A 72,089-nucleotide genomic window follows, 5' to 3' on the forward strand; every position below is an offset into this window, starting at 1 on the left:
CTTTAATCAATAGATCCAACATGTAAAATATTTAATTAATATGATGAAGTAGTGTAGAGTCGAGTCGATTCAACTCAAGATCTCTATTCTGATATCATTTGAAATCATCACTTACTTAAAATATATAAAATAATAAAATAATATAATTTTATTATTTAATTTATATGTTAGCTAGATACTCAACAAAACTAGCTTTGTGATGTCGGGGGGTAATCATTCAAACTCTCAGCCCTTAATTTGGACCCAACCATGCAGGGGCATGATCAATGCATGCCCTTATAAGCATAAGCTAAAGCTTATTAATTTTCCAGTCTTATTCTCTCTTATCAAAATAATTCATAACTTCTAAAATAAATTTTAAAATATTAATAATAATAATAATAATAATAACTATAATTATTAATTATAATTTATTTTAAAAAATATTTATAACAAACTACTGCATCCAAACCAACTGCATGCACATGAATTGAAATCTTGATTAATTTCTTTTACAAATAAAAATATGAAGACGATATTTCAATCATAAATAAATTATATTTCATTGGTTTTTTTATGGCTTGTGTATTGGCAATTAAGATGATGTCCGAAGAAGTCTCGATCGCCATGAAAAGTACTACTCAAAACTGAAATATAACGAGATAATTAATATTATTGCAATGTAATAATTTGACCCAGCCGTTTTTCTCCCGAAACCTCAAGCTATTTTTTTTTTAGGTTTTTTAGGGGTCAATATTTTTTTCAAATCTTATTTAGAGTTAAATAATCTTCTTTTTTTTTTTAAAAGAAAATATTTCTAGGATATGGGCTTGCATGTCGTTGATGTGTGTGAATAGAAAAATTCTATTCGTCATCTTTACAAACCACATATTATATTTTTTTTTATCTTTTTTTTAATTTATTATTTTATTAAATATATAATGATATATGGATGATGAGTAGAATAATTTTATTAATTTAAAAGAATAAATAAAAAATATGATATTTAATATGTATGTAAGAATGATGAGTAATAAAGTTGGTGAGAATAATATAAAGCAGGAGAAGAGGTATGGAAATTGGCTCACGCCTCTCTCGAGAGGCAAGACATCATGAGATTTTCTATTGATTATAGCTACATGGCACTATGCTTTTAGATTTGACCAATATTTTATGCCCAATTCCAAACACACCAATCCTGAAATTTTATACAAACAAATTTATATATTCACTTAGTTTAATATAATTTATTAATTTATTAAAAAAATATTATAAAATAAATCTAGCATATTACATTAAACCATACATTACATTATTATATATATACTTATCATTTGATTTTTGAAAAATGTTAGTGGAATCTTTCAAACTTACTACTCAATTTTACTACTTATGTATTTTAATTTTTTTTATTTAATAGTAAAGAAAGTGACTATTAATAAAATTATATTTTTTTTTCCTTAATGATTAAGAATATTAAGAAAATACTTAAAATAAAAATTAAAAAAAAAAACAAAAAATTTATAACAAACAGTACCCCAGTGTAAACGCAACAGCCCGCTGGCATGACCTTTTTTTTTTTTAGCAGTGCTCCGAGGATGTAGCACGAGACCAGTCTCGAGAAGAACAATTTTTTTTTTAATTTTTTTATAATTTTAAATATTTTTTTTTTAAAAATTCATAACATCACTAAAAATAATTTCTTAATCTTTAAGTTAAATAAATAAATCGGGATCAAATATCGGTGACTCTAGATTTTTTTTTTATTGTTATTCGTCAACATTTCTCTGTGCCCACGATGTACTTCACGTACACTTGTCGAGGACGGCATACCAATTGCCAGGCTGTCTCGTACGTCCAGTTCTATAAGCAGACTTTGAGAGAAATGCTTTTGGATTCCGAATTCGGGACCAAAATTGTACGCCTTTTTTATTTTTATTTTTTTATTTAGTGGTTAAGAAAATATTTTTTAATAATATTATAAATATTTTTTATTTTTTTAAAAATATTTATAATAATGAAAAAAATATATGAAAAATAAATAAATCAATAAAATATACTTTTCGAGACACACATTCTAGACATATTTTCAGTAAGTGTAGTGCTGTTCTATATTTGAGCATCCTTAAACTATTTATATATATATTTTTTTTGAAACAGCTTAAACTATTTATATTGAATAAATACTATAATTAAAAAAATCACCAATATTCCAAGTAAATTACGACTTATTCTCTAATTAACCTGTCCAAGTACAATGTGTTCAATGCATATGTTTCATTTCTTTCCGATTTAGTAATTGAATATTGTTGGGGTATGTCAGCAATACAGCCATCGTCATGGCTTGACATGAGCTCAACGATCTAATAAAGTTGAAACATATATCAAAATAATCAAAGTATTTTTAATGAGTAGTGCTAGAGAGCATTCAGTGTAGTGGTGCACACAATGCATATACTACGTAGATGTCTCTCATCCACTTGATTTTTTTTTTCTCCAAACCCAGACGGCTTCTCTCTCATCCCTCATCGTCTCTCTCTCATCCCTCATCGTCTCTCTCTCTCACCGACTCTCTCTCTCTCTCCTCGACTCTCTCTCTCATCTCGGCCTCTCTCTCATCGACTCTCCCTCGTCGTCCTCTCTCTCATCTGCACTCTCTCTCTCATCTCAATCTCTCATCTTGATCTCTCTCATCTCTGCTCTATCTCTATCTCTCATCTCTGCTCTATTTCATAAGCTTTCTCTCATCCATCTCTAATTTTAAATTTAAGAAATGTGTGGTGTAGATTTTGCCATGTAATATGTACAAAAATGGCTGCTATAAATAGTAACTTCTCCCAATAATATTTCATTTTTAATATTAAAAAAAAAAAAAGGACAGTTGACGATATAGCCTAGTTAGTTGACAAGGAGGAGAGTTCATAGATTTTGTGTATAGACGTTCTTCAACAATTCACTGTTGAAAAATGAAGTTGGAGTTGAGTACTCTTTCCAAATAATTTTCTCAACATGCAAATTAGGTAAAACACTTACGAGTAATATTACATATACTCATACGTTGTGAAAGTGTCGCACATTTTTTTTTAAAAAGAGTAAGATTTATTATTAAAAAATTAATTTTTTAATATGAATATTATATCTACTTACGTTTCTTTTAAAAGAGTGTGCGGTATTTGTATATTCTGTGGCTGCTAATATTATTTCTCAACAATTACATTAGTAAAAAAAAAAAAAAAAGCAATACATTAAAACTAAATACCATTCCAAAATGAGCTTTGGCCATTATTTCAATATGATTTAGGAGGGAGGGGACAAATCAAACCAAACTATGTACGATGGATGTATATGTAGCAATTTAGAAAACATTAAAAAGTCAGGGTATCTCGACAATAGCATCCTAAGGCTGCGTTTGGTTCCTAAAATCAGTTGAACTTAGCTGAGTTCAATCTAATTTTAAGTTAAGTCTAACATCTAAATATCCAACTCTCAAATTACTAAACTCATTCCAACTCAAAACATTCTTACATGTGGGACCTATAATTTTTTTAAGTTAAAACATCTTTATATGTGGGACCCACAACCTTTTTCAATTTTCTATAAAAAACATTAAACTCATCTTAACATCAAAACACACTTTAAACTTAGTTTAGATGGGCCGCACATAACTCCCTCCACTACTCAACTCACTACTATTCATAAAGAACTCAATTCAGCTGAATTTAACTTAGCATCCAAACGCAGCCTAAAATAAAAGACATATATAATACATAAATTAAGGATCTGTTTGGAAAAATAATTGCTCTCAAGTATTTTCAAATATTTCATTTCCAAATACAGCTCAAGTACAAAATAATTTACAATTTGAAATTTTTAATTTTTTTATTTAATCATTACCTAATTATTATAATTTTTTTAAATTTTCGAACAAAATACAAAAAATAATATTATATATCTATTCAAAAATAATTATTTTACTACTATTCAAAAATAATCTTACTATTATTTACAAATATTTTAAAGCATTCTTTCTGGTTTGGATAGTGAGTTGAGATGAGATGAGTTGAGATGGTTTGTGAATAATAGTGAGATATTTGAGTTGAGATGAGATAAATTAGAAATAGTTTGAATTAAAATATTTTATGGAGTTCTAGGATAGGAGAAAGAAAAGGTTGAATAAAAATATTATAGAGTTAAAAATATTATAATACAATTTTTTAATTTTATTTTTATTTTGAGATTTGAAAATATTGAATTTTCTTTTGTGTTTTGTTTAGAAGTTTGAAAAAATTGTAATAATTAAGTAATTATTATATAAAAAAGTTGAATATTAAAATTAAAAAATATTCATATTTATAATGTTTAAATATCGAGATGAGATGAAAATATCTCTATACAAACTAGGCCCAATATCCAAACCAATCCAATACAGTTTATCAAATAATATGTTCTGCCATAATTCCAATATGATTAAGGAGGGACTGGACAAATCAAACTCAAACTAGGTATAATCATGCATATATATTTTAATAAACACTATGGAGGCGGCTTTCGGCCACTATGATTTTTTTTTTTTTGGGGCCAAAAGGTAAAAACAGTTGCAGTACTAGCTCAAGAATAATTCATTCCGACAACTAATCATTTTAATATGATTTAGGAGGTCGAGGACAAGTCAAACCAAAATTAGGTACGATGGATGTGTTTATATATATATATACTAGAAGGCGGTAGATATCGGGGGAGAAGAAAAATGTAGAATAAAATGAAAACACGAGAATTCGAGAAGAACAAAAAAGGACAAAATCGTAAATTGACTAAGAGTGGCAAGAGGGACAAAAATGATAAACAAATACCAATTCAAGGACAGAAATGGAAAAAAAAATGAACAAAAACAGTCCAAAAAATACAAGAATTCGACACTACTAAAAGTAAGGATAAAAGCGTAAACATCTTATTATTATTATTTATTATTTTTTTACTATTATTCACATAATACTTGAATTATTCATTATATGATTTAGATTTAGAGATGAGTTGAGATAATTTATAAATAATATAATAAAATATAGTTAGAATATTATTTTTTAATATTATTATTATTTTAAAATTTGAAAAAATTAAATTATTTTTATATTTTATATAAAAATTTTAAAAAATTATAATACAAAATGAGATAAATTAAGAATGTTGAATTGAGTTTTCATTCCAAACAGCCCAATGTAACCAGACTATACTTCCCATCCAAGACAACGTACCGCCTTTAAATTCAACACTGCAAGTCCGTGCAGAGTCCTCATGATTACCTGATCCCCAACCAGTTCTTGTACTTCACTTGATTCCCCGCACATCCTCAATCCACGTGTACCAAGAAAAACCTTCCAACCTCAAAGATCTCGAAAAAACCCACTCCCCCTCCCCACAAAAACAAAACCAACAATGTTGCCAACGACTGTGAGTGAGTTGTGGGCATCTGTGATCTCTGCCCTGGGCAGCATCGTGCTTTTGTGGACACTCTATCCACAATATTTTCCTAAAGAGCTTCGACGATACTTCAATAAATATACAAGCATAATCATCAACTACTTCAATCCCTACATAAATATTTCGTTCTCTGAGGCCTCAGAAGATCGGTTCAAGCGTAGCGATGCCTATTTAACTGTTGAGACTTACCTCAGCGCCAAAGCTCCCAAGACAGCTAAACGACTCAAAGCAGAGTTGGGTAAAGATAACAGCAAAGTGGTTTTGAGTCTGGATGTGCATCAAACCGTGGCGGATGAGTTTCGTGGGGTTAAGATTTGGTGGGAGGTAAAACAAGAAGTCAAAACATCAAGATCCTTCTATAATCCTCGCCAGGAGACCACGATGTCGTACATGCTCACGTTTCATAAGAGATATCGTGACCTAATCATTGAGTCATATTTGGAGCATGTTATGAAGGAAGGGAAGGAAATTGGTGTGAGGAATCGGCAGAGGAAGCTCTACACGAATTGTTCTAATGAAAAGTCGCCATGGTACATGATGAAGCGAAGCATGTGGAGTAGCATCTTTTTCGAGCATCCAGCTAGCTTTGAAAGAATCGGTATGGATCCAGAGACGAAGCAGGAGATTGTTGACGACCTGTGGACTTTCAGCAAGAGTAAGAACTATTATGAAAAGATTGGGAAGCCATGGAAGAGGGGTTATCTTCTCTATGGCCCTCCTGGGACAGGGAAGTCAACGATGATTGCAGCAATAGCAAACCTGTTGGACTATGATGTCTATGATCTTGAGCTCACAGCAGTGAAGGATAATACGGAGCTGCGAAAGCTTTTGATCGAGACTACTGCTAAGTCAATCATCGTGATCGAGGACATCGACTGCTCACTTGATCTTACTGGTCAAAGAAAGAAGAAAACAAAGAAATCTTCAGATGATGATGATGAGAACGAAATTCCCGAGAAAGGTGCCAAGGAAGAGGAGAAAAGTAATAAGGTCACACTTTCTGGGCTGTTGAATGTTATCGATGGACTGTGGTCTGCTTGTGGGGGAGAGAGGCTGTTTATTTTTACTACAAATTTTGTGGAGAAGCTGGATCCTGCACTCATAAGGAAAGGTAGAATGGACAAGCATATTGAGCTCTCTTACTGCAGTTTTGAGGCATTCAAGGTGCTCGCAAAGAATTACCTGGATCTTGAAAAGCATCCAATGTTTGACACAATACAGAGGTTGATCGGGGAGACGAAGATCACACCTGCTGATGTTGCAGAGAACCTTATGCCAAAGTCGTCATCAGATGATGCAGATAAATGCCTATTGAAGTTGATACAGGCTCTAGAGCAAGCAAAGGAAGAAGCAGCAAAGAAGAAAGATGAAGAAGAGAAACTGGAAGAGTAAGAAGGATCAAAGAAGAAAGATGAAGAGGTGAAAGTGAAAGATGAAGATCAAACAGCAAAGAAGAAAGATGAAGATGTGAAAGTGGAGTAGAATGAACCAACCAGCTTGCTAGATTTACATTGCATAATTTATTGCAGAAGTGTTCGCCATAACCAAAAAGAACGAAAAAAGTGTTCTACATGCATGTTTAATTTGTATAGGAAGTCGTCTGGGAAGTGTTCACCATTACAAAAAAAAAAAAAAAAAAGGTGTTCTCCATGTTGAATTTGTATAGTAGGTCCTGTACATGTGGTATGGTGTGTATTGTTTTTCGTCCAGTTGGGTCCACTTAAAAAAATAGTGTGTATATATATATATATAAAGTGTGTGTATATATATATATATATATATATATATATATATATAATATAATGTAAGTTAGTCGTTGTAAGCTATGTGATTAGAATTTAAAATTGCTTTTCTTGTAATTAGTAATATTCCTATTACAAACAGTACAAGTTCATGACTTTTATCAACACACGAAAGAGCATGCCACCAAGAGTACTTGGTAATTAGTCGTCACTAATCTTCAGGATCGATATCTAGTGTTCACGTATGTACGTACAAGATTGTTTATTCATGGGCTCGATTGAAAATAAACGTGCTTTGACAACTTGTCATAGCATTTGGACTTTAATATATATAGACACACTACATTTATGTCATGATATACACAAGAAAACTTTACATACAAGGCTTAAAGCAAATAAGGTATGTACAGAACAATTCTTAGAATAGACTCAATCTACATCATTGATTCTGGAGACGTCAATCGTGGAGTCTGTAATTGTGGAGTTATTCACGTTGGACAGCTCGACGTTAGCTGGTTGCTTTACACCCCCCTGCGCGCGGTCGCGCGAATGGGGAGATCACACACCATGAGCTTGTAACGCAACATTTGGAATCTAGCAGACGACAATCCTTTGGTGAAAAGATCACCAATTTGATCCAAGGTGGAAATATAGCAAAGTTTCACATCGCCATTAACAACTTTTTCACGGATAAAATGAAAATCAACCTCTATATGCTTCGTTCGAGCATGATAGAAGGGATTAGCTGTAAGAGTAAGAGCACTCTGGTTATCACACCACACAGTGGGAGGAGAAAGCAATGGAACTTGAAGGTCTTTTAGTAATATCCGTATCCAGTATAATTCAGCCACCACCATTGCAAGTGCCCGATATTCAGACTCAGTACTAGACCGAGAAACTACACTGTTTCTTAGCACACCAAGACACAAGGCATGGACCAAAGAATATACTGTACCCTATAGTTGATCGACGGTTTGTGCCATCTCCAGTCCAATCTGCGTCGCAGTAAGCTGTGAGTCCTAGTGTCCTAGTGTCCCTTTGCTGAAATAGAGACCATGATCAACTGTGCCTTTGAGGTACCTTAGAACTCTCTTGACTGATTTCCAGTGAATCTCAATGGGAGCATGAAGGTGTTGGCAAAGTTGATTGACCGAATAAGCAATTTCTGGTCTAGTCAACGTGTAGTATTGTAGGGCGCCCACAACTTGCCTGTAGGAAGTCACGTCTTCAGCAGGTTCCCCATGGCTAGCTGAAAGCTTTTGGCCAGAGACACACGGGGCAGGATATGGTTTAGCGCCAACTATATGAAAATGGTGAAGCACATCCAAGATGTATTTACTCTGCCTTAGGTGAAGTCCATGAGCATCACGTGAGGCTTCTATCCCCAAGAAATAACCAAGGTTGCCGAGAGACTTAAGAGCAAATTCTCGCTGGAGATGAGAAGTGAGTGTCTGAATAAATGATAAACAAGACCCTGTAATGATCAGATCATCAACGTAAACAAGTACAAAGACATGAATATCTTCATGATGATATGTAAATAATGAAGTATCAACAGAGGAGCCAATGAAACCGAAGTCAAGTAGACTGGTGGAGAGTCAAAGAAACCACGCTCGCGGCGCTTGCTTGAGGCCATAGAGAGCCTTTTTCAGCTTGCAAACATGTTGCGGAAAGTGGGGATCCACAAAGCCTGTAGGCTGTTTGATAAAGACCTGTTCTTCAAGACTACCATGCAAGAACGCATTGGAGACATCATACTGTAGGATTGGCCAACTATATTGAACCGAAAGAGCAAGTACAACTCGGATAGTTGCTGGTTTAAAGACAGGGCTGAAAGTTTCCGCAAAATCGACTCCATCAATTTGTTCGAACCCTTTCGCTACGAGGCGAGCTTTGTATCGATCAAGACTCCCATCTGATTTTTGTTTAAGCTTGTACACCCACTTGGTCCGAATAATATTAAATATTATGGTCAGATGGTCGTGGAACCAAGTCCCATGTTGCATTTGCAAGAAGTGCATCATATTCCTGTTGCATAGCTTGCTGCCATTTCGAGATAGAGCAGCTTGTGAAAAGGTAACATGTGTAACAATATTAAGCGTACTGGTAAATGCACACGGAGGATGTTTACATGTATAAAACATTTTGAAATCGAGAAACTGTTTGGGCCGAGTGGAGCCAGTTTGGGATCGAGTGACCATGTGATGTTGAAGAGGATTTTCTTGTGGTTTTCTTGTGGGATATGCTCAGTGTTGGCAGCATTGGATGGAGGGATATCAGAAGAATTTTCTTGTGGGATATGCTTGGTGTTGGCAACATTGGATGGAGGGATATCAGAAGGAGTCTCGCTTGCTTCGGGTGACATGGATGGCAAGTCTATATCAACATTTATATGGGGCTCATTATCAAGAGTTGGTCCAAGGAGTAGCTCATCAGGAACTTGGGAATAAAAGGGTGTGAGATCAGGAACCATACCTGTCATGGAGCCGTTTGATGTTACAGGAGGAGTGTTGGAGTGCCAAGTTTTTTCTGGAAATAGATGCTCATTGAAAGCCACATTCTGAGAGATGTAGGTTTTCTTTGAGATAAGATCAAGGCAGCGATAACCATGATGATTGGGGGAATATCATAGGAACACACATTGCTTGCTACGAAAAGCTAGTTTGTGTGATGTATAAGGCCTTAACAAGGGATAACATGCACAACCGAAAGTTCTTAGGAAAGTGTAATATGGTTTTTGATCAAACAATTTAGCAAAGGGAGATTTTTGGGACAAGGTTGGTGTGAGTATTCGGTTTACGGGATATATAGCTGTCATGAAGGCATCAACCCAGAATTTCGTAGGTAAATGTGACTGTGCTAACAAAGAAAGTCCTACTTTCATGACATGTCTATGTTTCCTCTCAGCTATAATGTTCTGTTGTGAGGTGTAAGGGCACGAGAGACTTTGATGAATCCCACATGTTCGTAGGAATTCTTGAAATTGATGCGAAAGATACTCACCCCCATTGTCACTTTGTAATTGTTTGATCTTAGTGGAAAACTGGTTTTCAACAGGAGACTTGAAGTGTATAAAACATGAGAAAACTTCTGATTTATTTTTGATAGGATACAACCAAGTAAATCGCAAAAAGTCATCTATGAGAAGCACATAATAGCGATGACCTTCATTTGATGTTATTGGTGATACCCATACATCCGAATGCACAATATCTAAAGGAGAAGAAGAGACTCTAGAGGATTCATCAAGCAGTAATTGCTTGGCCTTTCCCATAATGCAAGGTTCACACACATGATCTAAGGTAGATGGTCCTGAAGTAGGTAAGGCATAAGTTTTTATGATACTTCAGGTGGTTTGCAAGGAAGGATGTCCGAGCCTTGCATGCCAAACATCTAAAGTTGTGCGAACACCTAGGAGAGCAACATGAGTACGAAATTTATTGATGGAATGACAATCAACTTGGATGGGATACAGCCCTCCTTCACTCCGTCTTGTTAGCAGTGTTCGGCTCGTGAGGATGTCCTTCACATAAAAATGAGAACCAATGAGTACAAAGTAGCAAGCATTGTCAAGACAAAACTTATTAATGGACAAGAGATTGACAGCAGCTTGTGGACAGTGTAGAACACTTTTAAGGTGAAGGGTTGAGCCGGGTGCATGTAGTGTGAATTTACCAGTATGTGAAATATGTAAACCATTACCGTTCCCCACTGCTACTTTATCACCTCTATTGTATGGTTTAGCCAACTGAAGGTTGGAGAGATCCGCAGTCACATGCTGATTAGCGCCACTGTCAATGAGCCAAGTATTATTCTCATGAAGGGAGTTGGAGTGTGCTACCATGGCAGCCAGTTGTTGTGGTGGATGTCTCCCTTGATGGTTGTAATCATATCGATGGAAACAATCAAGAGCCATGTGATTCATTTTCTTGCAGATTTGGCAAGCAAAAGGATCAAAATCAGGATCATTTGCCCAAGCTAGGACACGCCCATTATGTTGAGGAGGGTTTGCTAGACGATTCTAAGATGGAGGTGTAATGAAGCGAGGTTGTCATGTTTTGTTGTTATTCTTTTTGACATTTTTTCCTCCCCCGAACTTGTTAGCCGTCATAGCAAAACTTTGATAATCACCTTGGAAGTTTCTCTGTTGATTCTCAAGCAAGGCTTCAAAGGTAAAAAGTTCAGATTGAAAATCAGTAAGAGATAGTGACCTTTCTCACTGTGCGAAGTAACAATTGGAGATGAATGGTGTGTAGGCATTGTTGAGTCCTCCAAGGATGTGGGAGATAAGATCCTCCTCGGTTACAGGCTTCCTAACGGCTGCTAGTTGATCAGCAAGGGTTTTAGCTCCTTCAACAAACTCAAGACAGCTTTTCCCTCCTTGATGCAAGTCTTGTAGTTGCCGCTTTAGTTGATTGACATTTGAGGCTGAGGATGACGCAAATCGATTTGCTAGTGTCATCCATGCTTCTTGGGCAGTTTTAATTCCGTAGACCATTGACAACACTTTTCTGAGAGTGTAGATTTCATCCAAACCAGAACAAACTGGTTTTTCTGATTCCATAGTGTAAAAACAAAGTTGGTATTCTGACGTTCTTGTCCTGGCTCAACAAGCAAGAATTCTTCTAGGCACAGTTCCTTTCCATCCACGAAACCTAGAAGGCCATGAATACTTAGGGTTCCTTCAACTTGGGAAGACCAGTTTAGATAGGTTGAGGGACCATCAAGTTTCACCGAAACATATTGAATCATATTGTTTGGTGGGACAAAGGATGTAGTGGAAGAAGACATCGTGGAGCAAGATCGGGCGTATGCCAAAATAGCTCTAATACCATGAAAATAAACGTGCTTTGACAACTTGTCATAGCATTTGGATTTTAATATATATAGACACACTACATTTATGTCAGGATATACACAAGGAAAACTTTACATACAAGGTTTAAAGCAAATAAGGTATGTATAGAACAATTCCTAGAATAGACTTAATCTGCATCTTTGATTCTGGAGACGTCAATCGTGGAGTCTGTAATTGTGGAGTTATTCACGTTGGACAGCTCGACGTTAGCTGGTTGCTTTACATCAATAACTACAAACCGATCGAAAGGATAAATATAAATCATCATGCCATGATCTAACAAATCTTCTTTATAATTCTCACTTGCTAGCTAGCTAGCCTGAGCCGCATTATCAACATCATCATGCTTGATCAAAGATGGCCCGATGTTAGTAATGCATTTCTCCCAAATCTTACAACATTGAGTTCCAATATTAAGATTCAGTACAATGCATTTCTCCACTCTGTTCGATTCAATAATTCAATATTAATGTTGGAGTGTCTCAATAATACCGATCCTTGACCATTGTGGACTCGATTGGCAATTTCTGGTGTAACCCGGCCATTGTGAGAAAGAAACTTAATTTTGGATTATAAGATGTTCAATATTATTTTATTTCGATCTGATCAAATCAATTTTAGTTTTTTCATGATCATCAGGACAATACAACAAAAGGAAATAAACATTGATCCAACTGGACATCCAAAAGATCGAGGCAAGAAAGTTTAGAATTTGAGGGCGAATTCTCTCCAAACAGGTGAGAATTGTGCAAACCCAAATTAATATGGGTTATGAGTTATTTTTCTCCAAATGACTTCATAATAATATCAATTATTTGCTCCCAAATCATATATTTATGTATCAATTATTGTTTTCCAAATCATATATTTATGTTCATTCTTGCCTTATTTGTAAATATTTTAGTTCAAGTTTTGAAAGTGATTTTGATTTCAATTGTGGCCAAATTTCTTGTAGGATTCTTATTTATTTATGTATTTAATTTTCATACAATAATTTAGATTTTTCCATTTTGGAAAAAACCATCGTAATTTCAAATTTTGTAGCTATTTAAATCCGGCTTGTGGGCTTCATAGAATAATTTCAAATTTTACTATGAATGGAAATTATTCTAGCGTTTTGATTGACAACAAAGTTTTTTTCCCTGTGTTTTGGACAATTCTCAGTTATTTGTTGAAACTAGCCTTAAGAGCTAATCTAAATTCTGTCTTGCGTCAATTCATCAACAGTTTGATAAATATAGATGATTCATTTTTTTCGTTTAGTTCAGATGTATACAGTATGGTTGAATGACCCATGTTAGTAGAATTGCAACCCAACCAGCCCAAGCGGGATTTGGGCCCAACCCAACCCGTTCAACTGAATGTGCTAATTAACTGACCTGACCAATCTGTGTCATTTTTTTTTTTAAAAAGTTAAAACTAACCCATTCGAAGGAGGAGAGAAGCAGTACGGGTGGGGAAGAGTTTTTGTGAGAAACTAAGAGATAGATGTACGAAGTAATCACATCTGTTTGGTTTGTCCTTCAATAATAGAATATTGAATAGTACTAGTAAAAAATAGGTAAAAAGTAATAATAAAATAAAAAATAGTAGTGAGAGTGTTTGAAAGTAGTTGAGATACTCTTGGCTGCAAAACCCTTAAATTGGGTTTGCCACGTAACAAGGTGTACGGTGTGTTTTAATGAACCGGCTACTTAGTAGCTTTTCTCCTTACCTCTCGAGAGAGGCGTGAGCCAATTCCCATGCCTCTTCTTTCGCTTTATATTATTCTCACGAATTTTGCTATTCATCATTCTTATACATTAAATATCACTTTCTATTTTTTTTATTTTATTCTTCTTAAACTAATTAAGTTCTTCTACTCATTATCCATATACCACTACATATTTGGTAAGAGAAAAAAAAATAAAAGAAAGTGTGGTGTGTATATATCACTACAAGAAATTAGATCATTTTCAGCACTCAAAATTGTCACAGATACCCCTATTAATCGCTGCATTTGAGCATTTTTGGTATTTTTAATTCGCTTCATATTCGACAAAATTAAAGTGTCATTTATAATCAATTTCAACGATAGGCAAACTTTATTGCAAAAAAACTACTATTTTCGACAATTTTTTCTATCGTAATTGTCCCAAAACTTGATAAAAATGACCTTTCCGTTTATCATTAAATCATTGAGAAAAATCAATTGTAACAATATCGTCGCAAAAGGTTGGTAAATCGCCATAAATAAGTCGATATTTTTCTGGCGATTTTGAATTATCGTCGCCATTATGTATTTCCAGTGGATAATTGTCGTCGAAAAAGATTATTTGCGGCGAATTTTACTCACGGGAAAAGGTTTTTTAGAAAATAAAAAAAAAATGCACAAAAACAGAATACATAAAAAAATGTATTACACATCCAAATTATATGTTCTTACTCAAAAAAGCAATTGCACAAGTGGGAAGCATAAAACCAGACTTACAAATGATCTAAAAATCAATAACAAGTGTCACCAAGGACATTCATTCATTCTAAATTTGATGACTTATATACTCTGATGAGCATGCATCTAGGATCCACATCTTTTTTTTTTAGTAAGCTGATTTTTTTTTTTTTTTAAGTAAAAAGGAGGAAAGCACCTCTATATTTTATTAAAAAACCATCACTAAGGCGGATGAATCACCATATTACAACCAGAAAAAAATCATCAAACTCCCAAAACTCCTAACGCCTAACATAAAGTAAGCTCATTCTATCTGTACGTATAAGCCCCTTAAGTCTCCCCGGACCATACTTCTCTCCAACAAAATCCCAAGTTACACAATTAGCCCCATGTTTTGATATACAATCAGCAACCATATTTGCTTCCTTAAACACATGATTAAACTGAACATTCAAAGAAGAAATAAAAGATTGTGCTTTCTCCTAAAAATCTCACAAATACTAATATTTACATGTTCCTGTGATAAACCAACCCACCACCACATTAGAATCCGACTCCACCAACACATCTCTCAACCCCAATTGTTGACAAAGATAAAGACCATCCACAAATGCTCTACATTCAGCAATGGTATTTGTTGCTTGGCCATAGCAATGGGCAAAACCTCCAAGCACCTTCCCTTGTACATTCCGAATCACACCCCCCTCCACCAGCCAACCCAGGATTGCCAAGAGAACAACCATCCACATTAAGTTTGACGAACCCCCTTGAAGGAGGTTTCCTAGCAACTAACGTTGGTGGCCTTATTCGAATGGGCACCACTGGACAATTTAGAGCTTCCATAATTCTCAAATCACGTTCACCCATTGATTTAAAAAATCTCAAGCCTCCGGATATCTCTAAAATAAAACATTTCACCATCCGAATGATGGTATTCCAATCATACCCTACATCCTCCATGCGTGCCTCACATTTAGCTCTCCAAAGAGCCCATGAAATGAGAATAGGAACAATACCACGCAGCCAGCGTACCTGCGAGGATAGAGTAGCCCGATACCACCACACATTCATCACATCAGCCCATACATGTGAACTTGGCAACTGGACAGCAAACAAAGCCGCAAAAAAAATCCTACACTTTTCTTGGTCCCTCTCCATCACAAAGCACATGATCTAAGGTCTCAACCTTATTTGCAACACAACATTGGCATTTAGAAACAACTAGAATACCAAGTCGTTGAATAACATCATCAACTGGGATTGCATTCTGATGTGCTCGCCAACACAAAAATGACATCTTCTTTGGCACATGATCCACATCAAAACAACTATGTGCAATCATCTTTGGTACATTCCAATTTAACAAAGGACATTCATTCATTCATCCAAATTTCTTTGGTGAGCATGCATCTAGGATCCACATCAAAACAATTATGTGCAATCATCTTTGGTACATTCCAACTTAATAAAAGACATTCATTCATTCATCCAAATTTCTCTGGTGAGCATGCATCTAGGATCCACATCAAAACAACTATGTGTAATCATCTTTGGTACATTCCAACTTAATAAAGAACATTCATTCATTCATCCAAATTTTTGAAGATTCACATATATCAAGTTTTTCCATCACATCATAGCCTAACATATTTTTGCACACCTCATAGAGTCAAATAACAAAACCTCTATTTAATTAGGCAGATGATAGGCAACTATAAATCGACCACAAGCTAGCAGGGGCGAGTGGAACTCCATTTAATACCACTGCCATAGACATGCAAACATCAATCTACCAATTGTATATAAAATGCATCAGTATACACAATATGTTATAAATAAATCGCATGTTCCTACCATTATTTCTCATAACAGCAAATAGCATTGGAATTTAATAAGTGATGTTCAATTATCACTTACGAATATACTGCATATATGACTATGCATTGAATAACATCAACTATCACATATACATTGACAAATGAAGTTTCAAATTTATCTTGCAACAAGTTTACATGTAAATGGTAATGTCATGTACAATATGTCATTACAAAGCTATTAGTCCAGTTTATATATTAAACTTTTTGACATGTTTACTTAGTATTTAACATTTGATTTTATTTACTTCTCTACTGAGGTTATTTGAGTTGTTCCTCAATTTGAATCTCTCTAAGAACTGGTCATAGTGGACTATATGCTTGTCTAAAGGGAGCACAAAAACCCAACCAGCTTATATGCCTTACTTAAGGTTTTAACCCTCTAATTTACAAGCTACACACACACACACACATAGCACAATGAAGAGAATGACATGTCCCATTAGCTCTAATAGATTTTTGAACAAGACAGAGAGTAATCATTTACATGCATATATAACACACATCCACTAAGGTCAGCTTCTATGTTTTTGACAATACGGATGCATTTCTTGGTTATTTGTTTGATGGGATCCACTCCAAAAATCCTTCCAGCTGCAACAACGTTTTTTTAATGCTCCACATATTTTTCTCTTCTGAACATTTTCTGGCAATATGACCAGTACAGTACCACATTCTGCATAAGTAAATAGGTTGGCATATCAAAATCTACCACACCAAACTTAACTCACAGAATTTCAAGAAATATAGGCATCCAACATTAGTCCAGAGATTAAGTAAAAAGCACATACATGATCTTAAATTCGAGCATTCTCAAAAAATATATATGGGGTTCTCCCAGAAAAGGAATATCCATGACAATACATACTTATAAGCCCATACATAAATAGAGGAGCATAGGAGACACCAAATGTATTGTTCACCAGGTTCAGCAATTGGCTATACATTTTTCCAAATTTCTAAAATTTGGAAACTTTTTGTTGTGCTTGGTCACCAAATGCTCTCCATTATTAAAGTCTCATAAGCTCTCATTGGTTGATGTTGTTAAGCAGACTAGTACACTAGTGACCAAATCTATATTATCTAAACTTTAGAATTTTATTGAGAATCTCTGGATTCTTGTTGTTCCTTTGAACCTCAGCCATTCTCGGTACATACAATTAGATCAAGTTCTTCTAAAACCACACTGCTCCATGTTTTTGTCATCTAAATGTATTGGCTAGTATATGATGCTTGCAATTACAACATACTTAATCAATTCAAATTCTTCAAATTTGTTCAACTCAATAGGTAATGGGGATTTGTCACCTTTTATATGAATGCACTTAAATGTCGTTTTATGCAAGTTAAGCATGCATTAAATTAACAAATTAACAATAGCTTAAGAGAACATTATAAAGGTAAAAAATAGAGTTGTAATTCTTTTTAGTAAAGACTATATCACCTCACTTCTATTCCATCGTGCAAAACCCAACATACAATCCCCATTAAATTACACTACCACCTAATCGAAAATTATAATGAAAGAAGTTTACTACGAGTAAAGGCTATATATTTATTAGTTATAGTTAATTCTAGGAAGAATCTGACTATGTCTCTCATATGTCAAATTAACAGCGACTTGTAGAAATTAGTGAAAATATTACCGGATTATGTTGGATAAGCTAATTTTTTGTGTAAATCAACCACACTGCTACAAGACAACACCTTTCTGTTGTATTGTCCAAGTCTTATTTGGAGCATACATGCATTTGAGACAGCCATCTAAATGGACATCCCTCATATTTCCACTAAAGGAAGAGCTGATGAGGAAAAAAAAACTTTAGAATATATTCACCATTTAATAGATATGTTGGAGTGTGGATTTTGCACAAATGAAACTAGGTCATATTGCATGTGCAGTTTGAGTAGTGTAATATTCTGATCAGTCAAGAAAAGACATGGTGAGTTTGAGATCATCCAAAATGATTTTAATGTCAAGAGTGAATTACTTCAAAAAGCTTGAGAGCAGTTTTGATGACCTCACCTTATCTATGCAATTCTTGAACCCATTGTTTGGCTTGAGTGAATGTATCCTGAAGCCAATACATCACAACCAATTTTCAAAGTAATTTTTTTCCTGGGGCACTAGAATAAAATGCACTGTTTCCCAGTTATTCTATTTATATATATATATATATATATATATATATATTTATATGTTCTACTTTGTATAATTTTATATACATCATCAGTTTTGTATATATCTATATATATAAAGACAAACCTGAAATAAGACAATCAATCAACCTATTCTCATGGACAGCCTAGAGATCTCAGGCTTTCTATATGAACCTGAGAAGTAAGGAAAACAAAATTCATGCCCTGACATGGATGGAAAGAGAACAAATCTATGGACAGGAAGATAAGTGAAGCATGAAGCTCCCAAAGAGAGGGAAGAGCAACTAGATCGAAAATGTGTTTAGGGGTGAGAGAAAGGCCCTCGGGAAGATGGGTTGTTCGAGACCGATCCTACTTCCATCGGTGCATGCACTTCATTTTGTAGAGTCAATTAATGAATTTGAAATACAATATTATTAATGATCTTGTAATAAGAATAAAAATGGTCATGAGAATGACACTTGGTCATGCTTGAGAAAAGAATACTAGGAGAAAGATCATGCTTCTAATACAAGTTACATAATGAAAAGTAATGTTTCTAGCTTTAACAAAATATGATACCTAATTATGAAATTGCATGCATGCATGCATTAATATATGCATGCTCCTTAAACACATACATGGCAAATTGATGGACATGTTCACCATCTCTCTCTCCTCTTTGAATTTGCTGTAATTTAATAATATTGACTTATATTTGCCAACTAAGTTTTAGTTCCGCCCTTACAAGAGAAGTGCATGGTGAAGTGAAAGCCTCAACAAAAAGCTAAAATAAAGTAATTAAAGGGATGGAAACTGCAATATAAAATGTAGTAATATTCCATAGATATTCTATGCTATTTTGTCAGCATAGGAACCCCTCTTACCTGGACTTCTTAACTTCTGAATTTCTCCATAACAGTGTCGAACAAAAAATCAAGCGTCACCTATAAGATAATTACGTAACTTCCATAAATTTTCAATCCACGTATTTCAATATCTAAACTTGAAATACCTATTTTAATACCTCAAAATCTAAAATTTCTCTTAACTCTAAAATACTATCACTTTCTAAATTCATCATTTTCCACTTAATAAATTTGACTAAAACATTAAATTCTAACTTATTTACTATACAATATAAAATTGGATAACATAATTATGTCAAAATCTATTAAAGTGGATCAAGCAAAAATATCATTTAAATAAAAAAAAGGCTTAATTGGTATTTGTTTAAAGGGGTTTTAAATAAAATAAAATAAAATTTTGTACTTACTATTCCCATACAAAATTAATACTTTAATAATATACTTCAAAATCTTTGTTTATTTTGTAAATATAAATCTAAAAACTAAAGTCCTCGTACGTACAACAAAAATAGCCTAATATAGCACTCATCTAAGATAGGGTGTTTTAGTAAAACGACTTAAATTGCATGGGTTATCATAGGAAGGCAATGGGCACGGCACGGCACGACAGAACAGAACTTAAAACGCTATAAGTTTTCTTATTAAACCATGCAGTAGAAGCATGTTCACCGTGCAGCAAGGAGTCGTGTGACGAGCTGAAAGGTGGACAGCGGCTCCGACAGTGGCTGGGCGGCTGAGTACAGAGAGATAGAGTGATAAAAGAGAGACCCACTAATGAGAGAGAGAAACATGAAGTGAGAGCAAAATGTAAGGGAGAGGGATGAAACTCACAGTGAGACGGTGACGAACAGAGGACTTGCGTGGCTACGACTGGCTTTTTTGAGCAGGTCGAGGAGAGAGTTGGCGCTGTGGGTGGCTTAAAGGCGGTGGGTTTGTTGAACTGCTCTGTTCGAAAAGTAAAAACAGAGGTCCTTCGGCGTTGGTGAGGCTACGTTTCTGTGTTGCACAGCTGAGGGATATGGGTCGGGCTACGGTGATGAGGTTTGGGCAGAGGTTTACGTGGGGTGGATGAACCAGGCGGCAACTATGTGGAGGTGCTGGGGTGGTGCGGCAGTGCACGGTGGGGACTTCGTGCATGCATGGGTTACGTCGATTTTGTATAGGGGCAACGTGAGTTCTGGATGGTGCAACGGGCTGGAAAACAGAAGGGCATGAGGAGGTTTGAAGCAGTGGGCACTGTCTTACAGTGGTTCGTAGTGGCAAAGGGAGTTGATGGCAGCAACGGGATGGCTGAAGAAGGCAGCAACGGCAACAAATGTCACAAAGGGAAACGCTGAGATGAAGAAACGTACATGCCAAAGGGAAACACATGCCCTCCTGTTTTCCCTAAGGGAAAACAGTGGCAACGAATTTCTTCATCTCAGTGTTTCCTAATGGAAACGCTAAGATGAACAAACGAACATGCCAAAGACGTGAGGAATAATTTAGGGGAGAAAATAGAAGGAAAAAATACGTGAGCAAAAAAAAAAAAAAAAAAAAACTTCTAACGAATTGGGCTTGACTATAAACTTAAAAGTTCTGCAAAGCGAGCTTGGCTGGGCCCGTGTGTTACACTCTCACTAGAGTCTCTCTGCACGCTCTGGTGCTTCTCGTTATACTCAAATAACCCAGCTAGTTTTCTCCCCTATGTTACAACATCAAACAAGGACTTGTAAAGACTTGCACTCGACATCATCAATGGACCTGGAGTTTCTCATCACCCAAACTGGAGCCTTTGTCATGGCACAACCTCAATCTTCAACCTACACCAGAGTCAGCAAAAGCTATATTATACCAAGTCTTGGTAGGAAGGTTGGTAGTAGATAGACCCATGAACAAGTTTGCCATTCATTCTATTATCAAAGCTACTTGAACTCTAAGCTTATCATGTGGTGATGGAAAAGTGAAAATGAACTAATATTTATGTATGATTGAAATATTGTCTTGATAAAGGAAAACTGACTCTCTCACTAGAGTCTCTGTAACACCCCGTATTTTAGTGTATTTTCACTGAAGGATTATTTTCATTTGTTCAAAAATTTATTCTCTTGTTTTAAAATTATCGGATATTTTAAATGGTTTATTTTATGATCTTTAAATTGTGAAAATTAAATTGTTATGTTTTCTTAACATTTATTTATTGTTGTACATTTAAATTATTATTCTTTTTAAATTAATTGATTGTGAGATTTAATTATTTTATTTTCATTGTATAATTATGTTTAAATTATTTTAATTGAGATGCTGTTTTAAAATCATTTTCGTTGGATCTTTTTTTGTGACCCAAGATGTGGGGATTGAACCTCATTTCTTTCCCTTTATTTTTTCTTTTTCCCTTTTTCTTTTCTTTCCTTTCTTTTTTTTCTTTTCCTTCCCCCAGCGCCCCCCCCCCCCGCGCGACGCACCCCCTCCCTCTCTCCCGTCCGATTTCTCCTCCACCCAACCCGCCGCCGTGAGCCTCCCGGGACCGACACCGCCCCTTCCGTTCACCTCCCCATCGGCCGGCGACCTCACCTCCCAAATCCCAGCCCCTATCTCGCCGCCGATAGCCTCCACGCGCGACACCCAGCCGCGGCCTTCACTTCCTTCACACACCGCCGTCGCGCCACCTCCGGCCACCATCTCTTCACCACTTCATTCCCGACCTCTTGGCAACCCAATGGATCCAACTCCGACTCTGATCCGTCACCGGTGAAGCACAACCAAGCCCATCTCTGATTTTGACTTTTTGGCCTTAAAACCACCCTTTGTGCCGCCACCCACGGCAAACCATCACCACCATTGGCTTCACCGACCATTCTAGGCCCTACCCTATTAATTTTGGGTCTTGGTTTGTCTCCGTTGAAAAGTAAGTTTTTGAGACCCACGGCCACAGTGTATTTTACACTGTTACGTTGTTGAGCCGCCACTTCTTGCAGCTTCGTGATCCTTCAGAAATTATAATATAGCGCTGTAAGTATTTTTCCAAAGAATTAATGTGATTTAAATATATTTTTGCACTAACTCATATTATCGTGATCTGGTTGGACATGCCGGACTGAGTTCGAGGTGTTCGGGCGGATGGATTATGGACGGAGTTGTGTGTTTGGTTGGTATTGTGAATTGTTGGTTGTTGTGGTGTTGTTCATGTATATGGTATATTGCACGCATGATCATATTTGTAAAGGAAACTGGGTTTTCGTGTACATGCATTCATGTTCATGTGAAATTGGGTTTTCATGTGTTAAAGGATTTTGGATGCGTGTGTATCACTACCCCAAGCCGAGATGAGGTATTATCTCGGTAGAGCTCCTCTGGTCACTCGGGAGCGGAATATACTGAGTGACGTCCCCTGGGTTGTCGCTGGGCCACAACGGGATCGGACGAGATGGTGTCGTGCGACTCCGTGGCCCCTCTGCTGGTGGGGGCTAGAGGATGCTTGGCCACGTACGCGCTGGGCGCGGAACTGGGCATCGCTCGTTGCGTAGTGGGTGCTTGGCCACGAACGCGTTGGGCACGGAACTGAGCATCGCTACGAATCCAGGACGTGCGGATGATCCCTAGGGGAGATCATGGTGCATTGGTTAATGAAATAATGAGTTGTTTTCTGGAAAAATAGCGTGTGTTGATTAAAAGGTTTTTATGTGATTCATTTTCTGGGAAAATGAGATTTTATTGATTTGGGTCATTTTCTGAGAAAATGACGGAGTATTCTTTTTGGGCCAAAATGGGATTTTGGCGTGTGTGGAAAATATCTATTTTCAGGAAAAATAGTATTTTTGGATTTAATGCATATCTCATCATATGCATGCATGTTGGTAGCATTAATGTATTTTTATCTCGTGGTTATTTGGGTTATACTTACCTGCGGTACCATTTTGTGGTAACGCAGATTTCGATGCAGATGAAGCTGAGGGTGAGCCTGAGGATTCGGCTCTGCCCGAGGAGTGATCTGAGATCACTCGTTTTGGTTTGAGACTTGTAAAATATTTATTTTGGATGACTGTCTAATTTTTAAACCTTTTTAATGATTGTTTAAAATGTATTAACAATTCTGGTACTTAGTTGTATTAATTATCCGCTGCATTATTTTTTGTACATTGTTGCATACACACACACTTGGCATTCACGTTGGGATGTGTGACCCTGTTGTCATCATCCCGGCGTCTCGATTCCCGTGTCTCCTTACATGGGGGTCGTGGGCGCCACAGGTGGTATCAGAGTAGTTCGGCTCTAGGTAAAACCACATGTCCCGTAGGTGGAGTACCAAAAAGTTTTAAAGTTGTGATTTTAAATTATTTGGTTTGAAGTATGTTATTTTAATGGTTTTAATTTATTTATGTTTTTATATTTTGTTGGTTTTATTTATTTTATTGTATACTACTTGTTTGTTTATTTTATATCATTTGTTTTATTTTATGGGAGGTTATTTTATTTTATTTATTTACTTTTTTTTAATTATTTTATTGTGCACTACTTCATTTGTTTTATTCATTTTATCTTATGATATTTTATTGTTGGTTTTATTCATTTTGTTGTATATTATTTATTTATAGAATTTTATTTTATTTTGTTTTGTTCGGAGTTGAAAAGCGGGTTAAGAGTTGTGCTATGACAGGAAGATGGTACGACTGTGAATGTCATTGTTAGGCTTGAACATTTAGTGTAGTAGGCCTGACTCTTGGCAACTGGTTTGTTTTAATATCGAGGCTTGAAGGGAACGGCATGATCTGGGTGAACTCTTTGGAGTAGGAACTCAAGTTGCTGCTAAGGAGGGGAATAGTTTTAAATTGCTTAGGATAATTGAGGTTTTATATTTCGTGGAGATGTCCTGAGGCTATAGCATAGGAGGTTGTAAGTTCAACGAATTTCAAGGTTAGATTTTGAGAAGGTCACCTAAGGTTTGAGGCCTTATAGTTTTTAGGAAATAAGTTTATTGGATTTAAGGTGATAGGTTCAACAAGCATTCGAATGATTAGTTAGATTAGAAGTTTTCGATTTGCTGACTTTGATAAGCAGTTTGATAACATTTGGGGTTTTAGAATTTACAAGTTTTATAAGGTGAATGTTTTAGATTTAAGGTCATGAATCTTTAAGATTTTGGGAAATGATTTTTATCTGGTTTAAGGTTTTAGAATTGCAGAGTTAAAGGGTTGAATTATAATAGGATTTGAGTTCTTAGTTTTGTAGACTTGGTACGCTAGCTTGGTCTATTCTATCAATTGATTAGTTCGTAACCATTAAATTAGGATTGATCTGAGTTGAGTTACTGATATGAAAATTTTTTTTAGGAGAGAACTTCTTTGGAGATGGGAGGTAATGATCTAGTTTGTGTATTTTTCGAGGATTGGAGATGTTGATCTCGTTCAGATAATGATTGTTTTTAGCTCGAGGTTAGTGACAGGTTGATGATTTAATCCATATCAATTTTAAGGAATAATAGATGGTGCGGACGTAGGAAATGATTCTTGTTGATTTCGAGGATATAAGCCCAGATGATGGAAATTGTAGTGACATATCACTTGCACGTTTGGAGGATTATTGGTTCTGGCTAAGTGTGCATGAGATCGATGCGTAGTAGTGGTGAGTGTGTATGCATTTCGGAGAGTACAGGGGTCCTTGTCTCATTTTTGGCTTGGAAGAAGTATCTTGGGTAGGTGTTGAAGATGAATAAATACAATAGTATTAAATTCAAGAGATTTTAGTTTGGAGTTTTTGGTGAGTCAATCGGAGTGTGTAGTCGAAACGGATTACTCAATGGAATGACGGTTGACAATAATTATTGTGATTATCTATATGAATTAATTATGACTTGAGGTTACCTAGGAATTTAAATTTTGAGGTTATACTTTTTTTGGAGATTGAGCATCCAGTTGGTTGAATCAAGAACATTGTTATTTAACTTGAAGAGAGATTGATAGGTCGTCATGTTTGGTGTATGATAAGATCTTGGAAGTTGAAGTTTAGGCATTAGCGATGAATAATATGATCAAGTATGTGAGTTAATCAAGTATTAGAATCCTTGGGTGATTTGCATTGGCTTTTGGTGGATTGATGATTTGAGCAGTAGGGCTTGCCTTTTGGTTTAATAGTGATGTATTATTGAATGAGCTAGTCATGCTAATACTAGCTTATAGGAGTAGAAGTAGCTGGGCGAGTTACCAAGGAGGTTTTGTTAATGTTTTGGTGAAGTCATGATGATTCATAATGAGTTTAGTCACCGCTAGATTAGATGTTATTCTGAATGTCGGTGATGAGCTTTTGGGTTTAGAATTTTGGGTAGAAGTTTATAGTGCTCTTTTTAGTTGGTCGGATTGGAATCGAATCTTTTAAAGTATGCTCCTTATTGTAGATGAGATGGATGTATTTTGGGTTGAGGTTGCTTATTTTTTTAATTTGGGATGCTGAGGTTAGTTTTCTGTCTATGATCATGAATGTATTTTGCGGAATATTGATTTTGATCAAGGCAGCAGGAGTTAATTGAGGAATATGAGTGATAACCCCTGGTTTTGGGGAAAAGAGTATTTTCTACCAAAAGGTGGTAAGAGTTTTCTAGTTAGTAGGTATGGAGCCACCTTGTATTCGATGGTGCTAGTTTTTATGAAGACATAAATTTTATGCATGTGGCGAATTATCAGAGTGTGCAGCCGAAGCGTGATATTTGTGGTTGTAGTTAGGAGTTCGGATTTTGTGCTGATCTTGAGGAATTAGTGGTGACTTGAATTTTTAGATGATGCTTGTAGTTGAAGATTAATCTTTTGGTTGTGCAATTTGTTATTATGGCTAACCTTGGAAGTGGCCATTAGGTTACCAAATGTAAAATTCAATGGAGGTTTAGAAGTTGAAGCACAGGAGCTGATTGAGGTTAGCATGGATTATTGTATGGAGCTATTGATCATTGGAATTTTCTGGATATTGTATGAAGGTTCTTGTGGAAAATAAGATTTTGGTTAGTATAGTCATCTAGGAATACTGGTCGTGATGTGCCACTGGAGGACTAATACGAGTATGTTGGATATCGCCATATTTTTTTGAGAAATGTGCCACATGCCGTCAAGTTGAGGCTGAGCATCAAAGACCTGTTGGTAAACTTCAACCTCTCCCTATTCCTAAGTGGAAGTGGGATGATATTTTATGGATTTTGTTGTGGATTTGCCGAGGACCCTAGTGGAAAGAACTTAGTTTGGGTGATAGTTGATCGGTTGACCAAAAGTGCCCATTTCTTGCCTATCAATAATACCAACTCTTTGGGTAAGATGACTCGGTTGTATGTTAAGGAGATAGTGCGTTTGCACGGAGTGCCCAAGAGCATCGTGTCAGATCGGGACCCGCGGTTCACGTCCCATTTTTGGAAGAGTTTGCAGGCAGCTTTAGGCACTAAGTTGAAGTTTAGTACTGCATATCACCCACAGACAGACGGTCAATCAGAGCATACTATCCAGACTCTTGAGGATATGTTGCGTGCTTGTGTCTTGGAATTTCAAGGGAGTTGGGAGAATCACCTGCCGCTAATTGAGTTTGCTTACAATAACAGTTTTCATTCCTCCATTCAGATGGCGCTGTATGAAGTTTTGTATGGGAGGAAGTGCATATCACCGTTGTGTTGGGATGAAGTTGGCGAAAGTAAATTGATTAGGCCTGAGATAATTCAAGAAATGAAGGACCAAGTTCAGTTTATAAGGACTAAAATGGCAGAAGCCTAAAGTCGCCAAAAGAGTTATGCAGATACAAGGAGAAGAGACTTATCATTTGAGATAGGCGATTGGGTTTACCTTAAAGTCTCTCCGATGAAGGGGGTTAAGCGCTTTGGCAAGAAGGATAAGCTTAGTCTGAGGAATGTTGGCCCTTTCCAGATTATAGAGAAAGTTGGGCTAGTTGCTTATAGAGTTGCTCTGCCGGATTATTTTGGGGATGTCCATGATGTGTTCTATGTGTCATCTTTGAAGAAGAGTTTTGGACAGCTTGAGCGGCGTTTTTTCGACTCTGAACGCATTGAACTTCGGCCTAATCTTTCTTATGAAGTTGCCCCGACTCAGATTATGGATTGGAAAGAGCAAATGTTAAGGTCTAAGGCGATACCTTTGGTGAAGGTGTCGTGGGGCGATCCGATGGCTCAGGATTTCTCTTGGGAGAGAGAAGCTGACATGAGAGAGCAGTACCCGTATCTGTTCAATTGATTCTGGCGGTATGTTCTAAAGTTTGCTCCTAGTTGAATTTTATTCCTGTCTTAGCCTTATGTTTGACCTTGCCACTTTCGAGGACAAAATTTTTTTTAAGGGGGGAGGATGTAACACCCCGTATTTTAGTGTAGTTTCACTGAAGGATTATTTTTATTTGTTCAAAAATTTATTCTCCTGTTTTAAAATCATCGGATATTTTAAATGGTTTATTTTATGATCTTTAAATTGTGAAAATTAAATTGTTATGTTTTCTTAACATTTATTTATTGTTGTACATTTAAATTGTTCTTCTTTTTAAATTAATTGATTGTGAGATTTAATTATTTTATTTTCATTGTATCATTACGTTTAAATTATTTTAATTAAGATGTTGTTTTAAAATCATTTTTGTTGGATCTTTTTTTGTGACCCAAGATGTGGGGATTGGACCTCATTTCTTTCCCTTTATTTTTTCTTTTTCCCTTTTTCTTTTCTTTCCTTTCTTTTTTCTTTTTTCTTTTCCTTCCCCCAGCTCCCCCCCCCCCCGCGCGACGCACCCCCCTCCCTCTCTCCCGTCCGATTTCTCCTCCACCCAGCCCGCCGCCGTGAGCAGCTCGAGACCGACACCGCCCCTTCCGTTCACCTCCCCATCGGCTGGCGACCTCACCTCCCAATTTCCAGCCCCTATCTCGCCGTCGATAGCCTCCACGCGCGACACCCAGCCGCGCCCTTCACTTCCTTCGCGCGCCACCTCCGGCCACCATCTCTTCACCACTTCATCCCCGACCTCTTGGCAACCCAATGGACCCAACCCGGCTCCGATCCGTCACCAGTGAAGCACAACCAAGCCCATCTCCGATTTCGACTTTTTGGCCTTAAAACCACCCTTTGCGCCACCACCCACGGCAAACCACCACCACCATTGGCTTCACCGACCTCTCTAGGCCCTACCCTATCAATTTTGGGTCTTGGTTTGTCTCCGTTGAAAATTAAGTTTTTGAGATCCACGGCCACAGTGTATTTTACACTGTTACGTTGATGAGCCGCCACTTCTTGCAGCTTCGTGATCATTCGAAAATTATAATATAGCGCTGTAAGTATTTTTTCAAAGAACTATTGTGATTTAAATGTATTTTTACACTAACTCATATTATTGTGATCTGGTTGGACATGCCAGACTGAGTCCGAGGAGTTCGGGGATCGGATGGATTATGGACGGAGTTGTGTGTTTGGTTGGTATTTTGAATTGTTGGTTGTTGTGGTGTTGTTCATGTACATGGCATATTACACGCATGATCATGTTTGTAAAGGAAACTGGATTTTCGTGTACATGCATTCATGTTCATGTGTTTCATGAAAACTGAGTTTTCATGTGTTAAAGGATTTTGGGTGCGTGTGTATCACGACCCCAAGCCGAGATTGGGTATTATCTCGGTGGAGCTCCTCTGGTCACTGGGGAGCGGAATATACTAAGTGACGTCCCCTGGGTTGTCGCTGGGCCACAACGGGATCGGACGAGATGGTCTCGTGCCGACTCTGTGGCCCCTCTACTGGTGGGGGCTAGAGGATACTTGTTCACGTAAGCGCTGGACGCGGAACTGGGCATCGCTCGTTGCGTAGTGGGTGCTTGGCCACGAACGCGCTGGGTAAGGAACTGAGCATCGCTACGAATCCAAGACGTGCGGATGATCCTTAGGGGAGATCATGGTGCATTAGTTAATGGAATAGTGAGTTGTTTTCTGAGAAAATAGCGTGTGTTGATTAAAAGGTTTTTATGTGATTCATTTTCTGGGAAAATGAGATTTTATTGATTTGGGTCATTTTCTGGGAAAATGACGGAGTATTCTTTTTGGGTCAAAATGGGATTTTGGCGTGTGTGGAAAATATCTATTTTCGGGAAAAATAGTATTTTTGGATTTAATGCATATCTCATCATATGCATGCATTTTGGTAGCATTAATATATTTTTATCTCGTGGTTATTTGGGTTATACTTACCTGCGGTACCATTTTGTGGTAATGCAGATTTAGATGCAGATGAAGCTGAGGGTGAGCCTGAGGATTCGGCTCCACCCGAGGAGTGATCTGGGATCACTCGTTTTGGTTTGAGACTTGTAAAATATTTATTTTGGATGACTGTATAATTTTTAAACATTTTTACTGATTGTTTAAAATGTATTAACAATTCTAGTACTTAGTTGTATTAATTATCCGCTGCGTTATTTTTTGTACACTGTTGCATACACACACACTTGGCACTAACGTTGGGACGTGTGACCCTGTTGTCATCATCCCAGAATCTCGATTCCCGTGTCTCCTTACATGGGGGTCGTGGGCGCCACAGTCTCTCTACACACTATGGTGCTTCCCATTATACTCATATAACCCAGTTAGTTTTCTCCCCTCTTTTACAACATCAAACAAGGACTTGTAAAGACTTGCACTCGACATCAACAATGGACCTGGACTCTCTCATCACCCAAACTGGAGCATTGTCATGGCACGACCTCAATCTTCAACCTACACCAGAGTCAGCAAAAGCTCTATCATACCAAGTCTTGGTAGGAAGCTTCGTAGTGGATAAACCCTTGAACAAGTTTGCCATTCATTCTAATATCAAAGCTACTTGAAATTTTGTTCAGAATTTTCTTATTGAAGGCATGGACACAAACTAGTTCATTTTCACTTTTCGATCCCCTCACGATAAGCTTATATTTCTAAACCAAGCCCCTTGGAACTTTGAAGGCATTTGTTAATACTTAAACCTTGGTCACCTGGTGCTACACTCCAAGAAATCTGCCTAATTAATCACTCAATGTTCAATGTGCAAGTGCACGGGTTTATAATATGCTATTGGAACCAATCATATTTTTGAAAACTTATCATTAGATAATCTACCTAGTTGTTTCTTGTATATCAATAGTGGAAAAGATCCACCATAAACATTCTGTAGCTACTTTTCGTTATTTTATAATATGCTTGATTAAAAAAAACAAATATCGTCTTCATATTTTTATTTGTAAAAGAAATTAATCAAGATTCCAATTCATGTGCATGCAGCCGGTTTGGATGCAGTTTGTTATAAATATTTTTTAAAATAAATAATTAATAATTAATAATTAATAATTATATTTATTATTATTATTATTATCTTAAAATTTATTTTAGAAGTTATGAATTATTTTAGTAAGAGAGAATGAGACTGGAACATTAATAAGCTGGCCTCGTTTGTTTTCACAAACATTCTCATCTCATCTCATTTAATTATTACAACTTTCTTAAATTTTCACACAAAATAAAATAAATAATTCAACCTTTTTAAATCTCAAAACAAAAATAATATTAAAAAACATATTCTAATAATATTTTATTTAACTTTCAACTTTTATCTTAACTAATCTCATCTTATCTTATCTCATCTACGAAAACAAATGAAGCCTTAGCTTATGCTTATAAGGGTCTACATCTAGTACACAACGTATTCAATATATAGTTTAGTAGCATTGATGCCCTTGCATGGTTGGGTCCAAATTAAGGGTTGGGGTTTGAATGGTCACCCCGACATCACAAAGCTAGTTTTAATATATCGTTGAGTATGTGGCCTAAGAAATAAATTAACTAATAAAATCTATATTTTTTATTAGTTTAAATATTTTAAATAAGTAATGATTTTACACGATATCAGAGTAGAGGTTCTGAGTTGAGTCCCGACTCTACACTATTTCATCACATTAGTTAAATGTTTCATATGTTGGGTCTATTTATTAAAGAGAAGTCTAGTCTACACGTAAGGAAGATCAGTATTATGATATAAATTAAATAATAAAATCTATGATCTTGTGAAAAAAGAAAAAAAAAACATAAAAAAATGTTCTAATTGATCAACTCATTATTTATTTATTTATTTTTTTTGACTGAATCAACTCTTTATTCTTGATCTATAGAGTATTGAATAAAAAAATATTTCTTAAATGAGGTTTTTATTACGAGCCAAACATCAAACTTGATTTTATAACTATTTTTAAGGTATCGGCCAAATACTAGAAAATCATTTGTATTTCAAAAAAAAAAAAAATAGATGCACAAATATAGAAACTGAACTAAATTTTGAATAAGCCTTACCACTTGATTTGGTGTACGTGCTCTTCTATTTATACTGATAAGAGTTTGTTACAATTGATAATTACATGAGAGATAAGTACACTAGAACGTTTGAATTTTAAATTTTAACAGATACATTTGAAACATAACAGATAGTATCTTAAGTGCAGCAAATTCTATCTTGTAGACTTGGAGCTATCGGGTTGTTGTGTAGATGAGTTGCTGGTAGGAGTTTGTGTTGCTGGAGTCTTGTTTGTGATCTGGGATGTCAATGGATGTCTTGATACGCCCCCGCAATTCCAACAGTAAGGGACGGGCATTGAGATTGTGACATAGAAGGGGAAAATGAGCAGAAGCAAGTGGCTTAGTAAGAGTGTTTGCGAGTTGTTTAGAAGCGAATATGTAGTTGTTTAGAAGCGAACATGTAGTTGTTTAGAAGCAATCTTGTCACGTACAAAATGGTAGTCAAGTTCAATATGTTTTATACGTGCATGATAGACAGGGTTGGCTGTGAGGTAAGTTGCACCAATCTTATCATAGTAAAGGTTTGGAGGTGTTGCCAAAGAGAGGCCCAATTTAGACATGAGATGTAGCAGCCAGGTTAGTTCTGCTACAATGTTTGCCAAGGCTCTATACTTTGCTTCAGTGCTTGATCGAGAGACAGTGGATTGCTTGCAAGAGCTCCACGAGATAATGTTGTTGCCAAGATAAACACAGTAACCACTGAGAATGCATTTAACAACTGTCCAGTGCCCAGTACGAGGGCTTTGCATATATTGGCAAACTTTGTTGACTGCAAATGATATATCTGGACGTGTAAAAGTAAGATATTGAATAGAGCCAACTCTGTTGCGATAAAGAGTTGCATCTGAGATAGAATGGCCATCTGTTGCCGTGAGCTTCGAAGATGTAGACATTGGCGTAGACATTGGTTTGGCCATTAGCATACCTGTACAATCTAGAATGTTATGGATATATTGATGCTAAGACAAATAGAAGCCATCATGCACATGAATAGCCTCAACACCAAGAAAATAGTGCATTACCTCGAGATCTTTGATTGCAAATTCAGACTGAAGGTTGGTGATGATGGACTAAACCGCGGGAGGAAAATATCTGGTGATAAAAATATCATCGACATATACTAGCACATATATTCGTTTGGAGCCAGCAATAAAAACAAATAGAGAGGCATCAGATTTGCAACATGTAAAACCAAGAGCAATGAGTCGGGAGCGGAGGCATGAGTACCACGCCTGTGGAGCTTGCATTAAGTCATATAGAGCCCTTTCCAATTTAAAGACTTAGTGAGGATGAGTTGCATCAAAGAAACCTGGAGGTTAAGACATATGAACTGTTTCATCTATAAAACCATGTAAAAAGGCATTGCTTTCGTCAAATTGACGAATTCTCCAACATGCAAAGACAACCAATGAGATTGACATAAAGCATAACTCCTACTATGTTTCTTTACTTTTTGACACTCAAAATAGTGTCAATTTTATTAAGATCTTTCATTTTGAACTTTGAAGATAAATACTTCTTAGTTTTATATATTTGTTCCAAATATAAGCAAGTCGTTCATATAAAGACATATTATAACACTATAACAGCCACTGAATTTAGAATAAAGACATTTATCTGCATTATTATGCTTCAATCCATGAGATTAAGTTACCGAATCAAATTTCTCATGCCATTGTTTTGGTGCTTGCTTTAATCCTTACAATGAGTTGATTGATTTGCAAACTTAATTTTCTTGCCCAGGCATAACAAATCCTTCTGGTTATTCCATGTACACCTCTTCATCCAGTTCACCATTCACAAATGTAATTTTAACATCTATTTGATTTACAAATTAATTATATATTGAAGTCAATGCTAGAAGCACTCTAATGGATATAAATCTAGCCACTACGGCATACGTGTCAAAATATGCCATTTTTTTGTTTAAAACCTTTAGCCTTAAAAGTTTAAAGAGACCCATTTATATTATACTTTCTCATAAATACCCTACAACCAATAGGTTTTGATCCAAGAGGCAAATCAACTAAAACCCAAGTATTGTTTGACAATATTGAATTATTTCATCATTGATTACCTCTTTTCAAAATGCAACATCTCTGGAAGTCATAACTTCTTTAAATGTTTTTGGATATTCTTCTATATTTAATAAATGGACATCTTGTTTAAAACATCATCTATGTTTCCTTCTAAGCAAACAATTACCTAAGATGACACAAAATCTAGATTCAAGCTTTTATCCTTTTTTTAACTCTTTGACTTCTCCTTGATTCAGTCAATGTGTCAGGAATTATATAATTCCTTTTCTGACTCAAGTCAGTTTGGTGTTTGAGTAAGATTTGATACTATTTTAGAATCATTATAGAATTTTTCATCAATAAATTTTACAACCTTTGACTCTACTATAACATTAGAATCCAAATAAAAAAGTTTATATGCTTTTGAATTCTCAACATATCCTATAAAAACACTCTTTGTTGTCGTTGGGTCTAATTTTTTTTCTTTTTAGGTCTGGAACTCTATATAAGGCTAAATAGCCTCATACCCTTAGGTATTCCAGATTTGGTTTCCTGTCTTTCAACAATCTATATGGTGAAACTTTAAATTTCATAGAAGATATTTTGTAAGTAATGCATAGAAAGGCATTATACATTAAACTAGTGCACTCTATGTCATAGGGCTATAGAGTGCACTAGTTTAAATTCCAAAATGTTTTTAATGCTTCTCCCCACAAATTAAAAGACAAATTTGCATTCAAAATCATAACATTTAACGTAACAACTAGTATCCTATTTTTTGTTTCTACTAAACTATTTTGTTATAGGGCTATAGAGTGCACTACTTTGATGTATAATACATTTATCCTCACAGTATAAAGAAAATCCAATAGGAAAATATTCACCACTTCTGTTATTACGAAGTATCTTAATTTTCTTTTTCTTTTGATTTTCAACAATAGACTTATAAGATTTGAACATATTAAAGACATCATCCTTACTTTCCATTAAATATATATACGTATATCTTGAGAAATCATCAATAAAAATAATAAAATATATTTTGCCTCCTCTAATTAATATATTATTTAGTTCACAAATACCAGAATGCACTACTTCTCATAATTATATATTGATGTTTGTTTTAGAAAAATGTTTTTTTGTCATTTTTGCTTGAATGCCAAATTTAACATTTAACACCATATTCATGACTATATGGAATTAAACTATGTTTAAACATAAACTTTTAATATTTAAAATTCAAATGTGCTAAACGATTATGCCACAAAGTAGAAGACTCCTCAATATAAGCAGAATCATAATTGATTTTATTAAGACTTAGTTTATACAAGCCATCACAAGAATACCCTTTTTCCAACAAACACTCCCCCTTTGGACAGAATTACATTATCAAACTCGAATATGGTCTTGACACCCTTCTTCCAAAGTAAATTTGTATATACAATATTTTTCTTTATTTCTATAACATGAAGAACATTAACAAGAATAAATTTCTTGCCAGAAGTGAACTGAAGTTCCACAGTTCCTTTTCCACAACTTATTTAGAGTTGTGATTTCCCATTCTGTGTGTCCATCTGCTACATCTTCATAATTTTTAAATTGAGATCTCTAATTGAAAACTTGGACAGTAGCACCTGAGTTATACCACCAATCAGAAGACTTGACTATTGTAGCCATATTTAACTTTGTAATCATGCTAATGTGCATTTCATAGACCATGGCCATAATTTTCGAAATCTCATTTTTTATCATATTTGCACTATTGCTATTTTCTTTCTTGTATTTCTTCGTATACCTGCATTCACACTTAAAGTGTCCATTCTTTCTACAATTGTAACAAGTTTTTATGTTTTTGTACTTATCACCATTGTTAGGATTGTTCATTCGATCTGACCCACATTGGAGATTTCTGACCTAACTTCAATTTCACATTTCGGATTGGTTAAAGTTCACTCAAATTTTCAAAACCGAATTTCCAACCCAAAATTAATTCTGAACAGAATCGAGTTTCTGATTTTTTTTTTTTTTTCAATGTGAATTGTAAGGGATATCTTTCACTACCATTGTCTTTGAAAAAGATATATTTTACCAAAGTGAATTTGAAATGGCTTAAACTTGGGTGGGCATGAATTGTTGTTACTCCCACTAGCAGAAATCCACACTTGAGACATTTTTGTATCTCCATCATTCTTTTTGTCACAAGGATTTATATGAATATTTTTTTAGTCGGAATTTTTTTTTTCTGTACAATACCCAACTGAAAAATCACTAATGGCTAACGATGTTCCTGGAAAGCAGTAATACAGAAGTCACAAGCACTTGGTTGCATCATCATGTTGTAGCCATCAACTTTATATATTCTCCACCATGTGAATCAAATCTATCCTGAACGCTTCCGAGTCTGATGCTGCTTGCTTATTGATGATTCCACCTCTTGACATGTTGGGCAGCCATCTAGAAGCATAGATTTTAAAAGCATCTCCAAGAAGATTAGAGGGTACCTTTCCACCTGATTTTCAAAGCAGCTCTTGATATGCTGCTTGTATGTTCTCTCACTGCTACATGGCACTTCAATATATATTCCCATAATGAAAATTGAACCCAAGTAAGAACTCGAACTAAAGGAATGGACTAGAAAGTGCCAAGTTGAGACATCATTGAGTTTCACCTTGGCACTTCTTTCTGGACCCTAGACAAGACAGATTATTAAAATCTATAAAAGAAGTCCGTATGAAGAAATACACATGCAACCTGTGTAGATTAAGGGAATCTTAACATCAAACCCCAGATGACAACCTTAATTTCAATGGCAAAGATAAATTAAGTCTTAAAGACCATATTTGAAGAGTGAGTGTAGTAGTTTTATCATAAATTGGTATCAACATGGCGCAAGATATCTCAAATAACAAGTCAATATTGCTTTAAGCAAAGGTCATAGAAGTCAATATGTGAAGGAATATATTATATTGAACCATCAGACATCAAGCTCATGGGGGCTAGAATAGGGCAATGTCAAAAAAAGGACAGAGATGCAAGCTAATTTTGGAAAATGCCACCACTGGTTTCTTTCTCCTCTTTTGGTATCAAACCAAAAAAAAAAAAATAGAGAACAACGACATTTTAATGGAAAATCCTACCTGATATCCAAGGTCATCATCAGTGACCAACCTGGGCAAGTTGGGATATCAAAATGATGATCATTTCAAGCTGGTTCATCCAACAATTTATTTGGCTGCAGCCTGCATACCCCTAACAAAACCCCACAATGCCTATTAGATTCTCATAGAGGCAAAGATCCTTAACTACTCTATATCAACCAAGTTTTAAATCTTCTAAAAAAGAGGAAGTTTAAATTGTTTTTGCAGACAATGTCCCAAAACCAAAAAGGTCAAATTAAGTCTTAAGATCATTTTTCATTGCTAGAGTATATATAGCTCTATGATAAAGTCATTATACTAAAAGTGATCAATACATGGAGGAACAAGGAGCTAATATGTAATGTGGAACATCAGACACCAAGTTTGGAGTACGGATACAACCTAATTTTAAAAATGCCACCGCCCCACAATGGACTGGCTATTGCCGGCCACCCTGGTGATCTTTTGCTCTTATGCTATTCAGAAAGAAAGGAAAACAAAGCAGAAAAAGACAGAGAGTACTAATGACATTATTGAGTCTCACCTTGCAATTTTTTTCTGGATCACTAAAGAAGTCCAAATAATCATCCCATAAAGGAATAGATAGATTACTAAAGTCTATAGAGAATAAAGGACTCATATTTTTAAATAAGACATCAAGACCTGATCTACCACCTAATTAATTTAGCTTTCACATCCTTACATAATTCGTAGTGGAAAAATGAGAAAATGAGAGTATGCCCTTTTACCTGTGATATAAGAGAACCCAGCTAGAGTTAGAACAAGGGTTTTCTTCCTAGTTTGTTTATTTTCTCTTTCTAAAAAATACAGAGCAAATCACAAAGACTGTGCGAGATGTTTGGAAATCAGTTAATAACCCAATTCCGAACCCATTTTCCAACCCTTATTCCAGAATGATTACGAAAGGTTCCAAAGTCCACCCAAATTTTTCTAGGTCGGTTAATTTGGTTTGGGCTGGGCCGGAATTTTCGGTTAGAATCAGCCGAAGGCTATTTTGTTCACTCGGTCCATAGTTTGAAAAGTCATTATATTTTCTTTTGTTTCCATCAAAGTTACCTTAAAATTTATTTTTCTCATTAACAAAGTTCACTTTAGAACCATTATGAGAAAATAATTTATTATTACGAATTCGAGTTTCCTCTTAAATTAGTAAATGTGTGCATAAGTTTCTTTTCATGATTATTTCGACTTGGTGGAAATTTGACAATAATAACCCCGACTTGAGGTTAGAAACTTCAAAATTAAGGTCTCAAATATTTAATAATAAGAAACTTATACATACCTTTCTTTTCGGTTTTATACTTCAATTCCAATGCCTCCCAAATCTCTCTTGGTGACTTGATTAATGTAAAAAAATCGTAAAAATGATCAGAAAGTGTATTTAGAATGTGCCCTCTATGTGCCACTTCGTCTTCTTCGCGTTTCTTGCGCTCTGATTTGATTTTGTCATTGTCGTCGAATTTGGATTCTTGAAGTACTAGCAAGTTTGGATCCAAAATATATGAAATCTTCAATAATGAACATCAACTTTGCTTTCCAGCGAGTAAAATTCATTCCATCAAACCTATTTAGTTTGAAAAAGTCTTTGATTCATCATCTTGAAAGTCGTTATATTAGATTCTGCTCCTATTGCGATTATCACCTTAAAATTGCTGAAGAATTTTAAGCGGATACAGTAATATGAAAAAATAAATGTGACTTTGAGGCATGTAGAACACTATCTTTAAGGTGATAATTGCCCCCACTCGAAAGAATTTGCTACCAGGTTACAAGCAATTCACCTTCAGGATACAACAAAGTCACTAATTACAAATACCAATTCTAAAGTTTTTCCTTTAGAGTTTCTCTACAAAATTATGTAAATGACTGAAAAAAATGAGAGAAATGAATGTTAAAAAGTGGGTCTCATCCTCTATTTATAAAAGATGAAGGGGCACCAATTAAAAGATCACAACTCTTAACTTATAACTTTTCAACTGGTAGTTGTTATTTTAAAGGATATAATGTTTCATTTAAAGACCAAAAGACATGACTAGTCAAATGGTTGGACACCTCCCTTCACCAACGGAGTTCGAAACACACATCACACCTTTTCAAATTTATGAATTTTGAAGCATTTCTTTCCAACCAAGCATTTATTCGGACTAGGCCTTGGCTAAGCTCGTTTGCAGCCTTGTGCCACCAGTTCAGATGGGCCATGCACCCCCCCCCCCCCCCCCAAGATGGGTTGTGTACCCCATGGGCTATCCCATGACTGTAAAAATTAAAGTCATTTCTTTCCAAAGGAACACCTATTCTGATCGGAGTTTGGCTAAGCTCACGTTCAGCCTTGTGCCACCAATTGGGATAATGTGCCCCTTGGGCTATCTCATGTATGTTAAAATTAAATCAGCCATAGAGTTTCAAACCCATTTCTTTTCCTTTGAAACAACACACCCTTACCACTGAACCAATCAATCTCTTTGTGGTAGTGATTCAAAAAATCCCACATTCAATAAATCCGCACATTTAATATGACATCTAGAATAAATATAACAGTTGCAAGCTTGATTTTGTTACTTCAAGGATCTTGTAAGTGTATCTAGATTGGTTGTAACAAACTCAAATTCTATAGTAGATTTTAGGTGGTAACTTACACCCAAAGTGGTTTTAGATTTTAAAGACATTTTTCAAATGAGTTTACACAACGTCTCCAAAATTAATGGGTTGATTATTTTTTGTGATGATCTAATTGATTGAGTAATTGTTGATTTAAATTGTTCAATAAATTTGGAAAATATATATTCATCTCCTATAAGTATATTTGGGATATGAACCCGATTTTTTTTTTTTTTTTTTTTTTTTTTGTCTTCTAAATCTCTTTGCTCTTAATTTTGTTTTGCATCATGATTGTGGTGGATTGCAACAAACGTTAATGTGAATTATCTTTCTTCTGGTTTCATTCAAATTCCTGAATGCTTTCTGTTTGATTTAATTCTTATGATTCTCTTTGGTCTTATTATAACCGTTAGATATGATGATAAATAAATAACAAGAAAATTATTTAAAAACATTATTTTGGTGGTTTAGACAAACCTTATACATAATCTAATAGTGTAAAACTAATATGTTGGTATGCTTTCATGACAAAACTTAGTCCAATTGAGTTGTAAAGAGTCCATTTGGAACAAAAAGTGTAAAGAATACAAACTCGCAAGAGTTGACGTGAAAACTGCTAGACCATTCAGTTTTGAGGTAATGAGGATTAGTAATGATCAATCTTCAAGTGGAAGATCTTTAGGATGCTCAGTGGTATAAAAAAAGAAAATATATATAATTAGGGAACTAAGGTATAGGACTGTGAACTTCCTAGAGTTTTGCCTCAATCCGATGTGGAAAAGATACTGAGTAGTCCCTTCAAGTTGCTTACATTGACCTAAATTTGTGAGAAGTAACATCACTGTGATTGAGAATTCAGGTTGGCTAGCTGGTGTGCTTATGTGTGAAATATTGTTTGATTGCAATATATTGTTCAATTCTTTTTCATTGTTTTGCTAAGAGACAAGCAAAACGCTAGTTGGGGGTGTGATTGAGCTACAATATTGTAATTTTTTTGCACTTTAATTCACATCAATCACATTTTTCTCACTAGTAATTGATGAAATTAGGCCATGGAAAATTGACTTTAACTTAATTGCATCATGAGGCAAAAGCATGTTTAAATATTGCCTCTTACGAGACTACTGTGTTTTCTCTTAATTTTCCATTTTGTTGGAGTTTGAACTGGTTGTAAAATGCTTAGCACTTTTATGATTTTGAAACACAGTTTAATTTTTTCTTCACTTTTAAGCGGCAGAGAATTCCGTCCAAGCACAAAAGCAACTATCCAGGTCCAACTAGTAGCAGCCCATCACTCCTCAACAAAATGCCGTATACCCTTAAGCACTCCAGGTCCTAAAATGCAATAGTTTCCTCCAACAAACCGCATGATGCGACTTATGATTATAGTTAGAACTTTAGGAAAAAAGTTTCCTTACGTGAACGTTGCATACTCTGCTAGGGTTTACCCTGTGCGACGCAGGTCTTTGTGGGCAGTGATGAGAGGCCCTCTGGTGGCCTCTGGTACCGACGGGGTGGACAAGATTCCGGCAAGGCCCCCTCTAGCGGGGTGATCATTCAGCCAGCAATGAGAACAGTGAGCGGCGAACGTTTGTGGAGGCGTTGCAGCGGCCTATCCCTCCTCCAAAATTTAAGCTTTCAGTCCGGCGTCCTGAGGTAATCAACGGTGAGCTTGGATTTATTTTCTCGGATATTGAGATGGAAAAGGCAGCCGAAGATTTGAAATTTTCTTTAGTTCTTAAGTTTCTGTCCTCCAGACCATCCATTGATGTTTTACGGAAACATATTATCAAAACTTGGGGGTTTAGTTAGGTGCCGATGATCAGTTTTATGGATGACTTTCACATCCTTTTACACCTTGCGAATGAGAAATATTACTTCCATGCATGGGCACGTGAAGGCAGGGTGGTGGCAGGCGTTCTGTTTCGTTTGTTCAATTGGTCGGTGGGTTTTGATCTGAAAAAGGAACCATCCATTGCTCCTCAATGGATTTTTTTGCCTGGTCTTCCTTTGCATCTGTACAGGTTGGATTGTCTCCAGAGTTTTGCTACACGCTTTGGCAAGTTTTTGGGAACGGATAATGCGACCGTATATAGAACACGAGCCACAGGAGCACGTTTGTGTGTTGCAGTCGATCTCAGAGACGAGCAGATAAAAGGCTTTCCTGTGATGTTTGGTTCGCATCAGATATGGCAGTCGGTGGTCTATGAGAAACCAAGTTTTTATTGCAACAAATGTTTTAGGCAAGACCATACTGAGGTGGCTTGCAGAATGGTGCAGCGTGTTAACCGTGGTCACGACGGGAAAAAGCATAGAAAAGAGGATGGGAACAAGGAAGATGCTAAAACTTGGAAGGAAGTGGGTCAGAAGAACCCTGCTGTTGTGATAAATCATGAAGAAGGCATTGCGAAATTAACTATTGAGACAATCCCAGGGTCTACGAACAAGGTCGAGTCCAGCAAGGCAGGGGAAAAAGCAGAGGAGGGTGAAAAAGAAATTACGAATGTAAGTAAACCGTTTCTGATGGCTAGCAGAGAAGGGAATTGTGTTAGTGGGCAGGGAGCAGGGGGCTCTTCTTCTCCTGTCCCAGGTTTCCCTAAGGTGAATAACCCAGCATCCAATTCGATGAAGCAACGATCCGATGTGTTAGATGTCCAGCATGCGTCTGCTATTCAAATCCCTGTGGAGGAAAATGTGGTTGGTTATTTACTCGAGGAAGTTCCTGCTGTTACACAAATGGATACTGGCCAGAAATTGAATGATGTCAGCACCCAAGTTAGTGACAATGAGTGCGAGAAAGTTTGGTGCGATCGTGTTCCGCAGGTACAAGTTGATTTTGAAAAGGTGCAGGAGAGTTTGGAGAACTAGCGTAAGCAGGTTTACCAGGGGGAGAGGGCATGGGTTTATGATAATGAAGATGATGCTCTACCAGCTGTGATGGGAAAAGAAAAAATTTATGATTCGGACGTGGACCACGTTACGGCAAATGGAAAATCAAATCCGAAGGAGGACATGACTCTGAGAAAATCACAACGGGTTCACACCCGTTCCCAAAAGTTGAACTTATGACCAATACAATTCTTTTTTGGAATATTAGAGGGCTGGGCAGTTCTAGAGGAAGATTGAAGAAGCTACTTATTAAATTTAAGGTTTCTTTATCTGCTATCTCGGAACCTTTTATGGATGATAATCGTATGGCTTCTCTTGGGTGCTTTTTGGATTTTAATCATTATGCCTCAAATGCCAATCAGGGTGGTAAGTTGTGGGTGTTCTGGAATAACCCAAATATTTTTGAAATTGTGCTTTGTACGTCTCAAATCGTGTCTTGTTGGTTTAAATGGGATGTGCACCGTGTTATTGTTACTTTTGTCTGTACTAAGTGCTCATATGTTGATAAAAGAGAACTTTGGCATGACTTAGAAGAGAGGACCAATATGGATCAGCCTTGGTTAGTTTTGGGTGATTTTAATGTTATTCGCAGGGATTCGGAAAGTGTTGGTGGGAATCCTCGGCCTCTTATTTCGATGTTAGAGTTTAACGACTGTATAGATCATTGTGGTCTGTTGGAGACATCTAGTTCTGGCCAGAACATGTCTTGGTGTAATGGGCATGGGGGAGCATCCAGAAGTTGGGCAAAACTTGATAGAGTGCTCATGAATAATGCTTTTGCCAGCCTCTTTCCTTCAGTTCACTTCAATTATTTGAGCCGTAAATCTTATGACCATTGTATGATGGTAGTGTTCTCAGATCATCTTGCTACTTCCTATGGCCTTTCTCCGTTTCGTTTTCTGAATATGTGGTGTTTACATGATGGGTTTTTAATGTGTGTGAAGGAAGCTTGGAATAAACAGGATGTGGCGTCTGGGCTTCTTAAGCTTTCTATTCGTCTGAAAAGAGCTAAGCTTGCGCTTCGTGCTTGGAATAAAAATGTTTTTGGAAAGGTGGATGTGAATATCCGTGCTCTGGAAGAGAGGTTAGATTTTCTGGAAAACCAGCTTCAATCTGATTTTTCTGAGGAGCTTGAGGATGATTTTGTGGCTACTAAGACCGAGATCGAAATATGGGAGAAAAGGGAAGCTTCTCGTCTAGGCCAAATTGCTAAAAAGAAATGGTTGACTGAGGGGATCAAAACTCGAAGTTTTTTCATTCGGTTATTAACCAAAGGCGTACTAAAGGGCATATTAATAAAATGGTCCTTGTTGATGGGAGAGTTTTGAATACTGCTGAAGAGGTTCATGAGGAGGCTGTGGTTTTTTTTCGTAATATCCTTTCCGAGGTTTCTACGATGGAACATTGCAATTTGTCGAGGATTATTGAGAAGAAAATTTCAGATGAAGAAAATCGTTGGTTATGCGCGGCACCTACTAAATTGGAAGTGAAGCAAGCTGTTTTTTCTATTCCAAATAATAGTAGCCCGAGGCCTGATGGTTTTGGATCTGGTTTTTATATGTCTTGCTAGGATATTATCAAAGAAGATGTGGTGGAGGCTGCTAGAGATTTTTTCAGGGGTGCTCCTCTATCCAGGTTTTATTCTTCCTCTTTTATTGTTCTTATTCCGAAAGTGCCTGAGCCTTCCGGTTTTGATAAATTCCATCCTATTAGTTTGTGCTCTGTGGCTTATAAAATCTTTTCGAAGATTATTGTGAATCGTCTTAATTCTATTCTTGATAGTTTGGTCTCTCATGAACAAGGTGCATTTATTTCTAGGCGTAGTATTTTTGAGAATATTACTCTTGCTCAGAAGATGGTTCAGTCGCTGCATAAAAAATTGTTGGTGGTAATGTTTTGATAAAACTTGATATGGCCAAGGCGTATGATAGGGTGAATTGGGAATTTTTAATGCATGTGATCCGTGCTTTTGGTTTTTTTGATAATGTTTGCCAGATTATTGCTAATTATGTGCAGTCTCAGTGGTTTTCTATTATGATGAATGGTACCTTCAAGGGTTTTTTTTCAGTCTGCCAGGGGTCTTCGTCAAGGGGATCCTCTCTCTCCTTATCTTTTCATCCTCATGGAAGAAGTGTTGACAAGGCTTCTCAGAAAACATTTTGAAGAAGGTCAGATTGGCAAATTTAGTCATCCTATTGGTGCTCCTTTGGTTTCTCATTTACTTTATGCTGATGACATCCTTATTTTTGCTAATGGGGGTAAGAGGTCTATTAAAAATCTGATGCATACTCCGGATATTTATGAGAGGCGGTCTAGTCAACAAATTAGCAGGGACAAATCTGCTCTTTTCCTATCTAAGTTGATCTCGACTTCAAGAAAGAGGAGTTTGTTGAGTCTCACGGGCTTTAAGGAAGGTAAGTTTCCTGTTACCTACTTGGGTGTGCCGTTGGTATCTGGTAGATTGACAACCCGGGTTTTTGAACCGTTAATTGATAAAGTCAGGAAAAAAGTTGCCGGTTGGAAGTTTAAACTGTTATCGCCGGGTGGTAGATTGATTTTAGTCAATCATGTTTTAAATGGTATGCCTATCTACTTATTGTCTGTGATGAGTGTGCCTTCCATATCTTTGTCTCATATTCAAGCTTTGTTAGCTAATTGTTTTTGGGGAGAGAATGATGGTAAAAGAAAATATCATTAGAGGTTGTGGAGCAAAATTTGTTTGCCTACTAGAGAAGGAGGGTTGGGCGTGAGAGATCTTAAAGAGGTTCAAAAATCTCTTCATATGAAGTTTGCCTTCCGTATTTTGTCTTCCAACAATCTTTGGTCTGATTTTTTTCGTGCCAAATACCTTCGTCATGGCCATTTTTCTACTTACAAGGCGAGGCCAATTGATTCTAGATTCTGGAGATCGATTGTTAAGATGCTGCCGAAAGTTATGGATAATGTGAATGTCCTTGTGCGTGGTGGTAATGCTTCCTTTTGGTTTGATAGATGGTTGGCTTCGGGTCCCCTTTCGATACATGTGGAAGATGTTATTAATAACGGATTGCGTCTTCAAGATTGTTGGTCCAATAATCTTTGGGATGAGGATTTTCTTAGGGAGCTGGTTAGTGAGGAGGTTGTTGAGGAAATTCTTCAGATGCCTATTAATGATACTCGTGGTCCGGATTTATTTGTGTGGAAACCTTCCACTAATGGCAGGTTTTCTACTCGTACAGCTTGGGAGGTGGTGAGAAAAAGAGGTCAGGAATTACCATGGCATGATTGGTTCTGGCACCAGCTTCTTCCTAAACGAATCTCTATATGCTTGTGGAAAATTTGGATGGAATGTCTGCCTGTGGACATTCAGGTTCAAAGGAAAGGTGTATCTCTGGCCTCTGCGTGTGATTGTTGTGATAGGAGGTGAATGGAAGATATCAACCATATTTTCTCTATGGGGGCTGTGGCTATTGAGGAGTTGTATGCCAGTATTGCTTTGGGTATTCCTTGTAGGTGCAGTTTACTGTGGAAAAATAGAGTAGCTGCCTGGTTTTCTTACGCTAAAAAATCCTCTTTTAAAGGTACTCTTGTTGGTTTAATTCCTTGTATCATCACTTGGTGCCTTTGGAAGCGTAGATATAAGGCTAGAATGGATGGGAAGTATGATTCAGCTGTGACGGTTTGGAGAAGTGTTCGGGTGTGGATTAAATCTTTGGCGAATAATATCAATTCAGTTCATAATTTATCCTTGCACGACTTGAAGATTTTGGAAGATTTTAATTTAGAGAGGCCTCGCATTTCTATGAGACCTGGTAAAATTGTTAAATGGTCTAGGCCTCCTACGGGATGGGTGAAGCTTAATTGCGACGGGAGTTGTAGAGGTAATCCTGGTAATTCGGGAGGAGGAGGCATTATTAGAGATTGGAATGGTTTGGTTAAAGGGGCTTTTTCTGCTCATTATGGGGTGGGTACTAATAACTGCGCTAAAGTGAAAGCTATTCTGGATGGTATTAGATTGTGCAAATGGCTCCATATGGTTAATGTAATTATTGAAAGTGATTCACAAATTGATGTTGATTGGCTTTATAAGGGTAAATGCTCTTTGTGGTATTTCTGGGACGTTTTGTGTAAGGAGCTTGAGGGGATAAATTTTGTAGTGGCTTATCAATTTCGGGAAGGTAACAGTACAGCGGATTTTCATGCTCGGGAAGGCGAAATGGGTATGAATGTCACGTATAATGGCAATCAAGATCTTCCCAAGTATTTAAAAGGTATTGTGCGGCTGGATTTTCTAGGCATTCCGTATTTTCGTCGTTAGTCGGCGCTTCCAGGTTTGTGTTTTGTTTTTCTATTTTTTGTTTATGCTAGGCTTGTTTAGATGTTTTATGTTTTGGGATAGGCCTGTTAGGGTTTTTCCGTGTTTTTTATATACTTGTTTAGACTGTTTGTCTTTTTGTTTCTTTTGTTTCGGTTTTTGGTTGGTTTGTATTTGGGAGGTTTTGCTTTTATTTCTCATCTGTAAACTCCCTTAGACTTGGCTTGTAACCACGGTATTCCTCTGCCATAAGTGAGGGTTTATTAATAAACTTGGGACGGGGCCACTACCATATGGCTACCGGCTCTTTGGAAAAAAAAAACGGCATGATGCAGTTCCAACAAAATCTCAGGAAATTTTGGAATCAGTCGATCAAGTGTCCGAGCTCAAGCATGAGTAGAAGTAGAGAATCCAGGCCACACAGCAAATACGGAGAAGCCATGTGTCCCAAATGGTTGGAAGGAATCCTGGCGAGTGGGAGAAAAGGAGATCAGAAAGGAAAAAATGAGTCAGCTTTGCTTGGTTCACAGACTGCTCCCGGCCAAACTCTCAAACGCCCAAAATTCCACACCATTCTTGTTTCTATAGTTTGGGTTCGAATCCAAAGACATGTTGGCTAGATTCGAGACTCATTCTTGCGTCTTGAGCAATTTATCTTTTCTAATTCAATAGCTTAGAATTTCTTTGTTATTTTTTATTTACATTGGGTTTATAGGTGTGATTCTGTTGAGACTTGTTTTAAGATTCATTGGTTTCATTCTTCTATACTTATTATTGGTTGTAATTCCTGATTAGAGTAATGTTGTTGGGCAGTTTTGACCCCTCATGGAATGAAAACTAGTTGGTTTATGCACTACACACAAGGTGTTTGATAAAATGCCCCTTAGAGCGTAGCCATTATAACTTTCGGTTGATTGTCTGGAATCGTTGGATTAGATGACATTGATGCTTGTGGTTTAGCTTCTTAAGCAAGGATGACAATAATTCATTCAATGCACGTCAATGAATTTAATGAATTTATGGAAAAGAGTGATGTTGGTGCCAAGGTGCATTAGAGTGATAATTTATTGATTGTTAACTAGTTGTTTTCCATCTCTGAATTAAGTTCAACTTCATACTTTCATTTAGACCTTCTTTAACATACTTAATGTTCATTTCACTATTTGTGACAGAGAGAGAGAGAGAGAGAACAAAATGTTTTCAAATTATGTCAAAGAAAAAAACCAATTTTCATTATGAATGTCATTATAAATAGTTATAGGATATAACCTTCTTTTATTTTTTATAGTAGTGGAATTTGGGATTAAAGCTAACCGTTCTTTGGGAAAATGACTTGGGGACTTCCCTAATATTACTTGGTGTAACTCTTATACATGGGAGTGAATTTCAAAACATTTTTAAAGTGAGTCACGTTCTCAAAACTTAAGTATATATAGAATAATATGAATAACTTTTAGGTCATGGAGAGATGCTAACACTGCCATATTCGTCGTATTCTTGAAAAAAATCCTAAGGAGACCCATTGTGCATTAAATATCAATTCTCTCTTGATAAACAAACCTCTATCATATTGTGATCGTGTTCAAGTATTGCAGAGTCCATTGGTGTAGACGTATTCTTTAGCCGAAAGGATTTCCATAACTCTCTAGATGCAAAGATCCGGTTGGTGCTCGTGGTTAAACTATAAAAAGGTCGGTGGTCTAGAGTTGCCAGGGTACAAAGAACGAGTGGGATACTTGTGGTGTTTCAAGCCTGATTTAGTTATTCAAGGGTCCTGTAAATGTTTCTAGATTAGTTGTAACAAACTCAATATCTGTAATGGGTTTTAGGTGGTGACTTACACCCAAAGTAATTATAGATTAAAGAAGTTTTTCAAATGAGTTTCGACCTTGTTACCAAAATTAATGTGTTGATTTTTTATTATGATCTGATTGATTGACTGATTGTTGATTTCATTAGTCCAATAAATTTGAAAAACACATTCACGCCCTCTAGCTTTATTTGGGATCCAAACCTTTATTTTTTAGTCTTCTATCTCTTTGGTTTTAGTCTTGTTCTAGACTATGATTGTGGTGGATTACAGCTAACATTAATGCGAGTTATCTTTCTTTTGGTTTCATTCTTATTCCATAATGTGCTATCTGTTATCTGCTTAATTTAATTCTTATGCTTCTCTTTGGTCTTATTATAACCGTTTGATATGCTAATAAGGAAATAACAAAAAATTGTTTAAAAACATTATTTTGACGGTTTAGCCAAACTTATAAATAATCCAATATGTGATCTATAAAAAGTGTATTATATAAACTAGCCAATATGGCATTTCTAGTCAAATGTTAAGTACAAATCTCAAGAAGCCAACCCTAGTGCTCTATAAGAGTAGAAATTTCTCCGTTGAAGTAGACTGCCAAATAGTATTTCTCCGTTGAAATACTAATATCAACACGATTCATTAAGTGAATGAATGGAAATTCTACCACCAAGGTGGTATATCAGCTGGTACGAGCTGGTATTTCATAACTTCGAGATTAGGAATTCAAGTCAAGACATAAGTTAAGATCACTTGTGGTAGTAAAGTCTGACATTTGGGCCATGGGATGGGCTTCAGACCAGTTGGATACTTTGGAGGTATCACTGCAAGAAAATAGGCATTTTCCAACGATTTTTAGATTGCTGCAAAAACATCGTCGTAAATAGTCACTATTTGCAGCGATTTCAAATTTGTCGCTTAATTCCAGCACGAATTTGGAACATGAGGGAGAATTCAATGTTAAGTTTTTTGCGGCGACTTTTTTTTCGTGGCAAAAAACTATTCGTACTATAGCGCCATTATTTCCATCAAACAGAGAAAATTGCCACAATAATCACTTTTGCGGCAATATGTGTCACCGCAATAGGTATTCTGTGGCCAATTAATGTTTATTAGCGGCGATATGTGAAGTGCTGGAAATAGCCTTTTACAATTTTGGCACTAAAACTATTTGCGGCAAATTTTTGTCATTACAAATGAGCAGTACCAACAATTTTTGATTCGATGAAAATGAGATTTACATATTTGTGGTGACTTTTTGAGTTATTGTGGAGATATGTAGTCGCCAGAAAAAGATAATAAAATTTAATTAAACCACGCATTTTCACTTGGGGAGGGAATCGGGATGGTAGTGAATAACGACTATTTGTGAATAATAGAATATTAAAAATAGTAAAAAGTATGTGAAAAATAATGAATAATAATAAAAATAAGTGAAAAGTAATAATAAAATAAAAAATAATAGTGAGAGTATTTGAGAGTACTTGAGATACTCTCGTTGACCAAACAAGACTGTATAACTTTGATGCACAGGTGAGATATGAAGCAAGGAAAGTGCATGATCTCTTTTCTGATTGCATTTCACAACACAGATTTTCGAGAAGCCAGAAATGCGCTCTCATAATTCTATGAAATCTTGCATAAAGCCCGCGCATTGCTCGGGTTATAGGCTCGTTATTAATAAAAACTTGGTCTGGGGTTGTGGCATGACAGGCTATAATTTGCTCAGGAAAATCAAGGCAGGCTTTTGGTTTATATTGCTTTGTCTTCTTTCTCATCCATCCCATATTCGCATGCTTATCTCGATCTTTACCATTGAGATGATTTTTTTTTTTCCTGTCATGAGACACTAGTCATTGTCCAGGTTTTTCCAAATTGAAATTATGCATTCCAAATTGACATACTTTTGTACTTCATAAGTGCATGCAATGCTTAATAGATACATGTCTGCTTGTATATCTGCTCTGGCCTCATTTGGTCTTCCATTGCCTTTAAAGGCAAAAATTTGCATTCCTTTTTATCTCTAATCATTAAGGGAACAAGGATTTGTTAGAATTTTATAAATCCCCTTCGGGGCATGTTGCAGATCGTGTTATATGCCTAAATCATGACTGATATTATTTTCTATAAGAGGCTGGTTTCAAAAATTAGTTGGCCTGCAGGTTGATAAAAATAAATCTTTGGGCAGGTGGGACATCCAACATGGTAGAGTTGATAAAGTATAAAGTGTTAATAAATTATAAAATGCATACATGAAGTACCTGACTTTAGTTAAAATATATGTACGGTGTAAATACGGTGTAAAATTAGTTAAAAAAAATATTAATGCAATCCATAGTGTAAGGTAAATTGTGAAGCTTGCAAAACTTGGATATGTATAATATTTTTTTTGTATTTTGTTCTGTGCATCTTTTTTTTTTTTTTTTCTGAAACACCTTTTCTGGCGAGTAAAATTTGCCAAAAATGATTTTTTCATAGCAAAAACATATTTGCAGCAACATATAAATCGCCGCAAATAGTATTTTGCGGCGAAACTTACCCGCTGGAAATACTTAATGACAACGATAATTTAAAATCATTGGAAAAAATAGTGAGTTATTTGTGGCGATTTATTAACTTTTTGTGATGATACATATCACCGAAAATAATTTTTCTCAGCGATTTTAATGGTAAACGGGAAGATCATTTCCATCGATTTTTGAAACATTTGCGACTAACTAAAATCGTATGAAATAGTAGTTTTTGTGACATTTTTGCCTATCGCTGAAATTGATCAAAAAGGGCTTTAGGATTTCGGCGAACCTGCAACAATTTATAATTCGTCAAAAATGATCAAATGCAGCAATTATTATGGTTATTTGCGAAGATTTTGAACACTAGAAAATATCTGATTTCTTGTAATATATTGTGGTAATAGGTTTGCCTTTGGAGGTAGTAGTTATAGTTCAAACCGAACATTCTACGGTGAGTAAGGACTCATTTGATCATATTCAAGAAAGATTGTTACGCTAATCACCTCTGCTTCTCTTTTTTAAGAAAAAAAAATAATGAACAGAGATTCTAGAGATATGGGAGAGATTTATATTAATTAAAACCAAATTGTATGGTCCAATGTTGATGGCCACCATGAAGCAACGTGAAGAGAATAAGACAAATGGCGGCCAATGAAAGAGACAAAAAGTTGGCTATAAGTCTATAGGGAATACCTAAGAACAAGAGTGGTTTAGATTTAGAGATAAGTTGAGATGAGTTGATATGATTTGTAAATAGAAAAATAAAAGTTGAATTATTTATTATATTTTGTATGAAAATTTAAAAAAATTATTTTAAAATTTAAAAAAGTTGAATTATTTATTATAATTTGTGTGAGAATTTAAAAAATTTATAATTATGAGATAAAATAAATTAAGATGAATTAAGATAAATTTTAAATCGAAACGAAAAAAAGGTAACAAGAAGGTGACGTGAAAGGAGGAATAGAAGCGGGAAGAGTTTTTAAGCATGAGAAGACAATTGGACAAAGTAGATACACCAAGATAGAGAAAGGGATTCCGGGGATTCGAGCCAACAAGAGACCATCTTCATCTTTCGTAACCTTCTCCTCCATCATTTTTAGGACAGTAAAATAGAACAAAGTGAGGTAATAATAGTTTGTAAAATCACTAATCACACCGAACTATGTAAATCTCGATTTCTCTTTTTTCCTATTTTCTACACTTTATTTATATTTCAAGCAATGAATAAGACCTCCAAGCCCAACATAGATCATCGACCATATTGTTGACATCTGATCTTGAAGACAAAATGCATCATAAAAAATAATAAAAAATAAAAAAAAAGGCCGGTTCATGGCCATTACAAGGAACTAATAAAGGGTCGTTGCAAGATGTTGCCAACTTGAGGAATCATAAAGATGCTGAAACTGTCTCGATCATTCATATATTAATGTGTGATTAATCAATCTATGCCTAAACAACTAGAAAACTATTACTCCAGCAATAGCGTTTACTATTAATATAACATACTAACATAGCTTAAAACGACTAACTCATTTTAGAAAGTAACAATTAAGTGCAGCATTCAACGCACGACATTAGACAGTTCTTTTTATTTTAAATTGACTACTTTGTCATAAATCAAGTAACATCTTGGCTCATTCTCTCACTTTCAGGTCTTCATCATCTTTCTTCTTTGCTGCTCCTTCCTCTTTCACCTTCGAGTCTTCATCTTTCTTTTTCTTCTTTGCTGCTTCTTCCTCTTTCACCTTCAAGTCTTCATCTTTTTTCTTTGCTTCTTCCTCCTCTTCAGCTTTCTTCTTTGCTGCTTCTTCCTTTGATTGCTCAAGAGCCTGTATCAAGTTCGATAGGCATTTATCGGCATCATCAGATGAGGACTTTGGCATAAGGTTCTCTGCAACATCAGCAGGTGTGATCTTGGTCTCCCCCATCAACCTCTGTATTGTGTCAAACTTCTGATGGATTTCAAGATCCAGGTACTTCTTTGCAAGCACCTTGAATGCCTCAAAACTGCAGTAAGAGAGTTCGATATGCTTGTCCATTCTACCTCTCCTTATGAGTGCCGGATCCAGCTTCTCCAAATAGTTTGTAGTAAAAATAATCAGCCTCTCTCCCCCACAAGCAGACCACAGTCCATCGACGAAATTCAACAGCCCTGAAAGTGTGACTTTGTTGCTTTTCTCCTCTTCCTGGACATCTTTAATGGGAATCGCACTCTGATCATCATCCTCTGAAGATTTCTTTTTTTTCTTCTCTCTCTGACCAGTAAGATCGAGTGAGCAGTCAATGTCCTCGATCACTATGATAGACTTACTAGTAGTCTCGATCAAAAGCTTCCTCAACTCCGTGTTGTCCTTCACTGCTGTGAGCTCAAGATCGTAGACATCATAGTCCAACAGGTTTGCCATTGCAGCAATCATCGTTGACTTCCCTGTCCCAGGAGGGCCATAGAGAAGATAACCCCTTTTCCATGCTTTCCCAATCTTTGCATAGAAGTCTTTACTCTTACTGAAATTCAACAAATCGTCAACAATCTCCTGCTTCTTCTCCGGATCCATACCCATTGTTTCAAAGGTAGCTGGATGCTCAAAAACGACGCTGCTCCACAAGCTCCGCTTGTAGCTTGGCCACTTTTCAGTAGGACAATTCGTGTAGAGCTTCCTCTGCCGATTCCGTACCCCAATTTGCTTCCCTTCCTTCATAACATGCTCCAGATATGACTCAGTGATCATGTCTCGGTACTTCTTATGAAACGTGAGATTGTAGGACATCTTTTCCTGCTCAGGAAAATATAAAGATCTTGTCGATTTGACAACTTTGTTTGATGCCCACCAAATCTTAACGCCACGAAACTCATCGGTAACTCTCTGATGCACATCCATACTCAACACCAGCTTGCTGCTATCTTTCCCCAACTCAGCTTTGAGTCGTTTAGCTTTCTCGGAAGCTGTGGCGCTTAGATATGTCTCAACAGTTTCATAGGCTTTGCTACGCTTGGACCAAAAATCGTCTGCGCCCTCAGGAAAAGAAATCTGAACGTAGGGATTAAAGTAGCAGGTGATTATGCTTGTATATTGATCAAAGAATTGGCGAAGGTTGTAAGGGCAATATTGTTGAAGGATTGCCCACACAAACATGATGCTGGCTATGCTGGAGCCCACGGTTGCCCACATCTCGGTCATGGTTTTTGGCAACATTGTGGGTTTCTGGGGAAGTAATTTGAGGTTGGATACACTTAATTGTATTGAGAGTGTGGGAACTGGGAAGTGAAGAACCAGAGCTGGCTGGTTATATTGCTAGGGATGAAGACTCAATGGACTAGTGGTGTAGAATTTAAAGGCATACATCTTGGATGGCAAGTAAGGCCTGGTTTCATTTTATTGGAGGAGGACTAGGTCTACGGGAGAGGTCAATGGATGCATGTGTGGAAAAAGATATGGAAGTCGTTGCAGGGAAGAGTTCCATATTTACTTTCGATCCTCGCTTTCACATTCATTATTCAAGCTATCTTCCACTTTCGTGGAACCTGAGATCAAAGAAAAGTAAAAAATTGGGGCACAGAACAGCTATCGGCCTTGAAAGGTCCCTAAAGCTCTCCTAAGTCGTGTGGAAAGTATAGGAGATCGTGACCATATAATTTTCCGAATCTTTACTGAGTTTCGCGTCTGGAGAACTGTCCCAACTAGAGGAGACAATGAAAAGACGAGAATCACAGGTTTATTACTTTTTATCGGGGCTGGGCAGCCCGGGGCCCGTCCCCGTCCATCCCGCTCCTTTCTGCCCGGCATGGAAGGCATGGAGGATAGTGATAGGGTTATAGTATTTTATTATTTATTTATTATTTATAATATATTTGTTTTTTTTATCAACATTAATCATTAAAAAAATTAAAAAATATATAATTTTACTAATGATCATTTTCATAATTATTAAGTAAAATAAAAAATTAAAAAAACCAAATAAAAAAAATAGTAAATAGATAGTAAGAAGGTAGTAATACTATCATTATTCTACATGAAATATCTTAACGGCCCTATCCCGCTACCTTTCGCATCCCTCTTTTATTTAATATAAAAATTTATATTTTTAGTATATATATATAAATAAATTGTATATAGATATATATAATTTGTTAAAAACTTGAATTTATCTTGACATCCTATATAAAGATTGGCCTAAGAAGTCAATACAATCTAAAATATAACTCTATTGAATTTTATTTTTTTTTAATGTATAATAAATTTTAATTTATAATTTAAATTACTTTATAATTTAGGTTTAAAAAAATTAGACTCGAAATTAATTTATAAATCCAATGAATCATTGGGCTGATCAAGGTGCGGGGTGGTCCTCACACCATGCTGGTAGAACTCTTACTTTTTATACTTATTTATTATTTTATAGTGTATTTAAAATTTTTATTTTTATTTTTATTTTTTTCATTTTTTTCTAACATCCTTTATTTAAAAAAACATACAACTTCAAGCGACGCTACTGCCCACTTGACTAGATTAGGGCTGGGCTCCGACTCTGACGGAGTCAGAGTGCTCGTTTCCGACCTCCGACTCCGACAAGAGTCGGAGCCAAATTGGAGCTCCGACTCCGAAGCTCCGACATAAGATCGGAGCTCGACGTGCGCTCGACGTGGGGCTCGAGCGGAACTCTTTCAGAGAGGTTCGCTCGACTTCCGCTCGACATATCGCTCGAGCCAATGTTCAATACAACGTGTGCTCGACTTGCGCTCGACACCTCGCTCGAGCGCAAGTGGACAGTAAAAAAAATTTCGGAGTCGAAATCGGAGCTTCTTGGAGCTCCGACTCCAAATAGATATTCAGAGCTACTCCGAATTCCGACTCCGAATTTCGATGACTCCTACGAAGTCGGAGTCGGAGTCAGAGCGGAAGTCGGACGGAGTCGGAATTTTTGAAATTTTGCACACTCCTAGACTAGATCATCGGTCCTGTGCATATGATATGGTATTAATGGCGAGCTGATTAATTATTATTCTGGTGAATGTACTTGTTTGGCAATGAAGATAAAGGATTAATCTAGGCTCATATATAATTATTATGAGAAATATGAAAATCTCAAGCTTTTATAATTATTTTATTTATTTATTTAATCTTATAAGAAGTCGCAACTGTTTTTTGTCAACAAAGCTGATTGCTAACCAAATCCAAATCTATATACAAATTTAAAGTTGAATTACAAAAATGCTTGCTGCAGTCGTCTGCTGCAGTTGGGGTGCAAACGTCTCTGACGTGGACAAAATAAAAACGCACCGTTTCATGTGATCTCAGCACTTGTCCAGATCCCACCCTCCTTCCATTCCCCTTCCTTCCATTTCAGTTCACCGAGACTCTCCATGTTGCTCTCCCTCAAAGACACCCAGGTCTCTCCCATTTTCCTTCCATTTATCTCCCTCTCTGTGTTTCTCTCCCTCGAAGACGAAGACCTTCTATTTCGCTGAGTCCTCTCTCCGTTTCCCTTCCATTTATCTGTACCTTTCTTTTCGATTTTATACTTGAATTCCAATACCTCCCAAATCTTTCTTGTTGACTTGATTAATGTAAACAAGTCGTAAAGATTATCAGAAAGTGTATTTAGAATGTGCCTTCCACGTAGCACTTCATATTCTTCATGTTTCTTGCGTTCTGCCTTAATTTTGTCATTGTCATTGATTTGAGTTCTAGAAGTACAGGCAAGTTCGGATCCAAAACATATGAAATCTTTAATAATGAACATCAACTTGTCTTTCCAGTGAGTAAAATACATTCCTCAAACCTATTTAGTTTGACAAAGTCTTGATTGATCATCTTGAAAGTCATCATATCAGATTATGCTCCCATTACGATTATCACCATAAAATTGTTGAAGAGATTTGAGCGTTTACAGTAATCTGAAAATAAATGCGACTTTTGAGGCATGTAAAACACTATCTTTAAGATAATAATTGCCCCCACTCGAAAGAATTTGCTACTGGGTTACAAGTAATTCACTTTCAGTATACAACAAAGTCACTAACTGTATATAGCAATTCTAAAATTTTTCCTTTAGAGTTTCTCTACAAAATTGTGTAAATAATTGAAAAAATGACAGAAATGAATGTTAAAATTGGGCCTTATCCTCTATCTTCTATTTATAGAGAATGAAGTGATACTGTGTGAAAGATCACAACTCTTAACTTGTGATTTTTCAACTGATAGTTGTTAATTTAAAGGTCATAATGTTTCCTTTAAAGACCGAAAGACATGACTAGTCAAATGGCTAGACACCTCCCTTCCCCAAGGGAGTTCGAAATACACCCGTGACACCTTTTTCAAATTTATGAATTTTGAAGCATTTCTTTCCAACCAAGCACTTATTCGGATTGGGCCTTGGCTAAGCTCACATGCAACTTTGTGACACCAGTTTAGATGGGCCGTGTACCCCTTGGGCTATCTCATGCATGTAAAAATTAAAGTCATTCCTTTCCAACCAAGCACTTATTTGGACCGGGCCTTGGCTAAGCCTGCGTGCGGCCTTGTACCACCAATTTGGATGGGCTTGCGCCCCTTGGGCTATCCTATGCATGTTAAAATTAAAGCATCAGTATGTAGCCATAGAGTTTCAAACCAATTTCCTTTCCTTTGAAACAATATACCCTTACCAATGAACCAATCAATCTCCTTGTGGTAGTGATTTACAAAATTAAATAACATCCCACATACAATAAATCCGCACATATAATATTACAATCTATAATAAATATAACAGTTGCAAGTCTGATTTAGGTACTTCAAGGGTCTTGTATGTGTTTCTAGATTGGTTACAATAAACTCATATTCTATAGTAGATTTTAGGTAATGACTTACTCCCGAAGTGGTTTTAGATTTTAAAGACATTTTTCAAATGAGTTTACACTCAATTGATAAAATTAATGAGTTGATTATTTTTTGTGATGATCTAATTGATTGACTGATTGTTGATTTAAATTGTTCAATAAATTTGGAAAACATCTATTCATCTCCTCTTGGTATATTTGGGATATGAACCCCATTTTTTTAGTCTTCTAAATCCCTTTGCTTTCAGTTTTGTTTTTGCATCATGATTGTGGTGGATTACAACAAACGTTAATGCGAATTATCTTTCTTCCGGTTTCATTCCAGTTCTAGAATGCTATCTGTTTGATTTAATTATTATGCTTCTCTTTGGTCTTATTATAACCGTTGGATATGCTAATAAATAAATAACAAATAAATTATTTAAAAAAAAATTGTTTGATGGTCTAGCCAAACCTTATAATAATCAAACATGTGATCTATAGAAAGTGTATTATCTAAACTAGCCAATGCTAGTGCTCTATAAGAGGTAGGAATTTCTCCATTGAAGTAGATTAATAATAGTATCAATACAATTTATGAAGTGAATGAATACAAATTCTAGGAGGTATGGGAGGGATTTATAGTTAATTAATGCTACTTGAACATATTAAGCATTCCAAAAATCTCAATAATGCAATATACAAAATCATAAATATTATATCCATATACCATTTTATAAAGAAAAATTCTACTCAGCTACCGATCTATTATCACACACCACACACCCACATGGCGAACCCGGTCTGCTACCCCATGTCACGGTTCTTCCCTCTCACCCATCACTCCCCCAAGCCATCCCCAGCCATCCTATTCTCCTCAGACTTCAACCTTCTTCGTTTTTCAACCCCAGCACCGAAGTCTTCTCCCGCAACCCATCTCTACTCCCTCGCCCAGCACCCATATCTTCTCCCTCAACCCCACCTTTTTCGTTTCTCACCCCCAGCGCCTAAGTCTTCTCCCTCATCCCATCTCTTCTCCGACGCCAGCGCCCATATCTTCTCTGATGCATCATTTTCCTTTATTTTATTCTCTTCATGCTGCTTCATGGTGGGCCTCAACATTCATGGGTTGGACCATATAATTTGTTTTTAATATAGTGAGTTTTATGCCCAATAGAGAGTTGCTATGCATCAGCAGCTGTTTGGATCCCAAAATACACATAAGCTCTCTCTCATTCTACGTCTCTCTCTCCCTCATCAAGCTCTCTCTCTCCTAAAGCTCTCTCTCATCAAAATTTCTCTCTCATCAAACCTCTCTCTCTCTCGCTCTCTTTAAGGTTCTCTCTCTCATTAAGCTCTCACTCTTCTCAAGGTCTCTCTCTGACCTTTCTCTTTCCTCAAGCACTCTCTCTCTCTCTCTCTCTCTCTCTCTCTCACACTTCAAACTGTCGGTTGATTCAACGAGGAGGGAAAAATTCAAACTGTAAAATTGATGAACACGTAGGGTGTGGGGTGTGGGATTTGATACAGTGGCTGATGAGAATATTTTCTCATTTCAATAACAATCATCGGTATTTTTTTTTACTTAATTATTAAGTAAGCATTTTCAAATGAATTTGTGAATTTTTTTTAAATATTTAAAGACAAACTGAGACGGACAACGTGGAGCTCTGGGCACAACGGTGAGCGGCAATCACAGAAGAGAGAAAACGACTATGAGAGAGAGGGAAAACAACAGAGAGAGACATTTGTGGGGGGTGTCTGCATGTAGTAGAGAAAAGAAAGAAACTGAGAGAATGAGAGAAACATGGACAATGAGATGAACGGAGAGAGTGGAATAAGGAGGATGAGTGTATTGGAAAGGGAATGGGGAAAAGGCGCTAGAAGGTAGGGGAGGTGTCGAGAGGGGCAAGAGATGAGGTCAAAGACATTTTTAGAGTTTAGGGGTATAAGGATTGACTTTCGACCTTAGTCAAGGTTGGGCTTAAGGTGGCTGAGCTTGGACTTCAAAAGTTTTGGTTATGGCATATAACTTGTTTAGTCCTATTTTGGAGGTTTGGTAGAATTAGACTAATTATTTGTATTAATTAGAAGTTTCAAAGAGTGATTTTTAGTGTAAAACTAATATGTTGGTCTGTTCTCATGAAGAAACTTATTCCACTTGAGTTGTAAATATAGTTGAGAAAAGTCTAGATTGCATTTAGAACAAAAAGTGCAAAGACTACAAATTCGCAAGACTTGACCAGATCGACCTAGCTGGAATAAATTAGTCATAACTTTTAATTCCCAATTTTAGTGAGGTAATATTGGTGCTATTGGATAACTAGCACAATTAGCTACAAATTCATGGCCCACAAGGATTTTCAAATTAAGGTTTACAAGGTCAAAAATTACACAGAAAGTTCACTTAATAATTGCTCGACATTTTGCTCTAGTGAAAAACTCAAAAACCAATTTTTCACTAGGGTTTTAACTCTCTAGTGTTAGTGACCTACTCAAAACTTAAGTATATATAGAATAATATGTACAACTTTTAGGTCAAGGAGAGATGTCAATGCTGCCATATTCGTTGTATTCTTGAAAAAAATCCTAAGGAGATCCATTGTGCATTAAATATCAATTCTCTCTAATAAACAGACATCCATCATATTGTGCTCGTGTTCAAGTGTTGCTAAGTCCATTGTTGTGGACGTGTTCTTTATCTGGAAGGATTTCAAGAACTCTCTAGATGCAAAGATCTGGCTGGTGCTCATGGTCAAACTATAAAAATGCCAATGGTCTGGAGTTTCCAAGGTACAAAGAACGAGTGAGATACTTGTGGTGTTTCAAGCCTGATTTAGTTATTCAAGGATCAAGTAAATGTTTCTAAATTAATTGTAACAAACTCAATATCTGTAATGGCTTTTAAGTTGTGACTTACACCCAAAGTAATTTTAGATTTTGAAAAAAAGTTTCAAATGAGTTTCTACCTCATTACCAAAATTAATGTGTTGATTTATTGTTGTGACTTGATTGATTGGCTAATTGTTGATTTAATTAGTCCGATAAATTTGAAAAACACATATTCACGCCTTCTAGGTGTATTTGGGATCTGAACCCTATTTTTCAGTCTAAAAATCTCTTTGGTTTTAGTCTTGTTCTCTACTATGATTGTGGTGGATTACAACAAACATTAATGCGAGTTGTCTTTCTTCTGGATTCATTCTTATTCCAGAATGTGCTATTGCTAACTGTTTGATTTAATTCTTATGCTTCTCTTTGGTCTTATTATAAACGTTTGATATGCTAATAAGTAAATAACAAAAAATTGTTTAAAAACAATATTTTGATGGTTTAGACAAACTTATAAATAATCCCATATGTGATCTATTGAAAAGTGTATTATGTAAACTAGCCAATATGGCATTTCTAGTCAAATGTTAAGTACAAATCTAAAGAAACCAACGCTAGTGCTCTATAAGAGTAGAAATTTCTTCGTTAAAGTAGACTGCCAAATAGCATCGTCTTAGATTAACACTAATATCAACGCGATTCATGAAGTGAATGAATGGAAATTCTACAACTAAGGTGGTAGCCCATTTGGTACGAACTGATATTTCATGGCTTTAAGGTTAGGAGTTTGAGTCAGGACATAAGTTGAAACGACTTATAGTAGTAAAGTCTGACTTTTGGGCCATGGGATATGCTTTGGACCAACTGGATAATTTAGAGGTGTTGTGGTGACAGGCTCGCCCTTAGAGTAGTAGCTATAGCTCAAACTAGATATTCTGCAGCGAAAATGGACTCCTATGGTTACGTCCAGGGAGGATTGTTATGCCGGTCGTCCCCGCCTCCCCTTTTCTTAGAAAAAAAAAAAGGAATGGAAATTCTAAGAGGCATGGGAGAGATTTATATTAATTAAAACCAAATTATATAGTCTAGCCCATGAATGTTGAGGCCCACGTGATAACTTAGTACTAAAAAAAAGGCCCAGCATTTTTAGGTCAGTAAAATAGAACAAAGTGAGGCAATAATAGTTTATCAAATCACTAAGCACGGTAGAATTTGGCCCTAAAAGATTGGTGGACATATGTCTCTTAGTACTCAACCATGTAAATCTCGATATATCTCTTTTTTTCTATTTTATGCACTTTATGTCTATTTCAAGCCATGAATAAGACCTCCAAGCCCCAACATAGATCATTCGACCATATTGTTGACATCTGATCTTGATGAAAAAATGCATCATAAAAAATATAGCCTGTTCATGGTCATTACAAGGAACTAATAAAGGGTCGTTGCAAGATGTTGATATTTTTAAAAATGCATCACTAATTTTCCGAAGGGTATGTTACTACCCTATTATTATTTATTTAAATTTTTTTATTAATTTTTTAATATTTTTAATCACTAAAAAAATTAAAAAATATATATATAACTTTATTAATTCTAACTTACTTAATCATTAAATAAAATTATAAATTAAAAAATATATAACTTAATTATACTTATTTCCGTATATCCTTTTCATGCCGATTTTCGAGAGGCCATCTCACTTCGTTCAGTTTAAAAAATCCCACAGATTTATTAATGAAAAAGCTGCAGCTGCACGCAAGAATATGAGCAAAAGGACATGCATCAAAAGAAGCAAAACCACTTTTCTGACAAGAAGATGTTATGTCACATCTACATTAGATTCCACAAAATCTGCAGAAAGAGTTTTGCTAATCTTCAAAGGCTAATGATAGGATTTTTTTTTAATATTTATTTATTGTTAATATATTATATATATATAGATATATTTTTTATATAATTTGTTAAAAATTTAAATTTAAATTTAAGTTAATGGATTGTCTTGACTTCTTATATAAATTTTAGCCTATAAAGTCAAGACAATCTATAATATAATTCTAATAAATTTATATTATTATTATTCTGGTGAATGTACTTATTTGTGAATGAAGATAATAGATTAATCTGGGCTTTAAATTATGACTCCAATATTGTCATAACACCGTTCGGTGTTACCACTAGTTATAAAATTAGTCTTATTTTTTTTTTATTCATATTTTTTTAATATATTTAAATATTTTTAAAAAATAAAAAAAATATAACAATATATTTAAAATCATTTTCTTCATTATTTGGTAAGAAAAAAAAAACAAAAAAAAAAAAAAATTCAAGTATCAAATCGGTAAGATTTGAGAGGCATAGTAGACTTTTCCTATTGTTATACTGATAAGAGTAATAATTACCTCATTTACAAGTTTATAATTATATATAATTATTATGAGAAATATGGGATCTCTAGCTTTTATAATTATTTATTTATTTATTTAATCTTATAAGAAGTCGCAACTGTTTTTTGTCAACAAAGCTGATTGCTAACCAAATACAAGTCTACATACAAATTTAAAATTATGACTGAGGTTATGATGATCTCATGATCCCTTTGACGGTTGCGGTTGCGGTCACTGATCATTCTTTATATTTGTGAAAAGCATTCCATCACTCAATATCATTTATAAAAATATTAAAATTTAAAGGCTGCGTTTTAGATGTTAAATTTAGCTAAATTAAAATAATAAAATATTATTTTTTAATATTATTATTATTTTATAATTTAAAAAAATTAATTAATTTATTATATTTTATATTAAAATTTAAAAAAATTATAATGATGAGTTGAGATGGATTTAAAATTCAAATTTAAAAAGTAACTGCATCAAAAATTAAACATTTAATTCTAATTTTCCATTCGCCTACTGAATTTCTCTAGATAATATCTAAATCAATACTTCCAATTTCTTTACATATACTGAATTTAATGATCAAGAAGATTCAAAAAATCAACCATATAAAGTCAATCTGATAGCCATGGGAATGATGCTTAACAACAAAATGTCAAAGAAACACGACTATCCAGAAAGACATAATAATAAGTTTTAGGAAAAAACGAATTTTGATTTCCCAACAAGAACCGTCAGATGTCAGCTGTGTTCATGATTGATAACTACAAAAGTTATAAAAAAAAATTCTTATCTAATTTTAGAATGATAATCTAAAAAATAAAATCTGTAATTTGTGAGTATTATTTCACATTGCATAAAACAAAAGTAAAATTGAAAGAATACCACTTATTTTGAGATTATTATACTTAAAAGTAGTAAAAACGATAATATTGTGAAATGTTTTCCACATCAAATATTACTTTAGATGTATAACAAAACCATTATTTATTTCAAAAATTTTAAAAATAAAAATATGTAGATTTAATAATTTATATTTATCTCAACAATCTCTTTACATGTGGGTCGAATTCTTGGGCCTATCACCTAAAATATTAATTAATTAAATGAAAATTAGAGTGAAGATGCGAATTCATATATTTGCTTAATTCAATATTATGCGGAATTACTATTTGTTTCAAAAATTTAAATTAACGAGAATAAGTATACTTGATATTTATATTTATCCTGATAATTTCAACAAGTAAGCAAAGCTTGTAAAAAAATCGTAAATAGATATTTTCTTTGCATGCAGGCAACTTAATAGAGGAGGTTTACTGGCTGCAGAAGGTGGCCGAGCCTCCGAGGGTAGGAGGAAAGACTCAGAGAGCCCCTGCCTCAACTCCGTTTCGTTTTTGAGTGAGAAGGCAACGAGTCATGAAGATATGGTCTGGGTAAAAGAAAACGTTGTAAACGGTGTTGTAAACCGAAATTTTAGCCTACTAAGTTGAAGCTATGTAGTTGGATCTCTCGTGTACAGTCATGACATGACTGATGATCAGTCGCTGCGCATTAGAGACTTGTGTAGGTCGAATCTCGAGTAAAGCTATAATTCTCCTTAATATTCTCGACCTTTATCACAGTTTTGCTTTCTTTTTGTCTTTGAATTATGTTTCTGTGTTTCTCCTGCCATATAAAACTGTCGTATAGCTCTAATTTCTCAGGGTTCTATATGGAGTTATTGGCAAGCAAACAGATTCACATGAGTTTCTACAAGAGAGTAAACCCCATAATCAAATTGGCACTTGCCCTCCGAATTTTTTTGAACAAAAATTAATTCCAAAAAACATGGCCGAATCTCTGATTCAGGATGATTTTTCAGTTTCTTTGTCAACCTGAGACAGAACAGAGTCTTCTATGGTTGGATCGTTCTCTCCCAAATCTTCATCATTAATCTTCTTTTGTGCTTCTTCATTCGCTTCCTCAAGAGCCTGTATTAAGCTCGACAGACATTTCTTTGCATCATCCCTTGGGGACTTGGGCATAAGATTCTCGGCAACATCAGCAGGAGTGATCTTCGTCTTCTCCATCAATCTCTTAATAGTCTCAAACATGGGATGCATTTCAACATCCAGGTAATTCTTTGCAAGAACCTTAAACCCCTCAAAACTGCAGTAAGACAGCTCAATATGCTTGTCCATTCTACCTCTCCTTATGAGTGCTGGATCCAGTTTCTCCACATAATTTGTAGTAAAAACAACAAGCCTTTCTCCCCCACAAGCAGACCAGAGTCCATCAATGAAATTCAGCAGCCCAGAAAGAGTGACTTTACTGCTGCTTGCCCCCTCTTCCTTCCCTTCTCTCTTAGCAATCTCCTTGTTCAACCTCTCAATCTCATCATCAGAAGATTTCTCTGCTTTCTTCTTCCTCTGACCAGTAAGATCAAGCGAACAATCAATGTCCTCAATCACAATGATGGACTTACTCGTTGTCTCGATCAAAAGCTTCCTCAGCTCCGTGTTCTCCTTCACTGCTGTGAGCTCGAGATCATAAACATCGTAGTTCAACAAATTCGCCATTGCTGCAATCATCGTCGACTTCCCCGTCCCCGGCGGCCCATAAAGAAGATAACCCCTTTTCCACGCCTTCCCGATCTTTTTATAGAAGTCCTTGCTCTTGCTGAAAGTCAGCAAATCTTCAATGATCTCCTGCTTCTTCTCCGGCTCCATCGCCATTGTTTCAAAAGTTGCCGGATGCTCAAACACGATGTGACTCCACATCGTCTGCTTGTAGCTCGGCCACTTGTAGCCAGGACTATTCGTGTAGAGCTTCCTCTGCCTGTTTCTCACCCTAATCTCCTTCCCTTCCCTCACAACATGCTCCAAGTACGACTCCGTGATCGTCTGTCGGTACTTCCGATGAAACGTGAGCTTGTACAGCCTCTTCTCCTGCTCGGGATAGTACGACATGGACCGTGTCGGCGTCGACGCAACTTTGCTCGACACCCACCAAACTTTTACGCCACGGAACTCGTCCGTCACTCTCTCGTAGTCATCCATGCTCAAAACCAGGTTGCTGCTGTCTTTGCCCATCTCAGCTTTGAGTCTTTTAGCGCTCTTTGAAGAGTTGGTGCTGAGGTAAGCCTCAACAGCGGCATAAGCTTCGCTGCACTTGAGCCGATCTCCGGTGAACTCGTGGAAGGAAATCCGAATGTAGGGATAGAAATAGCCCGTGAGTTGGTGCGTATACTTTTCAAAGAAACGGCGAAGCTCGTAAGGACAGTATTGGCGAATGATTGCCCACAAGAACATGAAGCTGGCTAAGGTAGAGCCCATTGTTGCCCACATCTCGGACATGGTTGCCGGCAACATTGTGGGTTTTTTCATGCGGGTGGCCGGTGTTTGTTGATCTTTTTCTGTTTAATGCCAATGGAAGAGATCAGGGCTAGGTGTAGTTGGCTTAATTTGTACGAAGATAGAAGTGAACAAGAGCAGCTGGGCAATGAGATACAACTTCATGTGTTTATAATAGGCAAATGGCATTTGTTTTTAGGATTTTAAGAAAAAGGTGAAAACCCCAATTTAATACAAGTACTTTTAGGGTATGCGCAAAACCCATTCATTCTATGGTTCAATGTCATTGGAAGGACCACGTAGATCGATGGTGGTCTATTAATTTAAAGAATAATGCAACAGGGAGACCACTCCACGCTCGATGTGTCCTTATGGCACACGTGTCCTGCACATGAGAGAGCAAAAGCCAAGAAGTGGGGCACAGGTGTGTTTTCTTCTATGGTAATTTTGATGGAGATGAATAGAAGATGACAGATTTTGGAATGGCTATATATATATATATAGATGGGGTCCTTTGTTATGCTTTGTTTTCATTGTCTATCAATTATGTTTTAATCTTTTTGCCCTTTGTCATTTTCTATGAAAATACAGATACATGGATAACTACAGATCACCCAGAGAAGGGGAAAAACTGATGTTGGAACTCATAATTGCCTCTAACCAAATCACGACATATGCAAATTACAAGGTGTAATGATGTGTCTATAGACTTCATTTCTGCATAGGAATTTTCTTGGAAAGCAAAGATATCCAGAGAATCCAAAGTTCATTATTTATTTTTTTATCATTTTATGATATAATATTATATGATAAGTTTACAGATGAAACATAATAAATAATCTTTAATTATTTAATATCATATTATAAAATAATAAAAAAATAATAAAAATTAAGATGATAAGTAGTATTACTATAAGAGAAAGTCCTGATGCCTCTTGAAGACTGCTAAAAGTTGGTCATGCTTTCTATTGTGCTTTCTTTTATTTCTGTTTAATTTATTAGTATGGTGTCATGCTTTTATGTTAAACAAAGCTTAAGGCTAATTAGACCTTAAATACATGCCATTTTCAGTTTAAATAAATAATAAAGTTTTCTCTTCCTTTTTGAGCGCACACATACCAGACCCAGAAAATGTTCCCAAAAACATTATTGTTCAAAATGAATTTCTAACTTTTAGATCTTGGTTAAATTTGAAAAGTGTCTCATCTCATCTCAATTCATCTTATCTTATTATTATAATTTTTTTTTAATTTATATATAAAATATAATAATCAATTCAATTTTTTCAAATCATAAAAAATAAAATTCTTATTTTTTCAATTTTCATATTAAAAATAAAATTATTTCATCTCTTATCTCTAAATTCGAACTAACCATTAGTAGGATAAGTATGGTAGACAGCTAACTAAACCAGGAGACAACCTAAAAAGCTACTAGGTTGAGCCGACCTGTCCTCATCAAAAGAGGGGAGGGGAAGTTTCTATCCTCGAATATCATATCATTCTGCAATGAATTCCTTGCTGCAATGATTTAACTCCAAAACGTGTCCAGAAAAAGGGCACTTCTATTTCTCAAGGGCTTCATCATTGTGTGATATTGCCTTCATCATGTATAGCTTGGTGTATTGGAAAGCAATTCACTTGAGAATAATTAAAAAAAAAAAAAAGAAGAAAAAGTAATAACTTTTACAAAAAGTTAGCAAGATATAATAAGATCGGCTGATCATATAAAAATTAGATAAATTCTCCCAAGATATTTCAGATCCTGCAAAAGCCGAAAAGACAGCAGAAATGGTGTTATACCCTTTTCATATTTCAATCCGAATGAACTGAGAAAACGGGTCCCTGTCTCCTATCTAGGTTGTGTCGATCTAATCCTCTTGCTTGTATTTTGCTTTATCCTTTTAACCTACTTTTTGGTTTTGGTTTAAGTATCTGCAAATTGAGTGGCCACTTGCAGAGAAGCATTACATACAGGAGGAGGTGTGGGGTGACAGGTGTCACTTCAAGACAGAGTCCAGTCGAATCACTCACGTGGCTATGAACGTTTTCTAAGTACATATGAGAGCGACTTCAGATTAAAGGTCGAATCTTTTCACCTTCCTTCTATCTGCGACAAAGAGTACACCTAATGAGATGAATTTAGCCGTTACTGCATCAAAAAAATAAAAAATAAAAAATTAGCCGTTGCACAATGTATTTTCATAATATTTTATTATTATTTATTATTTTATTATTATATCTTATCTATTTTTTATTATTATTTATTAGTATTTAATATTTTATTATTATTTTTTATTATATTTTTACTATTATTTACAGAATATTTAAAAAAATTTAACTGTCCAAAAGTAACTTAAAAGGATTCACTTTTTCAAGAGTGGGAGAACTGATTCATTTGGAACTTCTTTTTCACATGGAACAATTCATAACAAAAGAAATGCTAATCACGTCATCAAGAGGTAGTAATTCTATCACTATCATTTCCGTGTTGAATAACTTGGTGATATGCATTGGTTTTTTAATATTTTTTTAATATTATTTTTTTATTATATTTTTACTATTATTCATAGACGAGAACTGCTACACATACAAAAAGATTATATAAAAGTAAACTTACAAATTGACTTGGTGTTATGAGATCTATTAAATCTACTTTACAATAAAAATAACTTTATAATTTGACGTATCACATCAAGTTATATCAATTTATAGGTTTACTTTTGTGTAATTCCTTTGTATCTAAAATATTTTCTTTCATAGAATATTCGAGAATATCTCACAATCTAAACGTAATGACTCGTTTATTTTCACAGATAAGATGAAATGAATTGAGATAGATGTGTTTAGATGTTAAACTGAGTTGAGTGGAGATAATAAAATATTATTAGAATATTATTTTTTAATATTATTATTATTTTAAATTTTGAAAAAGTTGAATTTTTTATTATGTTTTTTGTTAGAATTTGAAAAAATTATAATAATGAGTTGAGATGATTTTGAGATCTAAACGTATCAAAAAGTTGAATAAAGTATTATTAAAATATATTTTTTAATATTATTTTTATTTTGAGATTTAAAAAAGTTGAATTATTTATTTTATTTTATATTAAAAGTTGAGAAAACTATAATGATAAGATGAGATTAGATATTTTCTAAAAATAAACGAGACAGATCACTTTAACTGATCTATTTGGAACTTCTTGTTCACATGGAACAATTCATAACAAAAGAAATGCTAATCACGTCATTTTTTTAAAAGAGAGGAGAATCCGTAGTGGATAATTTGGTGGTATCACTGCAGTGGTTTTTCTTGTGATGTACCAAAAACTGTGCTGCGCGCTGCAATTATGGAGTCATTGGTGTAGATGGCAATTCTAAAGTTCAATTTATGGATAGAGAGGTCAATCGCTGCCAAGAGAGAAACTGATACACCTTGACCGAGTGGGTGAGTGGGTGGGTGAGTGAGAGACGCATTGAGTGGGCCTTCAACATTTATTATTATCTGTGTATTGTCTACTTCCTATGTTTTTCTATATTTTCTTGTGATGTACCAAAAACTGTGCTGCGCGCTGCAATTATGGACTATAACTTGAAATTTTAATATGATGGATTATATCTTTTATAGTGAGCATGTAGTTTAGGAAAATGCTAGTTGAACTTATAAAAATTATCGATAAAAGTGATTGATTAACTTTTATTTATTTATTTATTTAATAGTTAAGAAAATAAATATTAAATTTTAAAATAAAAATAATATTAAAAAAATAATATTCTAACAATATTTTATTCAACTTTCAATTTTATCTCAACTCATCTCATCTGTAAAAACAAACGGAGCCTTAAGCACCTAGATTTGACATCAATGTGTTATAGCTTGTAATCACGGTATTCCTCTATAGTTCTTAAAGATCTTAGTAATAAAACTTGCAAGATCTCATCCTCTTAAATAATTAACAATTAAAAGGAAAAAAAAAAAAAAAAAAAACCCTTGCTCCCTATAGATCTAGAGGAGGTGTAAGCCAGATGGATTGGGTCTTAGGGTTGATTGTGGTTCACAACTAGACTCCATTGAGATGCATGCAGAAAAAAAAATGTTAGTCTATGCATACCAACACAAAAGTGAAAAATAGGTATTTTATGATTTATCCAATATGATTTATGTGAGGAAGGTAATGCATGAAAGTTGAGTGGTCAAGGAAAAGGTCACCAATTTTGTACATGAAGTTGCAGTTGGGAAATGGGATGCTCATGTGTTTCAAGAGGTCATTATCAGAAGTTGGTGGCGTGTAAGTTTGGTGGCAACGACTTACAGTATCACTTTCCACTGTGGTGTGCTGGATTTCAGTGCTGGACAGAGCCAATTTTTGGACTCATTCCACAGAACTAGGGCTGGTTTGAAAGAGAAATCTCACTCGTACTCTGGGGCCCAGGCATGACTCACCGCCTGGATTTTGTTGGATACTGGGGGTAAGAGCATTGGCAATTTGCCAAATCTACTCAAATTTAAAGTTTTGATTATATTAAAAAATTTTGGAGAGGTTAATTTATATTATATTTATAATTTTAAAGTTAAAATATACTTGTATTTAATATTTAATATTTCTTTTAGTATTAAAATCTAATATTAAAAAAGAGATGTAGTTGGATGAAAAAATCATAAAATATTCATTTGGTTTTTTTACAGTGACTCTCTAAATATGATTAAGGATCCTAAATTATTGTAACTCGAAGTTCCATAAATATTCCTTTAGCTAGTAAGTTTTAACTAAAAAAAAGTTAAAATTTGGGCTCGTCCTTGCCACATTGCCAATGCTCAAGTGAATAGACTTTTTTCATAAGAGGGCTGCTAGAGATACACAGGGATTCCTTTGTGAGATCTCACACACACTGATATGGCACACTATCAATATGCCACGTGTCCATTTTTTTCTAATCCCTCATTTCGCCCTTTCCCTCTCTCTCCTCTTTCCCCCTTCAGTCGTGCGCCTCACCCAACTCGATCTTCCAGCCACAGCAACGCCCCGCCGCCGCTTGCAGACCACTACCAGCAACCGTCCCCCCTCACCGGTGACCTCTCGACTGGACCCAACCCTCCATAGTGCAGCCCCTCTCCCTCTCCTCCTCCCGAAATCGAGCCCCTCACACGGCTTCTCCCTCTCGCCGTTGCCAGCGCTGCCATCACAGCGCAACTGCACCACCGCACCTAGCCCCTCGTCGGCAGAAGCTTCTCCCTCAGCCACTGCACCCAGCCCCTCTCTCTCCCTTCTCCCTGAGCAGCGTCTCCCTCTCTCGATAAAGCGCCTCACTCTCTCCCTTATCGGCGCTCCACGTCGGCAGTGCCGCTTGGACCACCGGCGTCTTTTGTCCACCATGAGGTGGTCCCCGACCACCATGGCCGGCGCGGGGAGCGGGCACAGGGAGATGGCAGCAGGCGGGAATGAGAGAGGGGAGAAAGGAAAAAGAAAAAAAAAATAGGGGAAACGTGGCACACTGGTAATGTGCCGTCAATGTGTAGAATTTCTTTGTAGAATCCCTTTGTATTTATAGTGTTTTTTCCTTTTCATAATGCAGCTTTTAATTTAATTGTAAAAATATTTTATTAAAAGCTCTCATATATTTTATTTTATTTTATTAAATAAAAAAATTATTTAAAAGAGCTTTATTGTAAAAATACAATTCAATATTTTATTTTATTAAATAAAAATAAATTTTTTATTTAAAATAGCTTTTAAGCTGTTAAAAACATTTCTTAACCTCTAAAACTCAAATAG

General features: G+C 35.8%; 4 protein-coding genes across 4 annotated transcripts; 2 read left to right on the top strand and 2 right to left on the bottom strand.

Annotated features, from left to right (window-relative positions):
- The first annotated feature begins 5,268 nt into the window (after positions 1 to 5,268).
- Positions 5,269 to 7,156, top strand: LOC121233935 (AAA-ATPase ASD, mitochondrial-like). Its single transcript, XM_041129709.1, has one exon. The coding sequence runs from the start codon at positions 5,413 to 5,415 to the stop codon at positions 6,847 to 6,849; it is 1,437 nt and encodes a 478-aa protein (XP_040985643.1). The 5' UTR covers positions 5,269 to 5,412; the 3' UTR covers positions 6,850 to 7,156.
- A 35,723-nt stretch (positions 7,157 to 42,879) lies between these two features.
- LOC121234610 lies at positions 42,880 to 45,740 on the top strand. Its single transcript, XM_041130610.1, has 4 exons — positions 42,880 to 43,611; positions 43,905 to 44,192; positions 44,403 to 44,783; positions 45,123 to 45,740. The coding sequence occupies exons 1-4, from the start codon at positions 42,880 to 42,882 to the stop codon at positions 45,738 to 45,740; spliced, it is 2,019 nt and encodes a 672-aa protein (XP_040986544.1).
- A 6,685-nt stretch (positions 45,741 to 52,425) lies between these two features.
- LOC121268850 (AAA-ATPase ASD, mitochondrial-like) lies at positions 52,426 to 54,356 on the bottom strand. Its single transcript, XM_041173113.1, has one exon. It carries the CDS (start codon positions 54,149 to 54,151, stop codon positions 52,592 to 52,594), a length of 1,560 nt encoding a protein of 519 aa, XP_041029047.1. The 5' UTR covers positions 54,152 to 54,356; the 3' UTR covers positions 52,426 to 52,591.
- Positions 54,357 to 64,730: 10,374 nt separating this feature from the next.
- LOC121235105 (AAA-ATPase ASD, mitochondrial-like) lies at positions 64,731 to 66,564 on the bottom strand. Its single transcript, XM_041131349.1, has one exon. The coding sequence runs from the start codon at positions 66,347 to 66,349 to the stop codon at positions 64,829 to 64,831; it is 1,521 nt and encodes a 506-aa protein (XP_040987283.1). The 5' UTR covers positions 66,350 to 66,564; the 3' UTR covers positions 64,731 to 64,828.
- Between the last annotated feature and the right edge of the window lie 5,525 nt (positions 66,565 to 72,089).

Source organism: Juglans microcarpa x Juglans regia, chromosome 6D (assembly GCF_004785595.1).
Source record: "Juglans microcarpa x Juglans regia isolate MS1-56 chromosome 6D, Jm3101_v1.0, whole genome shotgun sequence".
Taxonomy (NCBI): domain Eukaryota; kingdom Viridiplantae; phylum Streptophyta; class Magnoliopsida; order Fagales; family Juglandaceae; genus Juglans; species Juglans microcarpa x Juglans regia.

Coding starts and splice junctions, on each gene's coding strand:
- LOC121233935 (XM_041129709.1), top strand. CDS start 5,413: ATGTTGCCAACGACTGTGAGTGAGTTGTGGGCATCTGTGATCTCTGCC.
- LOC121234610 (XM_041130610.1), top strand. CDS start 42,880: ATGGATCAGCCTTGGTTAGTTTTGGGTGATTTTAATGTTATTCGCAGG. Junction 43,612..43,904: donor TTCGGTTATTAACCAAAGGC/GTACTAAAGGGC, acceptor ATGTCTTGCTAG/GATATTATCAAAGAAGATGT. Junction 44,784..45,122: donor CCTACTTGGGTGTGCCGTTG/GTATCTGGTAGA, acceptor CTTCATATGAAG/TTTGCCTTCCGTATTTTGTC.
- LOC121268850 (XM_041173113.1), bottom strand. CDS start 54,151: ATGTTGCCAAAAACCATGACCGAGATGTGGGCAACCGTGGGCTCCAGC.
- LOC121235105 (XM_041131349.1), bottom strand. CDS start 66,349: ATGAAAAAACCCACAATGTTGCCGGCAACCATGTCCGAGATGTGGGCA.